Raw genomic sequence first — 72,089 nt, 5'->3', positions numbered from 1 at the left:
GTGATGAGACTGTAAGAGAGAGAAAGTGATAATAGAGGCCAAGAATTAGAGAGTGTGATCTCACAACTAGTAGAGTGAAATCTAGTGGAGGAGAAAAGACTATCTACCGGCAGTGAGGTATTTAATCAGGAGTTGCAGAATTCATCTGTAACAAGAAGATTTAATTTGATATAAATTGTATTTCAATTTACATAGCCAAGTTAGAGCTTGGTGCAAGGGTTGGTGCTCCTTGGGTTAGTGCCCTAAATCTTTGTAATTCAATGTTTTACCTGTGAAGTTGGATTGGAGTAGTAGACTCCAACAATATTTCTCACCAAGGTTTTTCCCATATTGGGTTTTCCTCGTATATCTGGTGTTGTGGGTTGATTTTGTGTGATTTATCTCTTTTGGTTTCTCTTCTTGCTCTACCGGTTTTGGTTGTTTAGTGCTTAAGTGAAAAACCAATATTCTGAAGTTGTCTTGAAAGTAAAAGTTTTGGAACCACTGATTCCCCCCCCCCCCTCTCAGTGGTACTCTATGTTCAACAATTGGTATCAAAGCCTAGGTTCCTAGTTATCTATAAACCTTGGGTAGATTTTGGACTTTGAACACAATGGCAAGAAATGAGTCTTCTTCATGAAAAGCTCCCATGTTTGATAGATCCAACTATGCCTTCTAGAGCAGAAGAATGGAGACCTATATTTCCTCCTTGGGTTTTGATGTGTGGATGTCTATCAAGAATGGGTATGTTGTTCCTAGTGTTCCCCCCATTGATCTAGATGCCAAAAGGGAATATGAGAACAATGCAAAGGCCAAACATGTTATCTTGAGTGGGTTGTCTGATAATGAGTTTGTTAAAGTCATGCACTGTGTTTCAACAAAGGAAACTTGGGATAAATTGCAGAGGCTATTTGAAGGAGATGCAAAAGTCAAAGAGGCCAAGATGCAAGCACTTAGGGGCCAACTTGAAGGCATCAAGATGAAAGATGATGAAAATATTATAGACTATCTTCATATATTTGATGAAACTATGAATACCATCAGAGGACTTGGAGAAGAAATTGTAGATGAGATTCTTGTCAAAAAGGTACTTCGATCTCTCACACCTAAGTATGATACTAAGGTGTCTTCTATAGAAGAAGCCAAGGATCTGAAGACTTTTACAATGGATGAGCTATTTGGCTCACTGACAGCCTATGAAATGAGAACAACTGGTGAAACCCCCTTAAGGAAAGAAGCAGCATTCAACATCACCAAAAAGGCAAAGATGCTGCTACTCACAAAGAATCCAGTGAAGACTCTAATGCAGAAGTAGAAAAATTTGTCAGGAAGCTCAAAAGAGGATCCGACCAGTATAAAGGAAAGCTACCACTTAAATGTTTCAACTGTGTGAAGGTTAGACACTTTGCTGCAAATTGTCCTTGCAAAGAAACTTGTGGAGATGAGTCAAGAGAGTTCAAAAAATTTGCTGGCAAAGATAGAGAAAGAAATGACTACCGGCAAGGAAGGAGAGGCTACCGGAATTAGAACAACCTATATTCAATTAAGGATGATACAATAGATGAAGAAAATGTATCAGAAGATGACTACCATGACAATGATAGAAAAGTCAATCTCTTCACAAGAATTGGTGAACCAGTTGATGAAAATGAGGAAGAAGAGGATATTGAGGCTGAAGTGGACCTAGAAGGTGAACTTATCAATGCTCTTGAGGAATTGAGAAAAATAAGAAGGGAACTCAAAAGGGTCAATCTTGCTAGAATAGATGAACAAGATCTCTTGAAGCAATCCCTGGATGAATCCAGTCAAGTTATATCTGACTTGAAATTGCAGCTCGAAGAAACTAAGAGGATATATGAAGCTACATCCTCTGATTTGACAAAGAAGGAAAATGAGCATCAGGAGTTGGAAGCAGAGATAGTAAAACTCAAAAAGGAGCTTGAAGAAAGTAAGGAAGAAATAAAAATAAGGAGCAAATATGAAGGCAGCACCGAAGCCTTAGACAAGATGCTGAGAAAATAGAAGCAATCCAAAGACACTGGTGGTCTTGGCTTTAAAGTAGTCCAAAGCTTGACCCACAAAGATAAATCTGACAAAGAAATAAAGTTCACCTCTTCTTTTGAAGGTGAAGAAAAGATGACATTCACTGTAGGAAAGGATACCAGCAAAAAGACATATGCAGATGGTGTTGGAAATCACCACTCAAATTGGCATACAACAATGAACTGGAGGGCACATTTCTCACATCAACATGCAGATCCAAGGAGAAATGCAAGGGTTGATCATGAAGGTTTTACCAGATCCAACAACATGAAGGGAAGAACCCCAATGAGGTAGTCCCATTCAGGACCAAGGCAACCTAAGCGATATGTTTCAAACTTTCATGGTTACTGTTACCAATATAACAAGTTTGGTAATAAAATGGCTGACTGTAGATTAATCAATAAGCCCCCTATGAGTTATGAAAGTAGAAATCCATTTAATTCACTCTGTTATATGAATGTTGTCTTCTATCAGTGCAAGGGATATGGTCATAAGAGTTTTGAATGTAGGAGGAATAAACTGGTACTCCAAAATAATTTTAAGGAAGCTTCCTTATATGAAGATGTAAAATGCTATAACTGTCAAGAGTTTGGACACATAGAAAAGTTGTGTAAAAACTAGAAGATCAAGCAGAAGAAGACAAATCCTAATCTTGAACTGGTAACTGAATCTAAGCACAATATAGGAACTGATAAGAAGAAGGAAACCAAACCAATATGAGTTGAAAAAGAAAAGGGAAAGGCAGAATCAAGTCTCATAGTGTAGACTGCCTTACATGCTGAAAGGAAAAATCTATGGGTTGTAGATAGTGGTTGCTCAAACCAAATGACTGGTGACAAAATGAAATTCATCAAACTTGAAGATTGGAATGGTGGTTCAATAAGGTTTGGAGACAACTCTTCCATCAAAATAAAGGGAAAAGGCACTCTAAGTATTGATGAAAAATTAAAGGTACATGATGTATATAATGTGGAAGGCCTTAAGCACAATCTATTGAGTGTGAGTTAGATGTGTGACAAAGGTTACAAATTCACCTTTGACTCAACTGGTTGCCAGATAAAGAAAGACAATACTGGTCAAGTTGTGGTAGAAGGAAAGAGAATAGATGGAAATGTTTACAATCTGAAGGAATGCTATGAGTCCCAATGCATGTTAGGACAAGTTGATGAAAGTTGGTAGTGGCATCGAAGATTAGGCCACATAAACTTTGACAACCTAGTAGTGGTTAGTAGAAAAGGGGATGTGAGAAATATTCCACCCATCATCAAACCGGTAAGCACATTTTGTGATGAATGTGTGAAAGGTAACCAAACTAAGGTGAGTTCTAGGACAAAAGAGCACAACATCTTAGGAGCACTTGAAATTGTGCATACAGATCTGTGTGGTCCAACTAGGACAAGAGCACTTGTAGGAGAAAGATACTTTATGCTCTTTATTGATGATTACTCAAGAATGACATGGGTCACCTTCCTTCAAGATAAGTCACAAGATTTTGAAAGATTCAAGATATTTAGGAAGATGGTGGAGAAAGAAAGTGGGTGCAGGTTAAAATGCCTAAGATCAGACTAGGGTGGAGAATTTACATCAAATGAATTTGAAGACTATTGTGAAAAACATGGAATTAGAAGGCAATACTCAACTCTAAGAACACCACAATAAAATGGTGTTGTAGAAAGGAAGAACAGGACAGTTAAGGAGATGGCCAGAACCATGTTAAATGAGGCCAGTATGCTAGACACATATTGGAAGGAAGTTGTTCATACTGCTGCATATACCTTGAACCGGGTTCAATTAAGAACAAACAACATAATGACTCCTTATGAGTTATGGTATGATGGTAAGCCATTAGTCAAATACTTTAAAGTATTTGGAAGCAAGTGTTTTATCAAGAAAGATATGGATGGTCTAGGAAGTTTTGACTCCAGGAGTGATGAAGGAATCTTCCTTGGTTACTCATCTAGAAGAAAGGCCTATAAATGCTACAACAAAATGCTAAGAAGAGTCATTGAGAGTGTACATGTAAAAGTTGATGAGGATATGCACAAAGGATGTCAACCAAAGGTTAACTGGTATGATGATTATGGTGATGAAGATGATGAAGCTCAGTCAGACAATGAACCATAAGAAGCATCCAAGAAGGCTCCCAACTAGTATGTGCAGTTGAACCACCTAAAAGAGAAAGTTCTAGGAAATAAGAGTGATGGTGTACAGACTAGAAGAAAACTTTCCCGGAATGATGAACAAGTCAACTTTTGCCTCATGACTGAAGTAGAACCTAAAATATTCAATGAGGCCAGCAAAAGACAAGAATGGATGGATGCCATGGAAGATGAACTGCAACAAATTAAGAAGAACAAGACTTGGGAGTTAGTCCCTAGGTCGGAGGACAAGAACATCAATGGCACAAAATGGGTCTACTGGAATAAGATGAATGAAGAAGGTAAGATATTTAGGCATAAAGCTAGACTAGTGTTCAAAGGATACTCTCAGGTAGAAGGGATTGACTTTGAAGAAACATTTGCATCGGTAGCTAGACTAGAAGCAATTAGAATGTTTTTATCCTTCTCTGTCTACAAGGGATATAAAGTATATCAAATGGATGTAAAATCTGCCTTCCTAAATGGAAATTTAGAAGAAGTATACATGGAGCAACTAGAAAGGTTTATGCTGCATGATGATGGAATATTTGTGTGTCGATTGAAGAAGGCCCTATATGGTCTAAAGCAAGCTCCTAGAGAATGGTATTCAAGATTAGATCAGTACCTGAAGGAGCAGGGATTCAAAAAGGGGAGTGCTGACAATAATTTGTACATAAAGAAAGAAGTGAACCACATGATCAGTGTGGTTGTGCATGTAGATGACATTATCTTTGGAGGCAACAAGGACACCCTCTGCAAGGAATTTGTTGATGAGATGCAGTTAGAATTTGAGATGTCAATGCTTGGTGAATTAACATACTTCCTTGGGTTGCAGATATTACAGCAAGACAAAGGGATCTTTATCTCACAAATCAAGTATGCTAAGGAGATGTTGAAGAAATTTCAACTAGAAGATTGTAAACTGGTAAGTACCCCCATGGTGACCAACAGTAAATTGAGCAAAAATGATGAATCACTAGTGATGGATCAAACTTTGTATAGATCCATGATAGATAGTCTATTGTATCTAACTTCTTTAAGAGCAGATATAGTTCAGGCAGTATGCATGGTGGCTAGATTCCAAGCTGCACCTAAGAAGTCACATATGAATGTAGTAAGCATAATCTTTAGGTACCTACAAGGGACACTCAGTTATGGGTTGTGGTATCCCAAACAAGGAGATTTTATCTTGGAAGCATACACTGATGTTGATTGGGCTAGTTGCATTGATGATCAGAAGAGAACAAGTGGAGGTGCATTCTTTCTAGGTTACCAGTTGGTCTCATGGCATATCAAGAAGCATGAAATAGTCTCTCTCTCTCAACTTCTGAAGTTGAATACATTGCTACTACTACATGTTGCTCTCAAGTGCTTTGGATGAAGAAGACCCTCAAAGACATATAGGTGGACATCACTGATCCTATTCTCATCCGGTGTGATAATTTGAGTGCAATCAACATAGCAAAGAATCTAGTAATGCATTCCAAAACAAAGCACATTTCCATCAAGTATCATTTTCTTAGAGAGAAGGTTGAAGGATAGGAGGTGAGGATGGATTATGTCCCTACCAAAGAACAAGTAGTAGACATTTTCACCAAACCATTACCGATAAGCACTTTTGAGTACCTCTGACACAAGTTGGGAGTTGTGTCATCTACCTAGGAAGGATTTATGTGGCTCAGAGGGAGTTGATAACAGGAGGAGCTCGGTATGAATCAAAGGGGGAGCATACTATACCCTTTGTCATTGTGTAAAAGGGGGAGAAATATACCGGTATGAAGAGTCTTGTGATAAGTTGACATCAATGCCAAAGGGGGAGATTGTTGGCATTTTGGCATTAAGTTGTCATTGATGTCAATTGGTATGACAAAGTCATCGGTAAGAAAGAAGGAGTGACCAATATGATGGCATTTCACATGAGAGTGGGAAAACTAGGATGAAGGCTATGTGTGTGTTAATATCTTTAGTAACAACTGATAGAGCATTAAACTGATCTGAAGCTTGGTTGCCTGTTTATGATGAAGAGGAAGAATGTTAAAGTAATCACAATCCACTAGAGGTGAAGATGTGTTGCTAGTGTAGTATGCACTGTCGGTTAGCAGAAGGAGAAGGGTTTACTAGTAGAAGGCATTTACCGGTATGAGTTTGTTGAATGATCAAGGATGAATCGCCTGTGTGTCGGTGAGCTCAGTATTTGACTGTTGTGATGCCATGTGGAGCTGAGGTGGGAAACTTGTAGAGATGAAGCCTCCATCGACCTAGTTGGTGAAACAGCTAGTCGACATTAATGAAACATCCACAAATCACGGGATTGTATTGTTAGGTACCGGAAGGACAACTGAGAGGGGGGGTGAATTAGTTGTCAACCAGTTATATAAAATTTGTAATCCAATTAACAAATATAAAAAATTAATCCTTAATGCTGGTAAACCAAACTTAAGTGTTGGTATAACAATTTGATAGATTTAGCAGTATCGGTATAATTTAATGTGAAAGATAGAAAGAGAAACAACATCCACAACACATAACACAAAGATTTTGATGTGGAAACCCAGTGAGGGAAAAACCATAGTGGGAAACTTTACCCATAATCAGATGATACTACTGCAGATAGTATGTGTATACAAATGGGGTCTGCACATGTAGAAAGGCCAACCGCCTAGAGCTCACTGCTCAATCACAAAATGGGAAGTCTCACTGACTTACAAGTGGATGGTTAAATCCAAGATAATGCACTGCACAAAATAGCATCAACAATGCCTGATTCAGTACCGGTTTAAGCTTTGAACTTCTTCATAACCTTTCCTTCAACCTTCAAATGATGTCTTCTTGATTCGCATAGGGATCTTCTTTTCAATATTTGCTTATACCAATTCCATATCTGAGTACATACATGATCATCAAATGATCTTACATTTATACAAAACCAAGGACCAAATGAGTAGGTCGGCTCACAAAGATATTACAATAAAAAACAATTACAAATAAGATACAACATGTTGGCTCAATACAATAACCAATCAATAAACAATTTCCATGACGTGCAATGTTGATCTGGACATGAAACGTGTACCGATGAATAACCAAGACCTATCTGTCAGTAAAGGAAAATGTGTCAACCCGATTAGACCAATAACCAAATCCAAACTTCAATCAATGTCTTTGACATATCCAAATGATCTCCAAATGATAACAAGTCATCATCACTCTTGGTGAACAAGATAACCTGTTGGTGAGTGCATAGAAGTTTGTCGGTTAATGTGTAACCAAAATACCAAGACATCAATATGGATCTCCAGAATGACAAGTGTTGACATCAATCACAAAACTAATGCAACACATGACAAAGTCATCCATAATACCAATAATCTCCCCCTTTGGCATTGATGACAACACTAGATAGAAAAACATCTAAGTGCCAAAAATAGATTGCCAAAATAAACCAATAAACCAACAATCTCCAAATACCAAGTACTAAGTTCTGTTACAGAAAAAAGAAACCAAGAAACCAAAGATACAACCAAAGATAAAATGTTTTTCTATAGATATCTCTCCCCCTTTGACATCAAATGCTAAAGCAGTTAAGCTTCAAGAAAATAAAACACTCTTCCAACTACTCCCCCTGAGAAGTAGCTCTCCCTATCAAAGCGGGAAAACAAATTTTCTGATAAGTCCTGTAGACACCTAAAATTGTCCAGTCTAATTAAATAGATATTTTATTTATTTAATTATCTAAGCCTAATTCTTCTATTAATTAAATAAATCTTTATTTATTTAATTAATTCATTTATCCTCTTCTAGCCTTATTTCTCATTTAAATAAATACATTTATTTATTTAAATTATCCTTTTCTTAAATTAAATAAATATCTTATTTATTTAATTATCCCACTTCTTCTATTAATTAAATAAATCTTTATTTATTTAATTAATTCATTAACCTTTTCTACCCATGACACATGTCATTCATCTCTTAATTCATACACTACCTACCCCTTTCATTATTTTATTATTTCTTTTACCTACCCTCTAATCATAGCCGACCTCCTTTTACACCTCTCAATCTTATCCCTCCATTTCATATAGTGTCTTCTATATAAGGAGATGCTTCCTTCATTATCAAACCCTAATCAATTATTCTAACTATTTGATCAATTGACTACTTGGCATATGCGATCCTACTTGCAACCACATTCTGTTCTTTGTTGAGCTCTTGTGCACATAAAATCTGAGAGCAAATACATCAAACAAGATCAATGGAGATCAAAACCCTATTGGACATGTGATGGTATAATCTTTGTGATTCCATTTGATTTGCATTGTCTTAGGTAATCTTCATATGTTATGGTGGATCTTTGTTGTTGTTAGGCTAGGGTTTTGTGGTTGAATTCATTTAGCCTTTCAATATCGTTATTATTGTTATCCATTTTCACCATAAACAAGTCCTACAGGTTTGATACCAAACTTTATCATCTAAGTCTTTGCCAGAGGGGAAATTACCCCAAGCTTCTCTCTAAGATATTCAAATGTTTCCTTAGGAAAAGGCTTTGTAAAGATATTTGCAATTTTCTCTTTAGTATTCACATAAACCAATTTTACTTCATTTGCTTCCACATTCATTTTTTAGAAAATTATACTTAATAGAAACATGCTTTGTCTTAGAGTGAAATACCGGACTCTTTGATATATCAATTATTGTTGAATTGTCACAATAGATGATTATCGGTTCTTTGCATTTTATCCATAATACTTGAGTACAATTAGTTGTTGCTTCCACATATTCTGATTTTGCAGTGGATAAACAAGTATAAGTTTGTTTTTTTCTTATCCAAGAAATCAGTCTACTACCAAGAAGGAAAGCTCCCCCGGTAGTCCTTTTTCTATCATCTACATCACCTGCCCAATTCGCAATAGTGTATGCACATAAATAAAAAATTTCATCCTTAGGATACCATAAACCAAGATTTGTTGTTCCTTGTAAGAACCAGAAAATCCTTTTAACTATTATTTCATGATTTTCTTTAGGATTGCCTTGAAATCTAGATACAATGCATACTGTATTCATTATATCAGGCCTTGTTTGAGTCAAATATAGTAATCCTCCAATCATAGATTTGTACCTTGTCACATTAATAGGAGCAGATTCATTCTTCAAAGTCATTTTATTAGTTGTAGTCATAGGAGTGCTTACCAATTTGGAATTTTCCATACCAAATTTCTTCAAGAGTTCCTTCAAGTATTTTGTTTAACTAATGAATATCCCTTTATCTGTTTGTGAAATCTAAAAAACTAAAAGGAATTTTATCTCTCCAATCATAGACATTTCAAATTATTCCCGCATCTTGTTAGCAAAATCTTACATAGACCATCTTCACCTCCAAAAATGATATCATCCACAAATACTTCAATAACCAAAATGTCATCATTGGTAACCATATAATACAAGTTACTGTCAGTATTACCTTTTGTGTAACCAAGCTTTAAAAGATATTTATCCAATCTAGCATACCAAGCTCTAGGTGCTTGCTTCAAGCCATATAAAGCTTTCCTTAACCTGCAAACCATATCTTTATCTACCAAAGAAAATCCATTAGGTTGTTCAATGTAAACTTCTTCCTCAAGATCTCCATTCAAAAAATGTACATTTCACATCCATTTGATAAACCTTGTAATTCTTGTAAGCTGCAAAAGCGAGAAACAGTCTAACTGCCTCAATTCTAGCTACTGGTGGAGAGGTTTTATTGTAATCAATTCCTTCTTTCTGTGAATATCCTTTACACACTAATCTTGCATTTCATTTTTCATGTTACTGTTCTCTATCCTCAATTTATCTGCAATATCTCTAAGAGTCTCTTTTTCTTCATCATCTTGATTCTGTAATTGCATATGAAGCTCTTTTCTCTTATTCTTTGCAATAACCAGGTTATCTTGAAGTGCCTGAATGAATTCTCAAGTAGTTTTAAGTTTATCCTCCAATATGATGTTCTTAACCTTTTCTACATCATAGTCTACAAGAGCTCCTTCCAATTGTTGTCTTAAGTTCTCCATCTGTACCAGTTTGAGAATCTTCCTCAAGTTGTTAGGCTTTTGCAAATATAGGACTAGGCTCTGATACCAATTGTTAGGTCCCAGAAGGAAAACTGAGAGGGGGGGGTGAATCAGTTGTCAACCAATTATATAAATTTGCAATCCAATTAACAGATATAACAAATTAATCCTTAATGCCGGTAAACCAAACTTAAGTGCCGGTATAACAGTTTAACAAATTTAGCAGTACCGGTATAACCTAATGTGAAAGACAGAAAGAGAAACAACATCCACAACACATAACATAGAGATTTTGACATGGAAACCCGGTGAGGGAGAAACCATGGTGGGAAACCTTACCCACAATCGGATGATACTACTATAGATAGTATGTGTATACAAATGGGGTCTACACATGCAGAAAAGCCAACCGCCTAGAGCTCACTGCTCAATCACAAAATGGGAAGTTTCACTAACTTACAAATGGATGGTTAAATCCAAGATAATGTACTGCACAAAATAGCATCAACAATGCTTGATTCAGTACCGGTTTAAGCTCTGAACTTCTTCATAACCTTTCCTTCAACCTTCGAATGATGTTTGCTTGATTTGCACAGGGATCTGATTTTCAATATTTGCTTATACCAATTCCATATCCGAGTACATACATGATCATCAAATGATCTTACAATTATACAAAGCCAAGGACCAAATGAGTAGGTTGGCTCACAAAGATATTCCAATGAAAAACAATTACAAATAAGATACAACATGTCAACTCAATACAATAACCAATCAATAAACAACTTCCATGATGTGCAATGTTAATCTGGACATGAAACGTGTACCGATGAATAACCAAGACCTATCTATCAGTAAAGGAAAATGTGTCAACCCGATTAGACCAATAACCAAATCACCAAATCCAAACTTCCAATCAATGTCTTTGACATATCCAAATGATCTCCAAATGATAACAAGTCATCATCGTTGCTGGTGAACAAAATAACCTGGCGGATAACCTGTCGGTGAGTGCACAGAAGTCTGTCAGTAAATATATAACTAGAATACCAAGACATCAATGTGGATCTCCAAAATGACAAGTGTTGATATCAATGACAAAACCAATGCAACACATGACAAGTTCATCCATAATACCAACATGTATCTGACTAATGGGGATCGAGGAAGAAATAATGATAGAGGAAGATCATGGAGTAGTTGGTGCCTGGATCAATGCAAAGGAAATCAGATTGCATGAAGATCTCAAAAAAGAAACACCCAGGATATTTTGTGAGTCATATTTCAAAGTAGGAAATCTTGTACATGACTGCTATCTTTAGCAACTTTGCATCGGATAATGGAAAACATGTATAGTTGCATCCCTGGAGTACAGGTGATCGATCCAAGACATACTGGATCGGATCTTCTGAAGATTGTGTCGAGTAAAGGAAACCCTAATGGCTCAGTGTTTGAATACATTCTTGGCAGGAAATCATGAATATAAATATATGTGCTCAAGATAGAGCAAGATGATGCTGAAGAGAAGAAAAGGGGAGAAGAGTGAAGGAGAGAATCATTTTTTCCTTAGAATTTATTCTAAGAAATATGGAGAAGTGAGAAGGAAAACCAGGAGAGAGAGGGTTTATAGACAGTGCTTGAGTACCGGTATAACTGTACTCCAATAGTTAGGATAACTGGTGAGGTGTGGTAGAGCAAGATAGAATCCCAGCATGGCATAGTGTGTGATCAGATTGTGAGAGAGAGAAAGTGATAATGAAGGCCAAGAATTAGAGAGTGTGATCTCACAACTGATAGAGTGATATCTAGTGGAGGAGAAAAGATTGTCTACTGGTAGTGAGGTATTTAATGAGGAGTTGCAGAATTCATTTGTAACAAGAAGCTTTAATTTGATATAAATTGTATTTCAATATACATCGCCAAGTTGGAGCTTGGTGCATGGTTTGGTGCTCCTTGGGTTGGTGCCCTAAATCTTTGTAATTCAGTGTTTTACCTATGAGGCTGGATTGGAGCAATAGACTCCAACAACATTCTCACTGAGGTTTTTCCGATATTGGGTTTTCCTCATATAGCTGGTATTGTGGGTTGTATTTTTGTGATTGATCTCTTTTGGTTTCTCTTCTTTCTCTACCAGTTTTAGTTATTTAGTTCTTAAGTGAAAAATTAGTATTATGAAGTTGTCTTGACAGTTAAAGTTTTGGAACCACTAATTCGCCCCCCCCCGTCTTAGTAGTACTTTGTGTTCAATAGTTTATCCTCTTGATAATTATCCTAGTGAGGAAGAATCACTAACTAGAGTATCTGTTGATCAATTGGCGAAGATGGATAATCAATTTGACAATCTTCAATAATAGATGAGTCAAGAATACCTATAAAGTGAAGGTCTCCCATTGATTGAAAGATTAAAAATAATAATTCAAAGTGATAAACATGGTGTTGATATATTGCATGGTATTGTTAGGATCCGGGAAGGACAACTGAGAGAGGGGGGGGGGGGAATCAGTTGTCGATAAATTGCAACCCTAAAAAAATTATTCCAACTTAAAACTCAGTACCGGTAAAATAGATTAACAATTATATTAATGTCATTATAACTTAATGCATGAAATAGAAAGGAGAACAACATCCACAACACATGACACAAAGATTTTGATGTGGAAACCCTGTAAGGGGAAAAACCATGGTGCGAAACCTTACCCAAAATCAGATGATACTACTGCAGATAGTAAGTGAATACAATAAGGGGTCTACACATGTAAAAAGGCCAACCACCTAGAGCTCACTGTTCAATCACAAAATAAGAGTCATACTGACTACACAGTTGGATGGTTAAATCCAATAACAATGTACTTTAATTGAGCATCTTCAATGCTATATTCAGTATCGGTTTAAGCTCTTCTTATCCTTAACAACCTTCCTTCAACCTTTAGATGATATCTACGTGATTCGCACATGGATCTTCTCTTTTCCACTCTTCACAATGATCTCAACATGTATGCCTATTACTTGCAAATAAGATTTTACAATTATTTATACAAAACCTAAGACCTCATCGTTAGGTCGGCTCCTAGAAGATATTACATATAAATCAATTACAAAATAAGCCTTGGTGCAATACAATATGTCTGCCTCAATACATTTACACATTATCCAATCAATAAATCATTTCCAAATTGTGTCATGCTGATCTAGAACATGATATTGTAGCTAGGAATTCGGAAATCATCAAAGCAATAGCAAATTGGACTAGTTCAATCACGAAAATTAAAATGCAGTGATAACAATCCTAAAAACATTCAATGAAAACATGAAGACAAGACATTCTAAATGAAATCTAAGTAAACCAAATGCAGATGTCTCCTTCATGTGGCTCCATTGTCCTTCTTTCTCCTTCAAATTGCTTTTGTTTTGTGGATCTCACCTTCAAGTGCATAAGTATAATATGAAAGCAAGATTGATGAGACGATAGCATAAGGGTACTAGAAGCATGATTGATTTGACCAGGGGCTTTGATTGAAGAAATTCATCCAATTTATAGACAAATTGGAGAAAAGATCAGATTAGCATGAAAGTGATTCAAATGGAAATTCAAATCAGGAATAGCAAAATTATGACAAGTGTATGACAAATTGCTATGCAAGGATTTATGACAATTTATGACAATTTATGACAAATTGCTATGCAAGGATTATGACAAGAATTTGAAATAGAAATAGACATTTAGGAATTAGAAAATTAGGTTAGAAATGATGACTTGGAATTTAGGAGATTGATGAAAATTAGGTAAATTAATTAATAATTTCTCATTCATTAATTAATTTACAAAGAGGGAGGAATTAATTAGCCAATTAAATAAACATTTAATTGTGACAAGAAGACTTAGGATAAATAAATATTTATCCTAAAGAGAAAATGGAGAGAAAATGACAAACAAGGTTAAATGAATAAATCATGAAACCCTAGAAGATAAATTAGAAATGCAAGGACGACAATTAGGTCTTGATGTAAGATTGATTTGATGTCGATTCGATCATGATTTTGAATTGATAAATGATTCGATTGATAAATGCACCGAGGAACAACGAAAAATTGATCCAAATTTACATGATTGAGAAAGATGACGATTGATGACAAATTGATCGCGAGACGACAAGATTCAAAATAACAACGATCGATGACAAATTGATCGCAAGTCGACAATATTGATGACAATTTGATCAAAGGACAAGGATCGATGACGAATCGATCACAAGATGACAAGATTGAAAAGAGGACAAAACCCTAATTAGGATTGACGATGTCCAAAATGATGACAAATTAACACGCACATTGATGCGACTGGATAAGATCGATCAAAATCATGACTGAAGATTGTTATCAACAAGACCAAATTCGAAAGCGAGACAAATGAAGAATGCAGAAGAAGGACTCAATGCTCACAAATGATAAAGACCAAGTGTGTGACATAGAAGAAATGTTAATGCGACACAAAAACCCTAAAATAAGGCAATGTGCCAATGTTAAAATATGACTCCGCAAGAGTTGACCAGTTTTAGACGTCTACAGATATCATATGCCAGTTCATAACTTGGACCTATCTGTTGGTTAAGGAAAATATGTGAACCCGATCAATCCAATATGCAAAACACCAAATGCAAACATCCAATCCATGTCTTCAACATAACCAAATGATCTCCAGATGATAACAATTCATCATCAACTTCCTGAGCTACCGGTGAAACCTATATTGGTGACTATGCATAAGCCAATATCTATACCGGGACCACAATGTGCCAGTTCAACAACAAACCAATATAACCAGAGTTCCAAATCAACAATGTAGACCTCTAGAATGATAAGTGTTGACATCAATGAGAAAACCAATGTAACACATGACAAAGTCATCCATAATACCAACATGTATTGCTCATATTGTTGATTCTAATATCATTCCTATGAAGAGTTGTGATGAAAACCTAGGTTATACACAACCTCCTAGTCAAGTTAATCATTCTATTCCTTTGCCAACTTCCATGACTAGTGTTCCTACCTTCACATCAAATATCATGGCTACTTCTACACAAAATGTCATACCTACAAATGTTAGTCATGGGGGCAATATCTCTTCTTTCATTCCTCCTACCATGAGAGTTCCCCTTGTTACCCAATCACACTCATTACCTATAAATATTAGTCAATGGGGAAACTCCTTTAGTCGCAATTCCTTCATTCCTCCCATGAGTCTTCCATGTGTTACCAAATCTTCTCCATTACCCACTCATCATAGTGTTCCACCTCCTTATTCTCAACCTCTTCCTTAATTCAACAACGTTACCCCTCCCTCTCAATTAAACATGTCTCAAATCAATCCTTCTACCGAAGCTATAATCAATAGTGTTTCCCAAACAATATCTTCCTTACAACAACAAATAGTTTCTATGAATCAATCAAAGTATAATGTTCCCACATTTGATGTAGTGAGCCCATTATCTCATGACATTGTTAGATCCATCCCACCTAAGCATGTAGAAGTCCCTCAATTGGAAATTTATAATGGAAAACTTGTTCCCTTAACTCATGTTAAAATATTCTAAACTTTGTGTGGAGACTTTTCTCTTGATCAAAGGTTGTTAGCAAAATTGTTTACTACAACATTAAGGGATAGAGTTTTGCAATGGTCTTGTTCTTTCCTTCCTTATTCTATTACTTCTTTTCAACAAATAGCTAATGCTTTTATTCAACAATTTCACAATAACATTGGTCCTAAATTTACTTTGACTGATCTAATGCATTGTAAACAAGGTGTTAAAGAAAAAGTGACTCATTTTGTTGGTAGATATAAGCATTTGGTCCTAGATTTCTTTTCCTATTCCTGATCAAGACATTCAAAAGATTTTCATTTCTAATTTATAAAAAGACATTAGGGATAAACTTCTTTTAATTGAGTTTACTTCCTTTCTGCAGTTGTGTGTAGTACTTTACAATTATCAACTGACTACGAGTTAATTGGAAAAAATCATCTCCTTCAATGGCTCCGAGTGATAAGGGTGATAATGCTCAACAACTGTTTGCGAGGTTCAAACCAAACAAATGATTCATCAAATTCAATGATAACAACAACAACAATAGTCAATTCATAGGTGCTATAGGTGTGCCTCCTTTGTCTAAATTATTTAAAAGAGAAAAAGAGTTTACTCCTTTGAATGAATCTTTGCATAGAATTATGTCTCAATTAATACAAAGGAATGTCTTAAAACTTCCCCAAGTCAAACCAATTTATCCATCTAAAATAACTTCCCCTTTGATGCTAAATATTTTTGTCAATATCATCGTCAGCTTGGTCATGATACTAAAAAAAGTTTTTCATTGAGAAGTAAGATTCAAGAATTGATTGATAATAATACTATATCTATGGTAGGTGTGAATGATAAAGGAAACAAATATGTAGCTCCTCCTAATTAGAACCTTCAAATTTTCACTGATCCTTTACCATCTCATTCCACTAATGTGTTTGAGAGTGATCATGTTTCTTTCTCTCCCAATGATGTGACCATTGAATCTAATAACATGGTAAACATTGTAGATAAACAAGAACCTCCTAAGGATTTGTGTATAACATTTGATCCTAGCGATACCATTAAGGCACCTGATGGCCCATTCTAGATAACTGCAAAAATCAAAGGTATACTCGCTAGAGAAGTCCTTATTGATCCTGCTTGCATGGTTAATGTGATAACTAAAGAATATTTTTATACTTTGAAATTGCATCAAGTGATTTATGTTGATACTGATGTGATAGTTAAAGTTTTTGATGACTTCTCTTGTCCTGCTATTGGTTCTATAATACTTCCTATTGATGTTGGAACTAAATGCTTAGATGTTAAATTTGTTATCAATCCTACATCCAATCAATTTTGTGTGAAGTTGGGACATCCTTGGCTCTCTTCCATGAAAGTGATTGCTTCTAGTACTCACAAGTGTTTGAAATTTCATCATAATAATCAAATCATAACTTTTAATCATAGAATATTTCAACCTACACTGAGGTGTGGAGATGTTTGTCTTGATTATTTTTGGTTTGTACAATTCAAGCCTCTTGAACCTAGAAGTGATGCTCTTTTAAAATCATATCAAAACTGGAAAAATGAAATGATTTTATCCTTGAGTAAACCTAGAAATCCAACACTTAGCATTCCTCTTGATGATCATATACCCCTTCTTGAGGATAAGATTGTTCTTCCTCCTAGGGAAAGAAATAATCTTCTTCCCAAGGAAAAATATATTCCTTCTCCTAAAGAGAAGAGTATCCTTTCACCCAAGAAAAGAGATATCCCTCTTCCTAACAAAAATTCCATTCCTCTCCTATGGATGAGTCTCCTCTTCCTCCCAAAGGTATAAAAAATATTCTTAAAAAACAAACTATCCCTCCTCCTTATGATGGACCTGGTCTCCTTACTACACCTCCCATTCCTCCCTTATATGGTGTGGTTCCTCCTCCTTTATCTTATAGAGAGAAACAACTGGACTCTCCCATTGTCCAACATAAAAGACCTCAACCCATTCATTCTTCCTTAAAAGACGAGACGAAGCCTATACCTAATGAACCTAACCCTCCCCAACCTTTGGCCAAGACTAGATTAAACTATTGTATGAGAGAATACCGATGAAGACATCATGCTAGAGCTTGTTATATTTCTTCCTAAACCATTTCTTCTCCCAAAACACCAAATATTGACATGATTCCATTTTCTCCTAAATAGGATATTCAACCTAATACTCCAAGATGCAAAATACTTAAGACTAATGATGATTCAAGTTCTATTCCTATTAGAGCTCCTATTCTTATTAATATTGATGAAGAAATAGGTGAAAATGTTGTTAATGGTGAAAATGTTGATCCTAATATTTTTGATGATGAATATGAATATGTTGGCATTGACAATGACTTATCTGCAAAATTTTCAAAAGCATTAATTGTATCTCTTAGTAATGAACAAAGTGACTTATCATTAGAGAATGGTCCTTGTTTGGAACTTGCAATAGCTCCATCTACTGTACTCGATGGCACCTCATGTGTGTTGTCCACCTTCCCAAAATAATGATAAAAACAATCAGGGGGAGGATGGTGTCCTTGATTAGCTCCATTAGCACTATAGACTCTCTCTCTCCTCTCTTCTTGTTTGTGACATTCTTACATTTTTTCTTGCTATTCTTATATTTTTTCCCCTAGTGTTGTCTACTTGAGGATGATGCAAAGCATTGAGATATATTTTAGTCTCTCCCATGTTTACTCAAAAGACACATGTTCCTTTCTTCCATGGTAGTTTCCTCTATTTGGGGGATGAGGCTGATTCTATGGATATATATACATGATATACATGAGTTATCATTAAAAGAATACTGACTCCAAAGTTAGGTGAAACCACCTTCTTGCTTTATGTTTTGTGTGCATTATCCTTTGATTTGTCCTCTCTTAGGGGCTAAAGCTAAATTATTGTGATAATGTGCTTATCTTCTTTGGGTGTATCCTACCTTAAAGAAATTACTCCCTATAAGAATTATGCAATCACTTTAACATGGGGGCATACACTCCACTCATAATTCTCCCTTTTGACACTTAAAGTTACTTAGCGAGCTTTGTCTTTGCTTTGTAATTTTTGGTGCTTCTTTTCATGACTAATAGTTAGAGAACCTTACTAGTTGTAGTCATGGATCTCTCTCTCATGGTCTTCCCTTTTACCTTATCATTGAAGTCTTAAGATCCTAAAGGCCACTGGTGGCTTGGTGAGTCTTGCCTCCTTGATGTGGTGAAAGTCTTTAAATATGAATTCCTTGTACTTTCCTGGTAGTATTTGTTGGAGATTATTGGTCATTGTTGCTACTAGGATATGTTGTTTTCATTGATGTCAACATATTCTTGTGATGCGGTTTTGTAGTTTTGGTTTGTTGATCACTATTTTGTAGAGTTTAGTATTTCCTCTGGTATATTCCAGTGTGATCAGATCTTGTGTTGAGATTTTGGGATATTTTTTGAGATGGTCTTGTGTATCTTCATTTTAGATGGATCATGATTTTGTGCTCCACAAGTTATCTTCCTTCATGACAGTTACTGATTGGTTGTGTTCTTGAGCTTTCAGACATTGACAAATGAAGATTTGATAAGTGGTGTTGGCACAACTATTCCTGATGATTCTAACATGTTTTCTAGTGTTTCCTAGTCGTGTCCTATTTGTTTTGGTGATTCACATTGATCATTGTGAGAGTTTTTGGTGGTTTTAATGAACCGGTGATGATTTTCATGTTATTTGGTTTTTCTAGTGGAGTAGCGTGTTGCGGTTGATCTTGGCTTGATTTCCGGTGGAGTTGAGCATTTGGGAATTTGAATTTGGTCCATTTTATGTCATGTAAATCATTATATTGGTTTGGTGGTCGATCTTTATATCATGTGATGTAATTTTGTAATTGAGGGTTTAGTCGACCTTGTTATCAAGGTTGATGATTTGTATATATAAGAGATATATTCATGTAATTTAGGTATCAAGATAGTGTCTACATTATTGAGGAGAGGTTTATGTGTGAAACTATGATTTATCCTTTAGTGTTGTCATTGTATAGAGATTGGTGTTGCAAAGAAGATAATTGTTCTTAACCAGAACTATAATTAGGCATTCGAAGATGCTATTCTTTCAGTTCATTTCTTCCGGATTGTAGTTTGAATCTTATTATAAGTTAGTGAGACTTCTTTGAGGGTTGTATCCTTCTAGGCAATTATCTTTTGAGCAATGAGCTCTAGGCAGTGTGCATTCCCCATTATAATATTTTCACATACTACTGTAGAGTATCATCTTACTGTGGGTGGGTTCCCACTATGGTTTTTCCCTTAACCAAGTTTTCCACATCAAAATCTTGGTGTTGTGTGTTGTCCTTCCAATTTTCTTATCTTTGTTGTTACTGCAAATCTATTTTTGTGATTAAGTTTGTTGATCTGGTGAAGATTGATTCACCCCACCTTTTGAGTCTTCCTTCTTTGTTGCTGCTAACAATTGGTATCAGAGCTAGCTCCTCTGGTATAAGCTTAACTGCTTGAGGAGATCCGGGATGGAAGCTCAAGGTGTTATCTTTAAGAAGGACAATATGAGGTTTGATGGAAGTAACTATGCTATATGGAAGAACCAAATGGAAGTGCACTTGAAATATCTTGGTGAAAATTACTGGAAGATTACAAAGAATGCCTATTATTCTCCTCCAAATGGATTGAATACTGTTGATGAGATCAAGGAAGCTGAAAAATAATGTTAGAGAAAAGGAAGCATTGCTTAGTGCCCTGACTATTTTTGAGATGACAAATGTAATGGGACTTCAGACTGCACAAGAGATCTGGGAAAAGCTTGAAATCCTATATGAAGGTGATAAACAAGGGAAATATGTTGAGTTGCAAAGTTTAAAAGGAAAATATGAGACATTGAAGATGGGAGATGATGAGAACATACACTCTTTCATGGCTAAGATGAATGACCTTGTCCTAGGTATCAGATGTGCCAGTGGAACCATTGAGGAAGATGAAATTGTTGCTAAGGTGTTGATATCTTTGGCTCTTGCTTATAAACATAAGGTTGTGGCTATTGATGAGATCCAGAGTGTGACTATAGTGACAAGAGATATGTTGGCTGGAAAGATTATTTCATTTGAGTTGAGAGAATTTGGAGAATAACATGGAAAGTCCAAGATAAAAATTAGAGAATCAACATCTATATCTGGTAAACAGAAGTATGATCTTGATGAATGCAAAATATTCAGATATGAAAGAGATAAGAGAGATCGAAGGGCAAGAAAAGGAGTTGGATGAGTTTGAAGCATTCATTGCCCGAAGATTGCCCAAAGGAACTGGTAAGTATGATGGAAAACTGCCTCTAAAATATTTCTCTTGTAATAACATAGGACATTTTGCTTCTAGATGCCCGAAGACAATGGCCAAGTATGATAGAAATGACAAGTTTGATAAACATGATAGGAAAGATAGATATGAGAAACATGATAAGTACGATAATCCCTACAAACCTAATTGGAAGTATAAGAATCAAAAGAACTGTTATTATGCTATTGATGAAGGTATTACAGATGAAGAATTAGAAGGAGATGAAGTTGTATTCCTTGCCACTAATGTAAATGGACCTATACCTATTGATTCCACAAGCTGCACCATTGAGGAGAAAGCTTTATCTTCTAAGGTTGAAGAGAAAGATGAATGGGTGATTGACAGTGGTTGTTCACATCATATGACCAGTGATAAATGGAAATTTGTGAGCATGGAAAGTTATGATGGTGGAATAATTATATTTAGAGATGACAAAGCCTGTGTAATCCATGGGAGAGGTTCTATTTCTTTTGATGGTGAGCATAATATGAATGATGTCTTGTGTGTTGAAGGTTTGAAGCATTATCTTTTTAGTGTTAGATAGATGGTTGATAAAGGTTATGATCTACAATTCAAGGATGGAAAATGCAAGATCCTAAATGCCTTTGGTATAGAGATTGCATATGGAACTAAGACTAAAGGTAACAATTTTCATTTGGATGCTGGTGAGAAAAGTTGTTTGATTTCTCAGATTGATGAGAGTTGGTTGTGGAATAGGAGAATGTGTCATGTGGATTTTGATTTAATGATTAAGATCAGTTCTACACAAGTTGTTAGAGATCTGCCTAAGATTGTTAAGCCTACTAATCTGGTATGTAAGGAATGTTAGTTGGGTAAGCAAACAAGGATTTCTTTCAAGAGCAAATAATATACATAAGATAGATTGCTAGACCTTGTGCATATTGACTTGTGTGGACCTACAAATGTTAGAGGTGTCCAGGGTGATAGATGTTTCATGTTGCTAATTGATGATTATTCCAGGATGATGTGGGTTGTCTTTTTGAAGGAGAAATCAAAAGCATTGGACAAATTCAAGATATTCAAAGCTAAGGTCGAGACTGAGTCTGGTTTGAAGGTAATGTGTCTGAGATCTGATAGAGGTGGAGAATTATATTCTGGTGAGTTCAATTCATTTTGTGAAAATTATGGAATTAGAAGACAATTATCTGCCCCTAGAACACCTCAACAAAATGGAGCTATTGAAAGAAAGAAAATAACTATCTTGGATGCTGCAAGGACTATGCTGATTGAAGGAAATGTTCTAAAGATCTACTAGAGAGAATCTATTAGCATTGCTGATTACACATTCAATAGAGTTCACATTTAAGGTGATATGGGTAAGACTCCTTATGAGTTATGGTTTCGACATGTTCCTACTATGAGATATTTCAGAGTATTTGATAGAAAATGTTATATCAAGAGAGGTGAGGATATAAGAAAGTTTGATGCTAGAAATGATGAAGGAATTTTCTTGGGATATTATACAAAGAGAAAAGCCTACCGATGCTACAATAAGAGACTAAGAAAGATAGTGGAGAGTACAAATGTGAAGGTAGATGAGAAACTTAAGAAAGAGATCAGTGCATGTGAATATGATGATGGACATCATATTGTTTCAGCCCCTGTTCAGACTGAAGAACCTAAGAAGAATGATCCAGTAGAGATAGTTAACACAAATATTGTTGCTATTAGTGAAGAAGTGTAGGAACCTAAAAAATCAGAACAATCAGAAGACTCCAAGCTATGTAAGATTGAATCATTCTAAAAATAAGATTATTGGTGATAAAAATAAGGGTGTGATTACTAGAAGAAGGTTAGCTATTGAAGAAGTATGTTTGATTTCTAAAGTTGAACCTAAAGATGTTGTTGAAGCATGTAAAGATGAAAACTGGATGAGAGATATGGAAGAAGAATTAGATCAGATTGAAAAGAATAATGCATGGGAGTTTGTGCCTAGACCTAAAAATACGAATGTTATTGGCACTAAATGGGTATTCAGGAACAAATTGAATGAAGCTGATGAAATTGTCAGAAATAAAGCTAGACTGTCTTGCAAAGGATATTCTCAGAAAGAAGGAATTGATTATGAGGAGAGTTTTGCTCTGGTGGATAGACTTCAAGCTATTAGACTATTGCTTGCATATGCTACTTATAAAGATTTCAAGGTATATCAGATGGATGTCAAATATACCTTTTTGAATGGTGATATTGAGGAAGAAGTCTACATTGAGAAACCTAATGGATTTTCATTGTTAGATGATGGGGACATGGTATGTAGACTGAAGAAATCTCTTTATGCACTAAAGCAAGTCCCTAGAGTTTGGTATGCTAGACTAGATAAGTATTTATTGAAATTAGGATTTAGTAAAGGTGTTGCTAATAGTAATTTGTACTTTATGATTGAGAATGATAACATCCTGATTGTTGAAGTCTTTGTTGATGATATTATCTTTTGAGGTGATGTTGAATTAAGTATGAAGTTTGTTGGTGATATGCAGAAAGAATTTGAGATGTCAATGATTGGTGAGATGAATTTTTTCTTAGGTGTGGAGATTTCACAGACTAAAAAAGGTATATTCAAATCTCAAACTAAGTATGTGAAGGAATTGATAAATAAGTTTGGGTTAGAGGACTCCAAACTGATTGGGACTCCTATGGTGATTGGTTGTAAATTGTCTGAGGATGATGAATCTTCGAAATTTAATCCGAATTTATATAGATATATGGTTGGTGGATTGCTATATCTTACTTAGACTAGACCAGACATTATGCATGTTGTGTGTTGTTACTATTTACTAAGTTGTCATTAGTTTTATGTCCAAAGTCATCCTATATACTCTAGTCGGTTAATACCACCGATATACTCAATCGATAAGCACTAAAGTAGTCGGTTATAGAAGAAAGAAGTCACAGAGTTTAGTATACACCAAGTAGTCTACCAAGTAACGCTCTATGTCTATCGAGCAACAAAGATGATATATGGAGTTAATGTGAACTGAGTGAAACGTGTTACCAGATTCATTGAACCTAGACACATATGGGAAACGTGTTACAAAGATCGAGGAACAAGAAACCGTTAACACATTGGAAATTGCACTTATAGATTTTATATGATTTTGAGGGCATCTATCCAATGAAATAATTTTGTATGGTTATTCATTCAATGAATCATGTTTGTAAGATCGAAGCATGAACAAGATCCCCGTTACAAGAGATCTATTTATACAACATGAATTGAGGATTGAATATATGTGTGTGAAGCAAGATATATGTAAAAAGAAAAATCATGGGAAAGCACTAAGTGTTATGAATGTTACGATTGACAGAGATACACAGAGGTCACCGAGAAGGATTTCAGACAATAGTCAAGGAACAAAGTAAACAGAAAGGTTTACCGAGTTAATTTATGGTTTATCGAGGTATGCTATAAGCAAGGTAATTTCATTTTGAGTACATAGAATCTGCTATAACATTTCAGATGTGAAGTTGCAGATATTTTGTAAGATTTTGATTGTATTATTTTGAGTTGTAAGAGAAACCTTTAACAGGGTAAAAGACTCTAAGAAAGTCTATAAATTGTAAAGCCTTTAACCAAGTGCAACATTTAGTATAAGTATTGTAAAATCCTTTAGCAAGGTAGATCAAAAGATCTTGATACTCCTTACAAGGTAAGCTATAAGAAATAGCTAAACATGTAGCTCTAACCGAGCAACCTTTATTATTGCAGTGGTGAAGTTGTGGGTGCCATCCCCACCACATTTTTTCTCTATAACAAGGAGTTTCTACGTAACCAAAATATATGTGTTATGGAGTGAATCATGTATGATTGTTATTTATTTGTTTTAGCATTATATTATGTTACATTAGTTTTCGGTTTATGCTTAATAGTAAAGTTATTGTTGAAGAAATGTTTTGAAGTACTGATTCACCCCTCCCCTCTCAGTATATTAGCTTTCCATATTGGGCCTAACAATTGGTATCAAAGCCTTAATCTTGGAAAAGGGTTTAACTGCCTAAAGAGAAAGATCTTATCAATGGAAGGCTACAAACAATCTCAGAGAATTGTGAATCTTCAAAATGAATTGGATCATGCTAATCAAGTGATTGCTGACATGCAGAAACAAATGCAAAAATCTCTGAAAGTTAGAAGAAGATTGTCTGATGATTTGCAGGACTCTCAAAAGTTGGTGGAACAAATTGAGACATCATCTGAGAACAGTATATCTGAAGAGACTGAAGAAATGATTGGAGCATTGAAAGAAATGAACAAAGCACTGACTGATCAGCTAAAAGCAATGAAAAGAGAACATGAACATTTCAGCACACAGATGACTGAAAATCTTGATGCATTGAGGACAACCGAGGATAAATTAAGAGATCTAGAAAGAGAAAAACAACAACTTGAAGCATTAGTATCTGAAAAGAATGTTGAAATGACAAGGTTGACTAGAATTCAACAAAATCTATCAGATCAATTGGGTTATGCACATCATGAAGCAAATCTAAAAGATGATGAGAATCAAGCATTGAAACTTGAAGTATCAAGGTTGACCGATGAACTTGAAACAGAGAAGAAATCCAAAGAAACACTAAAGAAGAATTATGAAGCATCAAAGATGTTGGATGAGCAACTGAATACAAAAAGACCCAACAAAGTTGCAGGACTTGGTTACAAAGGAAAAGACTCTACCGAGAAGGGAATCCACACTACCAAGAGAGGAGAATCATCAAAGCAAGCTAGAAACAAGAAGAACATGAAAGGAAAGAAGCCTATTTGCAACTACTATGGAAAACAAAGACATAGTACCAACATGTGCCAAATTAGAAAAGGTAAGCAACAGAATGTCACTAGGTCCAATGGTTATTGTTACAATTGCAATAAATATGGTCACACATCTAACCAATGTAGGACAAAGTCTGCTATCAATTATTAGAAGGAAAAATTGAAAGGGTTTTGTAAGAACTGCAATAGATATGGACACAGTACCGAGAAGTGTTGGTTTAAGCAGAAGAACTATATTTGGTCTACACACCGAGCAAATACTAGAGGCTACCAAACTCACACAGATCTTAACCAATAGTATACTGCAGTACCATGGGATTATAATACAAGGATATGGTGTGAATGTTTTGGAAGATATGGACATATAAGTGCCAACTTCTTTATAAGGTTTGGAGTGAACAACCAAAGATCATGGAGAAATCCTGGTATGGCATGTTTTCATTGTCACAAAGTTGGACACTTGGCCAAAGATTGCAGAGATCAACCCAGAGGAGATACTGAGGAAAAAAGAAGCAAATTATAGATGATTTGGAAAAAGAAGAAACATGTGTCAACTAATGAAGAAAGCACCTTACCTACCGAGTTAGGTGCATCTATTCCAAATTAATCGGTAAAGGTATGCAGGGACTGCATTCTCTCAAGGTTAAATCTTAACAATTCCTATTTTATCATGTATTTAAATCCAAATCTACATAGCTAGGATGCATTAGCAAGTTTGAAATTTTATCAAGTCTTTTGGAAGCCTGTCAAGTCAGTAAATGCAGGAAACCTGTCAAGTCGGTAAATGCAGGAAGTCTGGCTACTCAGTAAAAGCATAAAAAGGAAGGTTAATTGGTTTAATGGAACTGAGTGCATTTAATATTTTCTTACCTAACTACACGGAGCCCGATAAGGTAAAATGTGTACTTAAAGCTTTTGTGCAGTCATTTTCCACTTACCAAGTTTTCAAAAAGAAGAGCGAAGCGATTCAAAGGTGATCAAATCTCTTCCAAAGCAAAATTCAAGGTATTTATATCAATCACAACGTATTGTCAAGCAAGTTAACCGATCATATCAGTTGTGAATATCTATTTTATATTTACTAAGTGGAAAGCATCTACTGGTTAAAAATTTTCAAACCCTAAGGCTCTTTCGTTAGTGATTATCCAAAGTTTGAAATGACTCCTAAGATTCAGAAACCCATTGTTGTTGAGAACATTGAGAAGCCCTCACTGAAATACTCACTACCTCCCAAAGTAGCATTTGAAATGGATGATAAAATTGCATTTTTACTCATTCCGGATAGTGTTTTATTAGTTGAGGATGTCAGATTCTTCACTAAGTGTCATTTTGAGGAACTAGGTCATATTGAGATCAAGGACACGTATGATGTATTATGCACCGATGGAAAACTAGATAGTAAGTTTGAACATATTAAAGTCAAGGGATTGACCAAAGCCCTAACCTACCTGTGAGTCTTCAAACCCCAATGGGTTAAATTTGTTTTGAGTAGAGTTCATGATGACTTTATGTGGTTAGAGGAGCAACCATTCAAGATCACCAAGGAAATCATCCACTTAATCATTGGTTACCCTATATTCGATCATGCCCGTGCACAAAAAATGATTCCACAGAAAGAATTAATCACTTTAACTGGAGTTGAATCTGATTGTAGAGGTCTGAAATTGAACAATGTCACAGATGTAGAGCTGAAGTTTGCAATTAGAGTCATCGGTTATTGTTTCTTTCAATCAACAAGAGAAAATAGTGTACCCTGTGTTGTTGTTGATTTAGCCTATAAAATTGTGAAGAAAGGTATGAAGATTGATCTATGTGAAGTGTTGTTGAAAAATCTGTTTGAAAATTTCAACACCATAAGGAAGCTGAAGAAGAACAACTCGCCATACACTAAAGTTTGGATCACTTTTGGTATGCATGTTTTTCTATTTTCAGAAATTCTTTCCATCAGTCAGTAATGTAGTTTGGGAGCTACACCGACCAATCACCCATCAAATCAATGACTTCATCAAACAGCTAGGTGATAACTTCAATGAGATTATGGATGATTATTTTAGCAAGTTTCAGGAAAAGATGCATAACAGGCACAGGATACCACCCCAGTTAGTGGAAAAATATAAGGACGATATATGTTTTGAAGTGGACACCAACTACTATTATGTCAATGTAGTAGAACTGAGAACTCAATCTTTGTCGCCTATGGGTTATGAGATTGACTTTGACATTACGTAGCAGCAGATAGATGCCTTTCTTGCTCTTCCAAGGCATGCTACCAAGATCAGATATGGTACATATGAAGAAGTGAAAGAAAAAGTCAAGATGAGCATTGTAGTACAAAAGGCTACAAGGAAAGAAACAAAAATGATCAAAGTATTAACAGAGAAATTTGGAGAAGGTTCTTCCTCCACTCCTGTCAAGAGCGATCAAGTCATCACTAAGGAGGAATCTGAAGCCCAAGAAGCAGCTATTACATTAAGCACCGAGTTGCCAAAAGGGAAAATTTTGAAAAGGAAGAAATAGGATACATCACAGGTATCATCGACTCCTTCAGTAAAGCGCCCAAACACTAGATCATCTGCAGTGTCACTGAGCAAGAAACAAAAAAATGTTGTAGTTCCAAAGGTAACAAAAACTTATAAGAAATCTACTCAGAGACTCATTTTGAATAAAGAGTCCAGTGACACCAAATCTGAAGATGTAAGTAAATTTCAGATTGTTAAGAGTAAAAAGAAAGATGTACATAGTGTTGATAATTTTTGCAAAATTCTAAAACAATATGGTGGATTTGGAGCATTTAGATATGTAAAATATGATTCCAGATTTGATGCAGAAAAGAGACAAATAGAAGAAGTCGTAATCTGCACTCTTCTGAAATTCTGATTGGTCCCATTGGAAGTAACTAATTCTCTTCCAAAAGAATTGTATTTACATATTGATAACATGTGGAAATATGCCATGGACTCAGAAAAACAGATAAGAGAAAGAAGTTTGATACATCTCTTTCTAGACATGTCGATAGATGAGATAAGTTAACATCTAAAAAACTACCAGACAAACTTCCTAGTCAAGCAAAGGGCCTTGAAACTAATGAATGGCCTTTATATTGAAGTAGAGAAGGAGACAAAAGAACAATGGCAAGAAATCTTTCAAATCAAGAGTACTGATGAGCAAGGTGAAGTTGAAATAGTGGATATCACCGAGCAAGATCCTGCTAAAACTATACAACCTGATGAGGATGTCATGGATACCAAGGTACAGGAATAGGAAATGATAGAAGGGAATGCTTATGCCAAACTGGTATCAAGTGAGTTAGTTTTGGAACAAGTCAAGTCCTATCCTTCGGTAAGTCAACATGTTTTAACCGAGACACCTCAGGACACTGAACAAGGCAAAGAGGGTCAACAGTCTACCAAAGGAGAAGCTACTTCTTAGACCACTAGGGAATAGACTTCTCAAGTCCCAACAAGCACTAAAACTGTTACCACCGAGACCCCAAGCAAGGAATCACTGAAGGCTACATCTGAGGCTAAAGAAACCAACAAAAGTGTTGCCTCTACCGAGCAACCTACCGAGGGTGAACAAGCCTCCCAAGCCATTGTATTAGTTCAACTAGTGAAAGCCTCCTCCTCTAAAGAAAAGAAAATGAAAAAGCATAGTTTCAAGTTAGATTTGTCAAAACCAATTGTGTTGTCGAATGTAGACATATCCAAATTAAAAGGCCAAGCACTTATTGAATTCGGTGAACTATGCAAAGCCAAAGCAGAACAAGAGAAACAAATGGCTATACAAAAGAAAAATAGAGTACTTCAGAAGGTCAAAGCACTATTAATAGAAATGCTACCTGAAGCTATAGTGACAAAAGATGCAGCCATCCATATTCAACTAGATGAACTCAATAAGATCAAGACATTTGGAGTAGACACATCTGAATATCTGAGCAAATTGAAGGACAAAGAGTTCACTGCAAAAATGATTGAAGAGGTACAGAAAGCCATTGCTATCAGTAAAGTAAAACTTGTCAAATTTATTACTGAGTTGTCCCCTCAACTCAAGCACATTCTTTATTTATTTCAGAAACTCTGTACATTTTCTTTATTCATTAAAGATATCAAGAATAAAACAAAAGTGATTGAGAAAGAGATCACTGATCTCTCCAATAAATTGACCACTGAGCCAAATTCTATTCAGAATTTCTATACCAAGTTACAAACGCTCATGGCTCAACAATTGGAACTTAGGAATGAAGAGCACAAAATAAGGATGGACATTATGACTCTTCAAACCTTATTCATTCAACACTTGTCCTATGTCCAAGAATAGATCAACAAGGCTACCTCCTTATCCACTCAGCTAGAGGGAAGCACATTAGATGGTCTGATTTCACTGTTAGCTGATATTACAGCTCAGAATTCCCTAATGAATAGTGTCAAGGATGCACTCTCTACCACTCTCACCAATGCAAGAACAAAGTATAAATCCATTTTTGACTAGTTGCCTACACCGAATGGTAACTAGTTTTGATGTTTGTCAAAAAGGGGGAGTATAGTGTATACAAGAGGTGTATACCGAGCAGATCAACATATTCGAGTATATAGATAATTTTGACAGGGGGAGCAGTGATCACCGTGTAGTGAACTGAGCAGTGAATACAAAATATTGATCACAATGTATGCAAAATTAGAGTTTTGTATAGTATATTGATAAGGGGAGTATATCTGAGTATACTATTTATTGACAATTGTATATACTGTCAGTTTAGTCAAATTTTGTTAGTACATAGATTTTTGAGTTATGACTTTGAAAGGAGTTTTGTCAAACATTTCAAAACTAATGTCAAAAGGGGAGATTGTTACTATTTACTAAGTTGTCATTAGTTTTATGTCCAAAGTCATCCTATATACTCTAGTCAGTTAATACCACCGAAATACTCAGTTGGTATGCACTAAAGCATTCGGTTATAGAAGAAAGAAGTCATAGAGTTTAGTATACACCGAGCAGTCTACCGAGTAGCAAAGATGGTATACCGAGTTAATCTGAACCGAGTGAAATGTGTTACCAGATTCATTGAACCTAGACACATATAGGAAATGTGTTACAAAGATCGAGGAACAAGAAACCGTTAACACATTGGAAATTGCACTTATAGATTTTATATGATTTTGAGGACATCTATCCAATGAAATAATTTTGTATGGTTATTCATTCGATGAATCATGTTTTTAAGATCGAAGCATGAACAAGATCACCATTACAAGAGATCTATTTATACAACATGAATTGAGGATTTAATATATGTGTGTGAAGCAAGACATATGTAAAAAGCAAAATCATGGGAAAGCACTGAGTGTTATGACTGTTACGATTGACAAAGATACATAGAGGTCACCGAGAAGGATTTCAGAGAATAGTCAAGGAATAGAGTAAACAGAAAGGTTTACCGAGTTAATTTATGGTTTACCAAGGTATGCTATAAGCAAGGTAATTTCATTTTGAGCACATAGAATCTGCTATAACATTTCAGATGTGAAGTTGCAGATATTTTGTAAGATTTTGATTGTATTATTTTGAGTTGTAAGAGAAACCTTTAACAGGGTAAAAGACTCTAACAAAGTCTATAAATTGTAAAGCCTTTAACCAGGTGCAACATTTAGTATAAGTGTTGTAAAATCCTTTAGCAAGGTAGATCAAAAGATCTTGATACTCCTAACAGGGTAAGCTATCAGAAATAGCTAAACATGTAGCTCTAATCAAGCAACCTTTATTATTGCAGTGGTGAAGTTGTGGGTGCCATCCCCACCGCATTTTTTCTCTCTTACAAGGAGTTTCTGCATAACCAAAATATGTGTTATGGAGTGAATCATGTATGATTGTTATTTATTTGTTTTAGCATTATATTATGTTATAGCAGTTTTCAGTTTATGCTTAACAGTAAAGTTATTGTTGAAGAAATGTTTTGAAGTACTGATTCACCCCTCCTCTCTTAGTACATTAGCTTTCCATATCGGGCCTAACAGTGTGCATGGCTGCTAGATATCAAGTTGATCTAAAAGAGAGTCATGTCACTACTATGAAGAGGATATTTAGATACCTAAAGGGGACCATGGATTATGGTTTATGGTATCCGAGGAATGATGATTTTATGCCATGTGCCTACATTGATGCTAATTGGGCTGGTGATGTTGATGACCAGAAGAGCACTACCAGTGGAGCATTCTTTTTGGGAAAGAAGCTAGTTTCATGGGCTAGTAAGAAACAAGATTCAGTGTCCTTATTTATTGTTGAAGCTAAGTGCATTGCTCCTGCTAGTAATTGCACTCAGGTAGTTTAGATGAAGTAAATGTTGAAGGATATCAGAGTTATCTATGATGAGCCTACTATCATATACTATGATAATTCCAGTGCTATTGGCATGCCAAAGAATCCGGTGCAACATTCGAAGACTAAGCATGTGTCAATCAAATATCATTACTTGAGAGAACAAGTGAGTGAAGAGAAGGTGAAGTTGGAGTATGTATCTACAAAGGAACAAATAGCTTATATTTTCACTAAGCCTTTGCCTGCATATACTTTTGTCCATTTGAGAGACAAGTTAGGGTATCTACCCCTCCTATTGAGAACTAGATGCATTGAGTTTCATCAATCCAGTGGACTTCAAAGCCTTATCTGTTTATCCAGATTGATGAGTTGGTACTACTCCTCTGGTCGAGTAGTTTGTATTTTAGGGGGAGAAATTCCTGTGATTCATGCTTTTGTTTGGTTAAATCTGTTTTGAGATCTTTTGTATTGTTGTCAATGGGGGAGTGAGATCATGTGAAAAACTGCTTTATATGTCTTGATCTTAGGGGGACTTTTTGCTAGAGATATCTTCTTTCTTTGCATTGATTGTTTGTCACATTCATATGTTGCCATCAATGCCAAAGGGGGAGATTGTTGGAGATTGTTGGTCATTTCTATTGCTGGGATATTTTGTTATCATTGATGTGAACATATTCCTATGATTTTCTTAGTGTGTTTGGTAAGATCTTATGATCTAGTTTTGCAGTTTTGGTTTGCTGATCACTATTTTGCAGAGTTCAGTATTTCCTCCAGAATATTTCAGTGTGATCAGATCTTGTGCTAATATTTTGGGATATTATTTGGGATGGTCTTGTGTATCTTTATTTCACATGGATCATGATTTGGTGCTCCACAAGTTATCTTTCTTTATGATAGTTGTTGATTGGTTGTGTTCTTGAGCTTTCAAACGTTGACAGATGAAGATTTGATTAGTGGTGTTGGCACAGTTGTTCCTAATGATTCTAACATACTTGCTAGTGTTTCTCAGTCATGTCCTATTTTTTTTGGTGATCCACATTGATCGTTGTGCATGTTTTTGCTTGTTTTAATGAGCAAGTGATGATTTTTATGTTATGCAGTTTTTCTGGTGGAGTATCATGTTGTGATTGATCTTGGCAAGATTTCTAGTGGAGTTGAGAATTTGGGAATTTGAATTAGGTCATGTCATGTAAATCATTGTATTGGTTTGGTGGTCCATCTTTGTATCGTGTGATGTAATTTAATAATTAAGGGTTGAGGGTTCAGCCGACCTTGTTATCAAAGTTGATGATTTGTATATATACGAGATATATTCATATAATTTAGGTATCAAGATAGTGTCTACATTATTGGGGAGAGGTTTATGTCTAAACAAGTGATTTATTCTTCAGTCTTGTGGTTGTAGAGTGATTGGTGTTGCAGAGCAGACAATTGTTCTTAACCAAAACTGTAATCGGGCATTTGGAGATGCTATTCTTTTAGTTCATTTCTTTTGGATTGTAGTCTGAATCTTATTGTAAGTTAGTGAGACTTCTCTAAGGATTGTAGCCTTTCTAGCAATTATCTTTTGAAAAGTGAGCTCTAGGCAGTGTGCCTGAATACATGTGTATTCCCCATTGTAATATTTTCACATTCTACTGTCGTGTGTGTGAAGTAGCGTACTTGCAACTGCAACATAAAAAATCAATAGATCATTACAAGCATGGTTATTAAATTGAAATCAAATGAAAGATAAACCATGTCAAAGTGAGCTATCACCTCCTAAGAGATGTGAGTGTGGATTTGCTCTCAGATCTAGATGAGCAACCCCAGTGACTTGACTACACCAAGATGGAGGATTTAAAATGATATGATTTGCAAGCTAGATGAATGTATGATTATGCTAGATTGATCCAAGAAGATAATTATGCTAATGATATGCATGATTATGCTAAATGATGGTGCAATTAAGCTAGATGAGAGATTTATTATGCTATATGATTCAACAATTATGCTAGAAGATGATAAAATTAAGCTAGATCTAAGATGCAATTGTTTATGGTGAAAGTGGATAAACAATGTTGAAAGACTAAATGAATTCAACCACAAAACCCTAGCCTAACTGTTAGGATTCCCAAAGATACTGAGAGGGGGGGGGGGGGTGAATCGGTATCTAACTGGTTAATGGATTTTCTTAACTTATGAAATGAATTGCATGTCAAAACAATGTATTGGTAAACCATAATTAATGCAGTAAATAATAACAACAACCACAACATAGAAAGCACACCATAACACAATATTTTAACGAGGAAACCCGGTGTGGGAAAAACCTCAGTGGGATTTGTGACCCACAATATTCGCTTACTAGCCAATAAGAGAATATTACTGTTACAATAGGGGCCTACACATACAAGAAGGCCAACTGCCTAAAGCTCACTTCTTAAATACAAAAGAGAAGTCTCACTAACTTACAAAAGTGGATTATGAAAATCCAATGTCATGTACTGCTTCGGATTAGCATCTGCTATGTTAGGTTCGGTATCGGTTTAAGCTCTACAACTTCCAAAAGCTTATTCCAAATTCTGCCTTAATATTCGCATCAATAATATGACCATATCCACATCTCTAAATTGATTTACAAGAGCTCATACTTATATGAGTCATATTTACAACTCGCCTTGTCGGCTTACAAAAAGATATTACAATTAATTACAAAATACAATAAATAACATCCTGTCGGCCAGGGTGCCAGTGTCCATCTTTGCCACTACCAGTGTCGGCGTCTGCTAGTGCCGGTGCCATAGGATTGTAAGGTTGCCATCAATTACAATACCTTCAATCAGCTACAATTTCTCATTGGAGTGTGCATTTGCCAAAAATCTCCTCCTTTGGCATTGATGGCAACACTCATGAGAAAAAGCCAAAAAGGTGTTGTCCAAAATTTGTCTTACCAAAACTATCTACTTCAAAATCGAGTGCTCCCCCTGAGCAAATGATCTCTTCTATTATGATTTTTATCATCCTCAAGTACTCCCCCTTTGGCATCAATGACAAAGGTTGTCATTCAATGTCAATTGAGTGGAGTTCCTGCCTAGTTCCCTATAACCTGTTGATTACAATCTGATAAATTTCTGCTAAGGCAACATTTAGACCGTTGTTGAACCTCTCACTATCCTTTATTGCTGCTTTTGTTCTCTGAATTGTATTGGTGAGAAAGTGCATTTGCTCTTTTGGTGTCTTAAGTCCTGGAACAAGAGCCTCATAAATCTCTTTTCTCAAAGAGATGAGGATATCTAGTTTAGGACTTAGTGTGCACTTAAGTTCTTTTGCCTTATACTTTATCCTTTCCTTGTCTTTCTCCAGTTTTTTCTAGTTTTGCTTCAAATCCTGCAATTTCCTATACAATCACTCATATTGAATTCGATGAACCTATCAAGTTGTCAGCAATATCATTTATTTCCTTTTGGGCTATGTCAATCTCTTTATCTATATCTTTTGTCAAAAGGTCTGTTATGCATGTGTCTCTATACATTTTCTTGAAGTCAAAAATTGTTTTGCCTAATATCGGTAATAAGGTTTACATTTGTTCCTTATTAGTCTTGACTGTTTCCTCAAATATTTTTTCCTTTTCCTTATTCATTTTCTCTCTGAAGGTGTCTTCATTTATCTGATCTAGTGTTATTAGATTGCCAGTTATATACTTAGACAATGTGTGTAATTGGCTCAAAGAATCTTTGTTCTCTATATTACACTTTGGAGCTATCATCTTCAAAATTGGTAAAGTGTCATCTATAGCCTTATAAGCTTTTGCATTGCACTCTGTTATTTTCTTTATTGAGTCTAGTAGTACCTCTGTTACATTTGATGCCCTAAATTCAATCATGGATGTTCCAGATGACTGTCCAACTATTTTTACAATCTGTAATCCGTCGGTGGTAGTGATAGCTTTGCTTTCCTCTTTCTCCTAAGGATCAATTTGAGTTTGCATTTCAGCCACCAAATGCTTAGGCTTGTCAGATGTAGCCGGTGGCACTGTCTATGAAGGAGCTCATTGCTCTGCCTATTTCTTAGTGTTTTCCTCAGTATGAACCTGTTGCTCTACCAGTTTCTCAGTGTCTTTTCCTGATGATGTCTTTGTTTGTTCCACTAAAGATTTTACTATGTTATCCACTGCCAGTTTTTCTTTGTTTACCTCTGTACTGTCTGCTATCGGTGACTCAGTAGGTTTTCCAGTTTTAGTAGTTGTCGGAGGCTCAGTAGATGCATCAATATGCACACTTGTGGTATCTTCCTTACCGGTGTCCAGGGGTTAATTTGATTTTTTAGTTTGTTGTTCCCAATTCCAATGTTTTCAACTCCAATATTTCCTACTGGTGGCTCAGTTGCCACATCTCTTTTGTCAGTTGTTTCCTTATCCACCACAATATTGACTTCCTGTGTGTCAATGTTCATTGTATATAGCACTTCATAATTAGGATTTGTATCCTCATGTGGTATTTCCATACTCTCTATTGCCAGTTGTGTCTCAACAGTTTGTACCGGTGGAGTATCAGAAGGAGGTGGGGGCAAATTATCAGTTATCTTTAGGCTTGGAGTTCCACCTACTTTACCTTTCCCCTTATCCTTATCTTTTTGGTAGACTCTAATAGTCTTTGGTCTTTTAATCTCTTCTTGTTTTTCTTTTTCCACAAAAAATATATCCCACCGATCTGCAGTTTCTTCTATTATTTCATTTACTCTGCTTGCCATTTAGTGCAACATGCTGGTGACTAGTTGAAAATACTGTCTAGTTGGCCTCACTGATCAACTCATCAATCTCTTGAGTGGAGTTCATTGGGTGAACTACAAGTAGTTTCTCTATTTTTATCTTTTTATCTAGTTCCACAATAGCCACCCTTCTATCTTCTAATCTTCTGTACAAGTCATTGGGTATGTCATCTACAATCTCCATCAAAAATTTCTTATAGATGTCTAAGTGTAAGATTACACTATTTTCTATGCTCTCCTTTTGATCATTTGAAAGTGTGTTATACAATTTGCTAATATTTTTCAATTTCCCATCCTCAATTATCTCATTCAGAAGTTTGTCAAAAGGTGGAATAACCTGTCTTTCTTTCCTTTTCTTTGGTGTTAACTTCTTAGCAGGAGGCCTAACTGCCTGTTGTTTTTGTCTTGTCCTTCTAGGTGTAGGTGAGGGTACCAGTGAGGGTTTTCTTTTTCTTTCTACCCTTTTGAACTCAGTCGATATATCACTGTCCGAAGAAGTAGCAACCGGTGAAAGATGTGTTTCCGGTTGTAGTCCTTCCAGTTCACTCTCTTTAATACCAGTTTTGTTCAATACATCTTCTTTTATTGCTTTTGCCTGTCTTGTTCCCTTCCTCACTATCTGTTCAGTTTTCTTGATCCTTTTCTCAGATTGGATTTTGCTTTCTATGGTTTTAGTATTGCCAAATATTTTCTCTTTCGGTTCCTTAGGTGCTTCTAAGAGGGCTTTTGCATAGGTTTCAGCTATGTTGTCATCTGCCTCACATAGTCCTAGGGACAACTGCCTCCATCCAAATTTCATCTTTCTTGATCGTAAAGCATATCTCTTTTTGATACTTAACAACAATTGCTTTAGATAGCCTTATTCTTGTTTTCATCTTTTCTTTCAAGGTTTGAAAGTATTCATTTATATTTTTCTCCCTATCATCTCCCATGTTGTTCAGTATTTCTAACAGTTGTTTTCCTACTGGTATATCAAAACCAAAATCTTTCCTACCAATACTGGGTACTTCCTTGGTAATGTACAACATTAAGCACACAAGCAGGTTGCCAAATCTGAAAGTTCTTTTCTTATCACCTTTGATTTTGTTCAAGTTGTCTATCAGTTCATCTTTTAGCCACTCACATGCATCAATTCTTGCATTGTTATTCACCATGTCATATACATTTTTGATACATAAACTAGAAACAGAGTTTAGTCTGTTTACATGTGTAGCCTTATAACCAAGAATCATGTTAACAAATGTAACATTGATATTGTAGTCACATAAATCTGTCCAGTTTAATTAAATGAATATTTTCTATTTATTTGATTAAAAATCCACTAGCCATCAATTAATTAAATTAATATTTAATTAATTCATCTTCAAACATTCTTCTATTAATTAAATAAATTCTTCAATTTATTTTAATTAATTCATTAAACCAAACTCACAATCAATTAAATGAATAAATCCTATTTATTTTATTTAACCCCTTTTCCTCTTTTAAATAAATAAAATAAAATATTTATTTAAATCATTTATCCCACCCACTTGCATTTTCCTACAAATGCAACTTGCACCTATTTATTGAAATAAATGAATTTTATTTTAATAAAATCCTATTTTCCCTCACCCACCAAACCCACTTGCAATCCTAACCCCTCTCCCCCCTTCTAGATTCTTGTAAGCCCTTCGTAATTAACCTAATCCATCCCCTAAATATTGTCATAATCCTAAGCAACTTGGAGTCACTTCTCAAAGACTTCAAAAGTCTTTGAAAGTATTAAATGCTTTGTGTGTTCAACAAATTAACCTCTAAAGTCTTCCAAACCACTTATGGCTCTTACATGGCCATTTATGGTTAACCCCTAACTCAACCCTCATGTGACTCATGTGTCTCAAGCATTTATTGCTTTGACCATGGTTATCCCTTTTACCTTTGCACAAGAACTTATCCATTGGATAAAAGCATTATCCTTTGGATAATAATTTATTCACTCAACCCAACCATTGACCTTAACTCCCAAGTTAACCCTCAGGCCATGTCAAGCATTTAATGCTTCTTCCCTCTCCTCTCAACCCCTCTCATGTTGACACTTGTCATCCTGGGATTGGGTTGAAAGCTCTCACATGGATTGAATATCATTCAATCCTAACCCTTGTTGAGATTACTCAATCTCAACCATCCATTGCTCCATTTTTCCTATAAATAGAGCCCATTTCTTCATAATCCAGATCCTGAAAACTTGTATGCATCTAAGTTATAGAGAATTTTAGAGAGCATTTAGCATATTTTAGTCATATTCACTCTTTTGGTTAAAATTAACAAATAGTCATTTCTTTGGTTATTAAGCTTGCATTTGCATACTTTTCATAATCATCTACAATCTTGAACCTCCATAAGACATCCATAGTGCAAAAAGCTACTGAGAGCTACACTAATTTGGAACTTGGAGAGGAGAGGAACAAGGGAGAAGGAGATAAGAGCATGTTAGAAGGCATTTGAAGATGCCTTGTTATATTTACTTCCATAGTTAAATGTTTTAGCATGTTTTTAGTGTCTCTTTTCATATGCCTGCTTAGGCTTGTTTTTGGTTGAATAACACTAACTTTTATCTTTGTTTCTTGTGTTTTTGTGTGTTATACGACCACAGGTTTTAGTCTAACAATTGTGTATTTTGCAGAGCATCATTTGGTGAACCCGACATGAATCCAACACCGAACAACAATTTTTTTTAGAAAACTAACTTTTTTGACTGTTTAGCTTGACACATAGGTTCCTCTTTGGCACTTTTGATCACGCCTTAGCACTATTGCAATTTGATATTTTAACACTATTATCTTTACAATAGCACTATTGTCTCAAATTTAGCGCTATTGTCAGTATATTAGCACTTTTGAGTCTTAACTAGCGCTTTTGTCCATATTGTGGCACACTCATTATTGTTGTTTAAAATTTTAGTTTAGCGTGTTTGTCTATACTTTAGCGCGTTTGTGTTAAGTAGCACTTCTGTTGTCACACAGAGTAGCGCTATTGTAACAAAATGTTGTAAAAAAAGGGCCTTGTAAGCGATAATATTTTTTTTAGGCTTGTGGAAGCCCACCATGTTTTCAGATTTTTCTAACTATTCATTTCATGTCCAGGTTTTAAACTAACCCCTTTTTTGTACTTAACAATCAAAAACACTTCTTTTGGTGCTTTAAAAATCACAAAAACAATCTTTATTTCTTGCAAGTTAGGAGTCAAATTTCATTTTGGTGCTTTAAAAATCACAAAGACAAACTTTATTTCTTGCAAGTTGGGATTAAAATTTCATTTTGATGCTTTAAAAATTACAAGACAAACTTTATTTCTTGCAAGTTAGGATTCAAATTTCATTTTGGTGTTTTAAAAATCACAAGACAAACTTTATTTCTTGCAAGTTAGGACTCATTTTCTTTTGGTCTTAAAATCAACAACACAAATTTGATTTCCTTGCATCAAATCGAGACTTAAAAATCACAATCCACACTTCAATTGTGGGAAAGTAAAAAGAACAATCAATTTGTGTTGTTCTTTGTTGCAAAATGATTTTACTTCATGCAAACGTGTTTTTCATTAAGTTGACCAGGATTTCAAATTCTAGTTTACTCAAACATATTGCCTTCGAAGTTAAAAAGAATATCATGTTTGTTGGAGCAACATCTCCAAATAGATAGAAAATCATTGCAATGACAAGTTAAAAAGAGAAAATGTATTTTGTGTTTGGCACACTTGTGCAAAAGAGTTTGTCGAGTGGTCCTACTTCTATCACACACTATCCTCTCCCTTGGCTCTCATGGTCCTAGGTGCTAGAGAAAAGTGTTAGTAACACTCAAGTTTTATCTTTTTAAGAGAGGCCTGCCAAGGGATTGATCACTCTTGGGAATGACCTCGCGCGGTAAATCCTTCGAGCCGCTATAGAAATCAGGTGAGAGAGAAAGTTGTAGCCTTAGGTATAGCTATTCCTAAAGTGTAACTTGTCGAAAGGACAAATGGGCCCCACCACAAGTTACAAGGCTCTTAAGTGAGTCACTGCAGAATGAACTTATGTCTAAAAACATCGAACATTAGTAAACACCTCTAAATAGTAGCCCACTTGTTCTATTGATTGAGGATATTTGTGAAAAGTTCAATGCAAGAGCATAGATGGTTTTGCTCCCAAGATACTCACCATACGTGTTTCCTTGAGTAGAAACATAGCTTTTTGAAAGGTTACTCGTAGCCTAATAAAAGTGGTGACTCCCCCATCATAGGGATCATCTATTTTTTATACTCGTGCAAGACTTAGTATATCATATCCTTACCTGCCACGGCAGGATTCATAAGGTATGTAGTACCAAAGTTGATGAAATATCAAGATGTGGGCTGAAATTATCGCAACTGGCCATTTGACCTTAGGGATAAAAAGTGTTTGAAGTGTCTTCGTTTTGTGTCAGACCAGTACAAATTGAGCCAACTTTAGGCTTTGAAAAAACACCTAAAATACATTTGAAGGAAAGGGTCATAAAAGTCCAAGGATTGGGTTGATCTAGACCCACACTTACTTGTGCCTTTTGAGGCAACATTCTTGTGTTTGTGTGCTTTCTTTGTTTTCTTGTCAAAGAAACATCAAAAATTAGTTCCAAAAACAAAGATATTCATCCAACATAAACATTTTCAAAATACCAACAAAAATCAAAAACAAAGAGCAAGAGTATCAAACTATATGACCATTCTTCACATCTTGAGAAAGAAGAATCTTCATCAACATGTCAACTTGAAAAGAAGACCATTGAGCTCAAAGACTTTAATCAAAAGGAGGAAATTTTTCTATCTTAATAGACAAATCTTTGTCTCTAATAGAGCCTTCTTGTGTCACATGCATCTTTATCTTCAAGGGAAATCAAATGAATTTAATCAAGAGTCATTGAACCGCAAAGATTTTATGCAATATAGAGCTTTGAGTTATCACAAAAACAAAGGAGGCAAGATCAACCCCGACTTCTTTCCAGATGTTTGTATCACATACAATGTGGCTCGAGAAGAATCACCAACCCCTGAAAGGGAAGAAGAAGAGTTTGTTCCTTATTTAACATGAAGTTTCTATTGAAGTTAAACATTTCATCCATTACCCTATTCACACATCATCTCATCCATTTCAACTCTCAAAACATCAAGAGGTTTTTATCCTAAGCTCTCTTTAGATATTGCTTGCATCAAACACAATATATCACTTTTTAGAGTGTCTCAATATCTAGGATAAACTCATCCTAAAGAGGCACTTCTACGTAGGTTAAAACTAGTCTTTGAGTGAATCCACTCATTACTAGGTAGTTGAATCTGTAACACATCTCAGATCCCTCTAAACCTTATCACACCAAACATTGTCAATCAAACACAACAAGTAATTCAGGAAAGGACTTTGGTATTATCTACCTTTAGTGCTAAAGATTCATATGCAAAAGACTCCACCAAACATAAATCTCTCATTTCATCAACATCTCGTCATCATTTTCACCCAACTTCAACAAAAACTTGTGAACAAAATGGCTCATACTAGATCAAGAACTAGACAAATGGAAATTGAAGAAGAAGAGGAAGAAAACATCAATGAATTCCAAGAAGCCCTTGGAGGAAACATCAATGATGAAAATCCAAGTACTCCTACTCTTGCGGCAATAGAAAGGGCACAACACAACCCTCTCTTTAATAGACTTTTTGATGAAATACTCAAGAGCAATGTTGATGCTCACTTTTTGAGACTTGCTCAAGAGGGAGCCAGACTACCTTTTGACTTTGATGTTGCACAACTAAAACAAGCATCAGAATGCCAAAGTTGTAATGAGGATGAAAGAGGAAGAGATCACATCAGATACAACCTTCATCAAGGTAATCCCCCATCTCCTCCTCCAAATGACATAGACATGTTGTGGCAACAAATCAAAAATCTTGCCCAACAGCTTCACAGTGGCGTGAAAACAAACCAGTTTTCACTCAATGATATTTGTCCCTATCCCTTTGATATGAATCTTCATATGCCACCTTTTCCATGAGGGTTTGAAACATCCAAGTTTGAAAAGTATAGAGGAAAAGGAGATCCTTGTGATCATGTTAGAGAATTCCATTCACCATGCCTAGAAGTGGCATACAAGGATACATACCTAATGCGACTCTTTCCCTAGAGTTTGGGAGGAACAACCACATCATGGTTTTCCCAATTACCAGGTGGCATTAGGACCTTTGAAGAAATAATCCAGAAGTTCCTTGCACATTTCTCACACAACATTGAACGGGATATAACAATGGTCAATCTATGTAACACTAAACAAAAACCATGCGAGCTATTTTTGGTCTTTCTACAACAATGGCGTCAAATGTCTAGCAGATGTTCCCTTCAACTACCCGAACAAGAATTAGTGGAAATATTTTTTTCCAATTTAAACAACGAAATGGAATTTCACCTAGACCTCAAAGACATAGATTCCTTCAATGACATGATCACCAAAGGTTTAAAGTGTGAACGGGCTCTCATCAAAAAAAGGCTGATTAAAATCTACAGTGAGCCAAAGGATGGCCCTCACCCTCACTTCAATAGTGACAAGCCAAACTTCTAGAACAAAAATAAAAATGTTGTCAATGACAAGGTTGTGGATGCTAGGACTATCAAAAGTGCACAACCTGTGGTTCGGTTTGTTGGTATTTTGGTATGGTTTTTTTATTGATGTCAACATCTACTAACACTCATCAACTCTAGCACTTTGGAGAATCAACAACATTCACCGGCAAGCAAGTGACTTATTCACAGTCACCGGTATATGGTACACCGGTAGGATATAATGATCACTGACACTTGGAATGGAATGGAAAACACATGATTATGTCGAAGACATTGTTTGGACACCTTGTTTTAAAGATTGGTTTATTGGAATATTTGTATTTGCATATTTGCTATTACTAGCAAATAGGTCCAGGTTATACACTGACAGGTTTATCTTTTCTAGATTAGCATGGCACACTTTGGAGATGATTAATTATTGTTGTAAATGTATTAAGCCAACATGTTCAATCGGTTATTGCATCGAATATTGTTTTGTTTATAAAATATTCTTATTGTAATATCTTGTAGAGCCAACCTACTAAAATTGGTTTTAGGTTATGGTATAAATATAAGATCTTAATTGTAAGCTCGGATGTGTAATGCGAAAAAGAATTGTGTGAAGGTATATGTGAAGATAAGCAGAGCTATAAACACAGACATCATTTGAAGGTTGAAGGAGGATTTTGTGAAGACAAACAGAAATACATCAGTACTGAATCCAACATGCAAAGATGCTAAATTATGTAGTACATTCATATTGGATTTAACCATCCAACTGTAAGTTAGTGTGACTTCCCATTTGTGATTGAGCAGTGCGCTCTAGGCGCTTGGCCTTTCTGCATGTGCAGACCCCATTTGTATACACTTACTATCTGCAGTAGTATCATCTAATTGTGGGTAAGGTTTCCCACCGTGGTTTTTCCCCTTACAGGGTTTCCACATACAAATATTGGTGTTATGTGTTGTGGATGACTTTATCTTTCTGTTTCATGCATTAATCCTTACCGGTATTGCAATTAACTGATAAAACTGTCTACCGGCATAAAAGGCTAGCTCACTGGTATTGTGCATTAAAGTTGTTTTAAGTGATTTTGGATTAAATTATTAGACAATTGATTCACCCCCCCTCTCAGTTGTCCCCATGACCTAACAATTGGTATCAAAGCTGAGTCCTCTTTTTGTAGAAGTTTAACAGCTTGAGGAGATCCAATGTCTAGCAACTATTTCAGGAAGGATAGTTCGAAACTTGATGGAACCAACTATGGGATATGGAAGATTAGGATGGAGACACATCTGAATTGCATTGGAAAGGACATTCGGGATGTAACAAAGAATGGCTATACTGCTCCTACTATAAGTCAGCCTAATCCACCAAATCTGACTAAAGATGAAGAGAATGATTGCAAGGCAAGAGAAGCACTCTTAAGCGCTCTATCAGATCAGAAAATCATGGGATTATCAGATAGGTCTACTGCTATAGCTATTTGGGAACACTTGGAAACACTAAATGAAGGAGATTCCATAGTCAAAATTGCAAAACTTGAAAGCTTCTGGGTCAAGTATGAAAGTCTGAAAATGGAAGAGGATGAAAGAATTTCTGCTTTTATGGAAAGAGTAAATGAAATTGTTTTGGGTATTAAATGTTGTGGAGGAACCTTAAGTGAAGATGAAATTGTTTCAAAATTTTTAAGAGGATTGCCACCAGCATATAAAATGAAATTTACTGCAATAAATGAACTTAGAACAATGCCTAACACATCAATAACTAGGGATACATTGATTGGAAAACTATCAGCCTTTGAAATTGAGTAATTTGGTCCCGTTGCTACTAAAAACACTGACTTTGCTTTTAAGTCATCAACATCATCTACATCATCATTTGACAAATCTGATTGGAAAGCTTTTTATGCAAGAGAACTTGAAGAAAGTAGGAGAGAAAATGAAGAACTTGAAGAACTTGAAGCACTATTTGCAAGAAAAATGCCTAAAGGTCAAGTTGGAAGTAAGTATGAAGGTAAAGCACTCCTTAAATGTTTTAACTGCAATAAGATTGGTCATATGGCTTCAAGATGCCCTGATAGACATGCTAGGTTAAGAGAAGAAGCTAGAAGGACATACAAACCTAACCCTGAATATCAGAGATACAAATTCAAGAAGAATAAAGACAAATCTTGCTATCTTGCTGATGAAGGAGTCCCTGATGATTCTGATGAGGATCCGACAGATAATGGATGGGTTTTTGTTGCTATAATAGAAGATCAACCGACACCCACTGTTCAACCAGTAGAAGAGGCCTTGGCAGCTAGAATTGAAACTAAAGATGAATGGATAATTGATTCAGGATGCTCACATCACATGACTGGTGACAAAAGCAAATTCTTAACTTTTCAAGAGTACAATGGAGGTCTAGTAAGATTTGGAGATGATAAATCTTGTTCAATCAAAGGTAAGTTTACAATATCTCTTGATGGTAAGCATAATACTGACAATGCTTACTATGTTGAAGGTTTAAAGCACAATCTTTTGAGTGTTGGTCAATTAGTTGAAAAAGGATTTCAGTTACAGTTCAAAAATGGTAAATGCAAAATTATGAATAGAATTGGTTTGGAAATTGTAACCGGTAATCAAACTAGAGGTAATATCTTTCATTTGAATAACAGTGAAAAGACAGGTTTGATTGCACATATTGATGAAAGTTGGCTATGGCATAAGAGACTCTATCATGTAAATTTTGATTGCATGGTAAAGATCAATACTACTAAGGTAGTTAGAGACTTACTTAAGATTGTTGAGCCTCACAACCCGGTATGTAAGGAATGTCAATTTGGAAAACAAGTTAGAGCTACTTTTAAAAGTATTCTAGAAAAATCAAATAATGCTCTTGAATTAATTCATACTGACTTATGTGGTCTAGCTAGAACTAAAAGTTTACAAGGTGATAGATATTTCATGCTAATCATTGATGACTATTCTAGAATGTGTTGGGTTACCTTTCTCAGAGAAAAATCAGAAGCACTTGGAAAATTCAAACTATTCAAAGCAATGGTAGAAAATGAAACCGGTAAGAAAATCAAATGTCTAAGATCATATCAAGGAGGTGAGTTTACATCTAAGGAATTTAATACTTTCTGTGAAGTAAATGGAATCAGAAGATAGCTATCAGCACCCCAGAAACCACAACAGAATGGAGTTGTAGAAAGAAAGAATAGAACTATCTTGGATGCATCAAGAAGTATGTTGTCTGAATCAAATCTACCACATGTATACTGGAGAGAAGCAGTAAGTACAACAGTCTACACATTCAACAAAGTTCACATCAAAGGTGAAACCGGTAAGACGCCTCATGAACTATGGTTTGGCATTACTCCCACTCTTAAATATTTCAAAATTTTTGGAAGTAAATGCTATATTAGAAGAGATGAGTATATTGGAAAATTTGATCCTAGAAGTGATGAAGGAATATTTCTCGGTTATTCATCTAAGAGCAAAGCATAAGATGTTTTAACAAAAGATTGTAGAAAATTGTTGAAAGCGCAAATGTAAAGATTGATGAACAATTTAGAGGAACTTCAAGGTATATGGATTTTGAACCGGCAACGGAAATTCTGACAAATGAATCTACATTGAACCCACCGGCACAGAATGAAGATCCAGTTACATCGGTATCATCTAAAAATTCCACAGTAACTGAGGAACAACAGCAAACAAAGACACCCCGGTATGTAAGATTGAATCATTCTGAAGATTAGATAATTGGAAACAAATATAGAGGAGTTATGACAAGAGGAAGATTGGCAAATGAAGAGGTATGTCTTATTTCTCAAATTGAACCAGCATCAGTTAATGAGGCATGTAAAGATAAATTTTAGATTAAAGCTAGGGAAGAAGAATTAGAACATGTTGAGAAGAATAACACTTGGACATTAGTTCCCTGCCCTAAAGATAAAAATGTTATTGGAACCAAATGGGTATTTAGAAACAAACTTAATGAAGATCATAAAGTAATCAGAAATAAAGCAAGACTAGTGTGTAAGGGATATTCTCAAAAAGAAGGAATTGATTATAATGAAACCTTTGCACCAGTAGCTAGAATTGAGGCAGTCAGATTATTCTTGGCTTTTGTAGCTCATAAGAACTACAAAGTATATCAAATGGATATTAAATGTGCATTTTTGAATGGAATTCTTGAAGAAGAGGTTTACATTGAACAACCTGATGGATTCTCCTTGACAAAAGACAAAGATATGGTTTGTAGGTTGAGGAAAGCTTTGTGTGGGTTAAAACAAGCTCCAAGAGCTTGGTATGCAAGATTAGATAAGTATCTTTTGAAGATTGGTTTTTCTAAAGGAAATGCAGACAGTAATTTATACTATAAAGTGACTAATGATGACATCTTGGTTATAGAAGTTTTTGTTGATGATATAATCTTTGGAGGAGAAGATGGATTATGTAAAGATTTTTCTGTCAAAATGCAGCAAGAATTTGAAATGTCTATGATTGGAGAAGTAAAATTCTTTTTAGGATTGCAGATTTCACAGACTGATGAAGGTATATTCTTGAGTCAAACTAAGTAGTTAAAGGAACTATTAAAGAAATTTGGGATGGAGAACTCTAAACCGGTAAGCACACCTATGACTATAAATGACAAATTATCACTAAGGGATGAATCTACACCTATTAATCCAACCAGGTACAAATATATGATAGGAGGTTTCCTGTATTTAACACAAACAAGACCAGATATTATGAATGCAATATGATTTCAAAGTAATCCTAGATAAAATCATGAATCAACAGTAAAAAGGATTTTCCGGTACTTACAAGGCACTACAAATCTTGGCTTATGGTATCCTAGAGATGAAAACTTTGAATTATGTGCATACACAGATACAAATTGGGTAGGAGATGTAGATGATAGAAAAAGCACCACCGGTGGAGCATTTTTCCTTGGAAATAGATTAATTTCTTGGTTGAGTAAGAAACAGAGTTGCACATCTTTATAAACAGCAAAATCAGAATATGTTGCAACAACAACAAACTGTACATAGGTATTATGGCTTAAACAAATGTTGAAGGACATAAAGGTTAATTGCAAGGAAACTATAACTATCTATTGAGATAACACTGCAGCAATTGATATATCTAAGAATCTGGTACTACATTCTAAAACTAAACATGTTTCTATCAAATTGAACTTTCTGAAAGAAAATGTTGAGGCAAAAGTAGTCAAACTGGTTTATGTGAATACTAAAGAATAGATTGTAGATATTTTCACTAAACCTCTACCTAAGGAGACTTTTGAATATCTAAGAGATCAGCTTGGGGTCATACCCCCACCGGTAGAGACTTAGATGTTGATGTTCATCATCAACCGACAAAACTAACAGAAGAAATCTTTTACTTTGGCTTTTGATGAGGAAGCTACTTCTCAGGGGGAGTAGTTGGTATAGTAAATTGATTAGTATTTTGTATCTAAAAATGGTTTTTATATTGCTTTGGCATTTGATGTCAAAGGGGGAGGGATGGATATGGAAAAACATATAGTAAACACATGTTACTCCTAGGGGGAGAGATTGTTATTTGAGAGATTGATTGGTTTTTGGTATTTGCCATTTCTGTTTTGGCACTTTGATGGTTTTTCCATCTTGTGTTACCATCAATGCCAAAGGGGGAGATTGTTGGTATTTTGGTATGGTTTTTTCATTGATGTCAACACCTACTAACACTCATCAACTCTGGCACTTTGGAGAATCAACAACATTCACTAGCAAGCAAGTGACTTATGCACAGTCACCGATATATGGTACACCGGCAGGATATAATGATCACCGACACTTGAAATGGAATGGAAAACACATGATTATGTCAAAGACATCATTTGGATACCTTGTTTTAAAGATTCGTTTATTGGAATATTTGTATTTGCATATTTGCTATTACCGGGAAATAGGTCCAGGTTATACATCGACAGGTTTATCTTTTCCAGATCAGCATGGCACGCTTTGGAGATGATTAATTATTGTTGTAAATGCATTAAGCCGACGTGTTCAATCAGTTATTGCATCGGATATTGTTTTGTTTATAAAATATTCTTATTGTAATATCTTGTAGAGCCAACCTACTAAAATTGGTCTTAGGTTATGGTATAAATATAAGATCTTAATTGTAAGATCGGATGTGGAATGCGAAAAAGAATTGTGTGAAGGTATATGTGAAGATAAGCAGAGCTATAAATGCAGACATCATTTGAAGGTTGAAAGAGGTTTTCGTGAAGACAAACAGAACTACACCGGTACTGAATCCAGCATGCAAAGATGCTAAATTATGCAGTACATTCATATTGGATTTAACCATCCAACTGTAAGTTAGTGTGACTTCCCATTTGTGATTGAGCAGTGAGCTCTAGGCGCTTGGCCTTTTTGCATGTGTAGACCCCTTTTTGTATGCACTTACTATCTGCAGTAGTATCATCTGATTGTGGGTAAGGTTTCCCACTGTGGTTTTTCCCCTTATAGGGTTTCCATGTACAAATATTGGTGTTATGTGTTGTGGATGAATTTATCTTTCTATTTCATGCATTAATCCTTACCGATATTGCAATTAACTGATAAAACTGTCTACCAGCATAAAAGGCTAGTTCACCAGTATTGTGCATTAAAGTTGTTTTAAGTGATTGGATTAAATTATTAGACAAGTGATTCACCCCCCCTCTCAGTTGTCCCTGGGACCTAACATGGTTTGTAGGGCAGAACCCCCCACCTAAGAATAACATACTTGCTCCTCCAAATCAAGGATGCAACATACCTCAAGAGGAACCCAGATAATGTCAACAAAATTTTAAACCAAAGCAAACATACACTCCCTTAGGGGAACCCATTGAAATAGTGTTATGCCAATTGGTTTCTCAAAATCTGGTAACCTTACCCAAAACATCAAATTACGAGCCTCGGGTCAAACCTACATGGTGGAGGGATACTGAACATTGCAATTTCCATCAAGGAAAAGGACATAAGACAAGCAATTGTCATAGATTGAAAGATCTTATTCAAGATCTTATTGACCAAGGTGATATTGAAATCGAAGGACATGACCCCGAAACAACAAACAATGATCATCTAATGTTCAAAAATCCACTCCCATCATAAGATCAAAGGGGTCCTTCCACTTCAGGGAGAAACACAAATACCATTGATTATACATGAGCCACATATAATTACACTGTGAATCACCTATATGATGCTAGTGAACAAAATGCAACTATTACCATCAAAAATCCCAGTTCCAATTGCAATGTTGTTACACGTCATGACAAGGTTACCATAAAAGCAGCTCCATAAGGTACCACATCAATCACAAAGCAGTATACCTTGTGGACCAATTAGATAAAACGCTTGCACTGATATCTATCTTAGAGGTACTGTGTCTCTCTCCATCTCATAGAACAATCTTGGATCAAGCTCTCCAAGAGGCGTTAGTCCCTGCAAATTTGAATATAGATCAGTTCCAAGCCCTGGTTCGAAATCTAAGGTCATCACCTTGTCTCACTTTTTTTGAAAGTGACAACACATCCTTCCAGCAACCTCATAAAGCCTCACTCCACATTGAAGGGTTTATCAACCAGCATAGGATTAAGCGATTCTTGATCGACAATAGGGTAGGCTTGAATATCTGTACACTACAATTGGTCACGACATTGGGATATGCAATTGAATCAATGGATCCCTATAAGAATATCACAATCAAAGCCTTTGATGATGTAGAGTGTTCATCCAAAGGAGCAGTGGTGCTACCAATCCGAGTGGGCCCAGTGGTGAAGCACATCATATGTCAGGTTCTGCACCTTCCTCTGCCATACAATTTTTTGTTAGGAAGACCTTGGATACATGCCATGCAAGATGTTCCATCCACCTACCATCAGTGTATCAAGTTCCCTCATAATGGTGTGGAAATTACAATCCTGGGAGATGCAAATCCCTTTGCATATTGTCACAATATAAATCATCAACCAGAGATTACCATTCCCAACAATAGAGAAGCCATCTCATCAACATCATACATTTGTTGAGCCTCTCTTTCCAGTTCAAATACCACTATACCCAAGAAAGAGAAGCTCAAGATGAAAATAGTAGAGGAAGGTTCGAGAGAGTACAATCTAAGCGAACTCTTTTGTGTTGGACAAATGCCCAGTTCTCCAAGAACTCATGGTAAACCTCAATGGTTACTTCATACACCACTGGTCACACCAGCATGCACTTTGACACCTTTCATCCTTAGAAAGAGTCAAGAAGAAGAGACCAAAGATGAGGACTTAGTAGAATGGATCTATAAAGATCCTATCACCACGGACATTCCACAAGCTAAGCTTCCCACAGATCAATATGGAAAAGGCCTTCTCATTATGCAAAGAATGGGTTATGATGGTCAAAGTACTTTGGGACCTTGTAAACAAGGGCAAAATGAGCCGCTGCAGCCAGAATTGAAGCCCAAAGATAACACAGGCTTAGGCTTTCAAAAGGAGCTCCTTCCTAAACTCAGATTCAAAGGGAAACCCAGCAAACCACTATATCAGCCTATTACAAAGAGGCCACCTTTGATTATAAAAGAAGCACCACCCATCATTCCACCAATCAAACTAGCAATCCCATCAGTAACAACAATAACATCAAGAGCACCATTAGCAACAACCACTATATCAGAATTCCCAATAGTATCAACAACACTGGTAATTCCAGTCGAAGCAGCAAAGTCAACAACACCGATGCTTCTTGTATCGGATTCACTAATTCCCATAATTCTTCCTACAACACTAATCATTTTGTCTATTCAGGTACATCAGCCGATCACACCTGCACTGTTTAACCCAAAGGATATCCCCGTATGGTATAGCAACTGGATCCTGGAAAGTGACTCAAAGACCGACTCACATGAGTGGGAGTTTGATTCAGTACATCTGAATACTTTAGATGAGGAAGACACATCACCCCCTCCACCCCACAAAAACATCCCTATTTACAGAGAAACACAGATAAAGACCTCTTGGGTTCCTGAACTAGACACATCTTCCATAGACCCTACATCACATCCTACGTCCAATTCTAACAGGGAGAGTACCATCAACAACCTTCACCACAATGTCTTCACCCTCACTAACACATCTAAAGAACTTAACCTGATTGATGAGGTAATACCCATTATCCATCTTGAACTCATTGAATGGAACCAACCTAACCCCCCATACCTTGACCACTTCCAAAACGATGAGCTGATCATTGAATTTTTGGAACTATGGGATAACATACCAAGTGGGGATCATAAAGATGGATTCTCCATAGAACTTAATAGCGCAACATACTTTGGGGTGGATGCCAAACCTTTTAGCTGCAAAAATATAACAATAAAACATGGATCTTCCAGTGAAAATGACACTGTGGCACTGTTTGATCCCTCAAAAGTAAAAAGAAAGAGCGTATCCAATGGTGAAAACCTCTCTGAGGTGCTTGAGGATGAAAGGTTTGAAATTCTCCCCTCTAGTACACAACAGGAAAGATCAACAATTATGATCAAGGAAACCAAAGAATACAATGTGGGGACTCCTAAAACTCCTCACCACATACATCTGGCATCTCTTTTAACTCCAAAGGAACAACCTAAGTTTGTCAAATTCTTCCAGAAACACTAGATCAACTTCGCATGGTCATATGCAGACATGTCTGGTCTTGATCCGGATTTAGTCATGCATCACCTCACAGTAGTAGAAGGAGCCAAGCCTATCAAGCAGAAGCTTCGCATGATGCATCCCCGCATTGCAGTACTCGTCAAAGTAGAACTTAAGAAACTTCTTGATGTTGGTTTCATTAGACCAATTGATTATGTAGATTGGATCTCCAATATTGTTCCTATCGGCAAACCAAATGGGGGCATCCATATCTATACTGACTTCAGAGATCTGAAGAAAGCATGTCCTAAGGATGACTTCCCCCTACCCAACATTGACATCATAGTAGACCTAACAACAGGACATGCCATGCTTTCTCTCATGGATGTCTTTTCAGGGTACAATTAGATAAAAATCGCACCAGAGGATCAACATAAGATGGCCTTTACATTTCCATGGGGAACATACTGTTGGAATGTAATGCCTTTCAGTCTCAAGAATGCAGGAGCAACCTATCAAAGGGCAATGACCACTATCTTCCATGATATGATGCATACCATAATGGAAGATTATGTTGATGACTTACTAGCAAAATCACTCACAAGAGAAGGTCATCTGGAAATATTGGAGAAAATCTTTGATAGACTAGAACAATATCATGTTCGACTCAACCCAAAGAAATGTGTCTTTGGAGTAACCTGAGGGAAACTTCTAGGATACATTGTCTCCAGCAAAGGCATTAAGGTCGACCCAGCAAAGGTCAAAGAAATCATGGACATGCCACCTCCGAAGAACATCAATCAACTAAGGACATTACAAGGGCGGCTACAGTCCATCTAAAGATTCATTGCACAACTAGTAGATAAGTGCCATCCTTTTACACACCTGCTACACAAGAACATATGCTTTCAATGGGATGCTAGATGCTAGCAAGCATTGCAGATGCTTAAAGACTATCTCATGAATACACCATTGCTGATCCCACCAGATCCGAGTAAGCCTCTATTACTCTATATTTCAGTAAGTACTATAGTATTGGGAGTGCTATTGGCTCAACACAATGCAGAAGGGAAAGAGTGTGTTTTTTACTACATCTCTCGCACACTAGTCGGTTATGAACTTAACTACACACCTATTGAGAGAGCTTGCCTAGCAGTAATATTGGCAGCAACTAAACTGAGGTAGTATCTGTTAACACATAAAGTACAACTCATTGCAAAGATCGGTCCACTAAAGTACTTACTCAGCAAAGCAGCATTGACTAGCCACTTGGCCAAATGGGTGATGATTCTCAGTGAATTTGACATTGAGTACGTGGACCGTAAGGCTATCAGAGGGCAAGTTATTGCAGATCAGTTGGCCGATGTACCACTCATAGGTGATCATCCTCTCATTGCCAATTTTTCGGATGAAGAGATATTCATGATCGTAGAAGCACAACCATGGAAACTATACTTTGATGGTTCATACACTAGACATGGCTCAGGGGCAGGCATTCTCTTTATCACACCTCAAGGTGACAACATCCCAAAGTCTTACAAGCTCACATTTCCATGCACAAACAACATAGCACAATATGAGGAATTGATCACAGGACTCAGACTCTCCATACAATGAAAATTGAAAGAGTTACAGATATATGGCGACTCTCAACTGGTCATCGGACAAGTAATAGAAGAATATCAGACCAAGGATGATAAAATCATGTCATACAAGCAAATGGTGGACAATTTAAAGGCATCATTTACTACTATCACATTTGAGAAAATACCCAAAGATCAAAATCAAGCCATTGATGCTATGGCTACCAATGCATCTCTCCTAGATCTTCCATAGAATTCAACATGCTACGAGTTCTTGATAGAACAGCTTTGGATTCCCGCTTATGATCTCCCCGAATCTGAGATGATATGTCACCTTGTTGGTTCCGAATCCCCATGGTATGGTGAGTTCTACACCTACCTTCACGATCACATACTTCCTCCAAACCAATCAAATAACCAATGTAAAACCTTCATTCGCCAAACCACTTGATATACCATTATTGCTGAAACCCTATACCGACGTAGTCTTGATGGTACTTTCCTTCGATGTTTGGAACAGGATGAGATAACAAAGGCCTTGGAAGAGGTACATGAAGGAATTTGTGTAACCCATGCAAGTGGTCCTTCACTAGCCAAGAAACTCATGCGCACTAGATACTATTGGCCATCCATGGAAAAAGACTCCTAATACTTTGTCAAAAAATGCAAGAAATGCCAAGTTCATGGAGACCTGATACATGCACCAGCATAGGAATTGCAACCAATCACAACACCTTGGCCCTTTTGTCAATGGGGACTTGACCTTATGGGTAAAATCCATCCATCTTCATCAAACAGCCACAAATTCATTATTACCGCCACCGAATACTTCACAAAGTGGATAGAAGTTGTTCCACTTACCCAAGTCACTGACAAGAAGATTGCCTCATTCATCCCTAATTACATCATCTATCGGTATGGTGTACCCATGTCCATCATCATAGATAACGATCTTCCATTCAAGAATCAAGATGTCCATGAACTCTGTGAGAAGTTTCACATCCAACACCGCTTTTCCACTCCCTATTACCCACAAGGCAATGGTCAAGATGAAGCATCAAATAAGAACATATTGAGAATCCTCAAGAAGACAGTCAATGAGGTCGGGTGTGATTGGCATGTTCAATTAAATCCAGCAGTATGGGCGTATCAAACTAGTATTCGAACCCCTACAGGTGCAACTCCTTACTCCCTGGTCTATGGTGCAGAAGCCATCCTTCCCATCGAGGTTGAGATACCATCTCTACAGGTTTCCTTGAATAATTTGATAGATGATGAAGCATACAGAGTATCACATCTTCAAGACTTGGAACTACTTGATGAAAAACGATAAGGTGCATACAATCACCTCAAAGCCTATCAGCAGCACATGAGAAGAAGCTATAATCATCGGGTTAGACCTCATACATTTGAGGTAGGTGATCTTGTTCTTCAAGAGAATCCTTGTAACCAACCAAACAAAGAACATCAAGGAAAGTTTGAATGAAACTGGTTGGGTCCATATGTTATCACTGCTATCTTTGGGTCCGAGGCATATCAATTGGCTACTTCAGAAGGAGAACCACTAGCAGATCCAATCAATAGCATGCAACTCAAACGATTTTATACCTAAAAGTTGTACAGAGCATCAGGCTCCCATACATACTAGAAAAACACCAAAAACATTAAAAAGAAAAAAAAAAATCCTGAAGAAAATACAAAAACATCAAAATAGCAAAGAAAAATCATACATCCAAACGGTGAACAACCACTCTGGTGGCACCTTGGGTAAGTACAATGGTGAAAACCTAGCAAACAGGCACCACTTGTAAAGGCTATGGCTCCATTGTCTTTCAGGCTTGTTGCAATCACATTCATTACATACACACATCCATCCGCCCAAACCATGGCTTGTTATTGATCTGCAATCAAGAAAAGTACTTCATGTGTCTTACATCCCACTTTTTCATAGTCATGTCTAAAAAATGGGGGCAATTCCCTTAACCTATTGATGGAAGTGGATTCTACATTACTTGTGATTCGTTGGGTTCTTCATTCAAAACTATCTCGCAAAAAATCCAAAAATATTCAAAACAATCAAAACATACCAAAAACATTCAAAATCACAAAAATCCAAAAAACATCGGAAAACATCAAAAATAAAAAACATGGCAAACACCTTGTACATACTCATCTGAGCAGATACCCAACAAACATTGTGAAATACTCAAAATGATGATCACTTATCAAATTGACCAAACAACCAACATCAACACACAAACTATCTTAACAAGGATGCATCCTTCCTTACCAAAACAAAGACATGATACCATTTTCTTTGACAAGAAAATTCTGTTTAAGCTATCAAATACTTGGTTGATTTGTAGGTTATTCATTCATTTATATATATCAAGTTCCTACACTGCTCCGGGATATCCACAAGTGATTAGAGTGGCTGGGATGGTTCCTAAATATTGTTTGTATGTCTTTTGTGAATTATTCTGATGAAGTTCTGAGGCATGTACTAATGGTGTCTACGTGAGAAGTTCACTAAGTTACCTCGACCATATGAGCATGAACCATTATCGAGGGTCCATATTCTTTATTCTTTATATATGTTGTTTGCTTGCAGGTAAAATGCTCCATCTTTTGTTCCTACTGCCTCATCCACGCTCGATAATGATTTATCTCTTATTACAGTATGAACTTGTCTCAGGATATGATCGGCAAAAGATCAAGGAGGACATTCCAAGTCATGCATGAAAGGAGATAATCCTTGTCTGTTCTGCAAGCACTACTCAGGTCAACTTGATCCATTATATTAAGTTGCTTGTATTAACTTGCTATATCAAAATCCATGTAAGCAATACTCAGGTCATCTTGAATCATTATTTCAAGTTGCTTGTATTTTCTTACAACATTTTAAAGCTCAATGATGAAAATAAAGCACTATGGTTCCTCATTCCATGTCATCTGTTTATATTGCATTCCGTTGCATGTCATCCATCCATTTAAAATTCATTATTCATATGCATGATTTTTTGTGCAAGTGTGAGCAAGATTAATATAAGAGGCTATATGAAAATTGAGTTGGTCTTGGATACAATCACGACAGAGTTCTCTGATACATCATCAGTGCATCATGTAAATTTTGAACAACCTTGCATTCATCTATCATAATCACATCATCATTTCATTACATTTAGTTACATTTGCATTAGCCTAGTTCATTATCATGTACTTGCATATAGATTTATTGAAAATCTTAGCCATTTATTAGCATGCATTTAATATCATTTAGTTGCACTTACTACATATAGTTCATTCTCAATTACTTGCATTAGTATCGGTATATCATTTCATTATTACACACTCATGACATTTAGATTCATTTATATGATAAAATTGTCCTTATTTTCATTTACTACCATGATTAGCCATTACAAATGCATTCATTTAGTACCATTTAAGATTCATTCAGAAAGCATTCATTTTAATTCCATTAAGGTACAGTTATTCATTACCCATGAGTTGCATTATCATTATATTATCATTTCACTTCATATTTATCATTTAGATCATAACATAAAACCATTTTTATTCACATTTGTTTATACATATGCATTCATTTAGAAATCATCATATAAACATTTGTACTTTACATTTGTTTATCCATATCACATTCATCTAAAGACCATCCAGATGCATTTACATAAATAAATCATTTATTTCAACACATTGCATCAACATCATTGCATATCATCATCTTATCATCAATTCACCATAAAGTACAAGATACTATCTATATCATCATATGCATACATAATCATCATGGCATTACATACATAAAGCATTACATCTACAAATCATGCATATCAACATGCATCCATATGTTACCATCACCATCATAAAACATGCATATAGACATCATGTAGGAATACATCATCATGAAACATACATATAGGAATCATCTCATTAATGCATACATATAGAAAGTACAACTATCCATCTAAGCATAAATCATAAGATCATCATGCTGCATAAAATCCATACATATCCAACATGCATCTCATCACAAAACTATGGGATCTCCACATATATATCATATCATATCACCAAAAACATACATGTATCAGAGTACAATGAAGTCCAAAATATCGACTACCAAGAGCCATCCAAGACACAATCCAACATGACAAATGTAACATGCATGCAAAATGCTCTCTCAGATACCACTTTGACCAGATACTACACTACAATCACCACCTGCTCCACTAGTCCCTACATCACCTGATCTATCTCTCTGTGGAGGACCCATCACACCCCTACTAGCCCCTACATCACCTGATCTATCTCTTCGTGGAGGACCCATAATGCCCCCACTGCTCTGCAACCTCTTAGACCGCTCTGATCTCTCCTGATGCATATGTGAATAGCTAAGTGCCCGTCGACTAGATGGTACCTCCTTCTCATACAAGCCTTGATAGTTCTGATACTAATATGTTTTGTACAGATGCCAAGCTAACAAGATGAGAGGGGGGGGTGAATCATACAAACTTAATCTTCTATAAAATCAACAGATTCAACCTCGGTAACCTTATCAGAAAAACTGTAAAGCATGCAAACTCATAAATAGATAAGATCACAAAACATATAACACCATATTTAACATGGAAACCCAAATAGGGATAAACCATTGTGGGATTTCCGACCCACTAAGAAATATAATCTTCTAGAGTATGCTCGGTTAAAAGAAAATCATATTAAAGATTACAAACACATTGCTAGATGTGACCCCATTAAGGGATTTCCCTTAGATCTGTTAGGATCTTCACCTTGTTAGAAGTGACCTTGTTAAAGGGTTTCAAACACTCAATCTGAATGTCACCTTGCTAGAGGTTTTTACAAATAAGACTGTTAAGTCCACTTGGTTAAGAGATTTTCTGTCACTTTACAAAATAACAGTAATAAAATATATCTACAACTTCACATCTAAAAATGCTAAAGCAGATTCTTATTTGCTCAATACAATCTAGTCATAGGACTTATCTTGTCCCTCTGCTGGGCTCTATACTCTGTTATCAAAATAGGTCTTAAAGCTTCTGTGCTCGGTAATCACTATGTAGCATCCCTGTGCTTACACTTGCCTACATACATTGTTTATCAACAGTTCCTTATTTATAAACAATTTGCCAACTGCTTAATCTCCTTGATCACATTTCCCATGATCAATCATAGCCATCAGATCTTCAATCTTGACCAGGTTCAATGTATCCTTCGATCTGAAAACGTTTTACCCCACCTTGGAACTTGCATACATTTCTTGGAACTTGTGCTAAGGTATTGCGGTTCAGTCTGAGCTGTAGATCTTCCTGTCGATCTTTCATTGCCATAGATCCTTAACAAACTTCATGCATGACTTACCAATCATTTAATCAACTCCAGCTCATCAGCTTCCTTCATTAAATAATGCTTTTATTCATTCAATGCATTCTTTTATTACTCGATTGCAACTCAGTAAATACTAAACTTCACTCGGTAGACATTCTGTCTTCATTAACCAATAGCAATAACCTTAGGGTTTACTGACTAGGTTCCTTTGGGTTTACCGACTAGGTTCTTTTCTCAGTAACATAGTATATTATTAACCTTAAAAACAATAGCATATGTAGGATATCAAAAAAATCTAAACATCATGATCTCATCATTGTCTAACTCGGTAATAGTTGCCCATTGAATAACTTATTCCTCCCCTTATTCATCACATTCTTTCTGTGTCTTTTACCGACATCTTAACTCTTTTCAAAATATACTTCTTAAGATATGGCAACATCATACTAAATTAGAAAATAAATTTCTTGACATCAATGACAAAATAATAATATTAAGACAGTGAACATCCTTAATCAGTTATATCCATAATCATCAACAACCTTCTTAATATCCTTATTGAAATGCCAACAATCTCTCATTGTAATTGGAATGCCAACAATCTCCCTTGTATGTTATAATGCCAACAATCTCCCCCTTTGGCATTGATGGCAAAACCAATTGATTTGACCTAAAATAATTCGGATTCAGATTGTTGAAATGTTGAAATGCTCTCCTCCTGTCATTAGTCTTCTCCCCCTTTGACAACAATGCCAAAAAAAAAATGAAAAGAACTAAAACATAATTTCTTCCACTGAGAAGTGAATTCCTTGCTGTTATGTATCTACTCAGTCTTGGTTAGAGCATTTTTTCTTCAATTCCTGTTCTCTATTATTGTTTCTTGTACACCTTTAGAAAACCTCCTAAATTGTGTAAATCAGCATCAACTCCTAAAAGATATTCTGTAGAGTCATCGAATTGATGCTTTCACTGAACTCGGTCAGTGAATGGAAGATAGGGGTAGGACCCCTAACTGACTTCTGAGATACTCAAAAGTGTCCCTTGGTAGTGGTTTGGTGAAGATATCTGCTATTTGTTCCTTTGTGCTAACATACTCCAACACCACTTTCTTCTCTTGAACTTCTTCTCTAAGATAAAGATACTTGATAGAGATGTGCTTTGTCTTAGCGTGCATAACAGGATTCTTTGAAATGTTTATGGCACTAGTATTATCACAGAATATAGTTATTGGCTCGGTAACTTGCTCATTTATGCCTTCCAACAGTTGTTTGATCCATGCTATATTAGTGCAATTCAATGCTGTAGCAACATATTCAGCTTCTATTGTTGACTGTGAAACACATCCTTGTTTCTTGCTAAGCCAACTTACTAGTCTTTCTCCTAAAAATAAATCTCCTCCACTTGTGCTTTTCCTATCATCAATGTTTCCTGCCCAATTAGCATTAGTATAAACTTTTAAATCAAAAACATTTCCTTTCCGATATACTAAGCTGTAGTCTTCAGTGCCTTTCAGGTATCTGAAAATTCTCTTGATTGTTGTCATGTGTGTTTCCTTGGGCTCTGCAGAGAATCTTGCAACTATACCTACTACATGTGCTATATCTGGCCTGCTGTGAACAACATAATGCAACTTTCCAATCATAGATCAGTAAAGTGTCTCATCAATAGATGCAGATTCATCATTCTTTGATAGTTTACAGTTGGTAGTCATAGGAGTGCTTATTGGTTTTGAATCCTCCATTCCAAATTTTTTCAAGATTTCCTTTATGTACTTCGATTGGGTAATGAAAATCTCATCTTTCATTTGCAGTATCTGTAAACCTATGAAATACTTTATCTCATCGATTAATGACATCTCAAATTCTTTGCTCATTTCATTTCCAAAGTTCTTGCATAGAGAGTCATTTCCACCAAAGAGAATATCATCAACAAATATGGCTAAGATCAGTATTCCATTTCATCATTCTTCATGTACATGTTACTATTTTCACTTGTTCTTATAAAACCAATCTTGATCAAATATGAGTGCAATCTCTCATACCATGTTCTAGGTGCTTGTTTCAAACCATATAATGCTTTGTGTAATTTACATACCTGATCATTATTCTTTCCTTCAACAAATCCTTCAGGTTGTTCAATAAAAACTTCTTCTTCTAATATACCATTCAGAAATGCAGATTTGACATCCATTTGATATACCTTGAAATTCTTGTAAGTAGCATATGCCAACAATGTTCTTACTCCTTCAAGGCTTGCCACAGGTACAAAAGTCTCACCATAATCAATTCCTTCTTCTTGAGCATAACCTTTGCAAACTAGTCTTGCTTTATTTCGAATGACCTCACCTTTTTCATTCAGCTTGTTTCTGAAAATCCACTTTGTATCGATTACATTTTTGTCCTTCAGTCTTGGGACTAGTGTCCATGTGTCATTCTTCTTGATTTGATCAATCTCTTCTATCATAGAATTTATCCAATCTTCACTGTTAAATGCCTCTTTCACTATCCTCGATTCAAATTCAGATATCAGACATGTGTTCTATCTTAGTTTGTTCCTTGTCATCACTAGATCATCCTTATCTCCTATATTTTGACTTGATGCATGATTCCTTCTGACATACTTGGCTAATACAGGCTCAGTAGGCTCTGTATGATCTTCTTCATCACTCGGTAACTAAATATTCTCTTCATTTCTTTCAGCAGTCTTCTCGGTAGGACTTCTCGGTTGAACATAGACAAATCCTTCATAATCTTCTCGTTCTTTGGAGTTTCCTTCATCATTTCTTTCTGCAAATTCATCAATTTTCACATTTGCACTTTCTACTATTTTGTTAGATGATTTGATTAGACATTTAAATGCTTTGCTTCTAGAAGAATAACCTAGAAATGTTCCTTCTTCACTTTTCTGATCAAACTTACCATTTCTGTCATCTTTGTGAACATAGAATCTACTTCCAAAGATTTTAAAATAACTTACATTAGGTTTCTTGTCATACCAAATTTCATAAGGTGTCTTCAAAGTTCCTTTCTTTAGTTGTACTCAGTTCAGGGTGTAAATTGTTGTGCTTATTGCTTCTCTCCAAAATGTTTGTGGAACTTTCTTTTCAATCATCAGGGTTCTGGCACAATCCACAATAGATCTTTTTCTTCTCTTAGCTATCCCATTTTGTTATGGAGTTCTCAGTGCAGAGACTTGTCTTTTTATACCATGATCATTGCAGAATAAGTTGAACTCATCAGATGTGAATTCTCCTCCTCTGTCTGATCTAAGACATTTCAGTTGTTTTTTTGTTTCATTTTCAACTCTTGCCTTGTACCATTTAAACATTTGAAAAGCTTCTGATTTTTCTTTTGAAAACATTACTGACATCATCCTTGAATAATCATCCACAAATAATATGAAATATTTATCACCATAATAACTCTGAACTTTCATAGGACCACAAAGATTAGTATGCACAAGATCTAAAATTCCCTTAGAAGTGTAGGACTTACTTGTAAAGCTTGATCTTGTCATCTTTCCCATCTGGCATCCTCGACACATAGCATTCTCAGGTTTCTCAAGACTCGGTAGACCTCTTACTCAGTGCTTCTTACTTATTTTGATCAGATTATCAAAATTTACATGATAAAACCTTTTATGCCATAACCAGGTATCATCTATCTTTGCATATAGACACTTATTCTGAGTTGAGTCAAGGTGAAATGTGTTACCTTTTGTTTGTGTCTCAGTAGCAGCTAACCTTCCATGCTTGTCATGAACTTTGACAATTCCTTTCTAAAATTCTATTTGGTAACCTGTGTTGTTTAGCTATGCTACACTCAACAAATTGTATTTCAAACCTTCAACCCAATAAACATCATTACATTTAGCATTGTCAAGAAGTGTAATGGATCCTTTACCTCTTACCCGACATGGTGCATCATTACCAAATCTTACATAGCCTCCATCATAATCTTCTAATATAACAAACTTGTGTTTATCACCTATCATGTGATGTGAGCATCCACTATCTATGATCCAAGAATCAATAGTATTTATATGAGATATTAAAGCTTTTTCTTCATACCTTTCTTCATCTGATCCATCTTTGATAGCCACATAAACAACTTTCTCTGTATCAGTTTCATCTAATTTATCATCCTTAGATTCCTCATCAGCTATTAGGCATGTCTTTTTATCTCTTCTCCTGAAGTCTCGGTGTCCTCTGTAATGATTATCTTTCTATTTGTCATCTCAGTAATCTCTCTTTTGACTAGATTCTTTGTCAGGACAGTTAGAAGCCATATGTCTAATTTTATCACAGTTAAAACATTTCAAAGGCAACTTTCCTTTGTACTTACCTTTTCCTCTCGGTAGGCTTCTGGCTAAAAGTGCTTCAAACTCTTCTTGCTTTCTGATTTCCTCATACAGTCTGTGTACCTCCTCCATGTTTTTGTGAAATCTTTCACTTGCTCCACTGTGATTCCCTTCAGAATACTTATACTTTCTATCATTGTAATCATCAGATTCATCAAGATGAAAAGAACTAAATGCAGACTCAACTTTATTTACCGATGACCCACTGTTATCAAAGTTACTTAACTCAAATGCATGCAACTTACCAATAGTAGCGTCTAAAGAAACTGGCATATTGGATACAGATCTCAATTCATTGATTGTAGAGACTTGGATTGTATAAGCTAGTAGAAGGGTTCTCAATAACTTACTTGTTATATCATTTTCTTCAATAGTTCCACCTGCTCCTTTGATTTGATTGACAATCTCCTTTAATCTTGAATTGTATTGGGTTATGTTCTCACCTTCATTCATCCTCATAGATTCAAGTTGTCCTCTTAGATTATCCACTTTTTCTCTTTGAACATGTTCATCTCCACCATACATAGATATGAGCTTATCCCACATTGCCTTTTCATCATTGCAGCCTTCTAGGTCATTAAACTCTGAGTCGGTTAATGCAGATGTTATTTCAATCATTGCTTGAATATGTTCTTTCTTTGACTTTATCTCTTCCATTGTCAATGGATAGGTGCTCGGTGCGATGAAATCATTCTCTAGATAATATACAACATATTCTCCAACTCCTGATAAGTGCAGCTTCATCCTTTTCTGCCATGTAGAGGAGCTTGACTTGTTTAGCTTCGTTGCATCCCTCTTATACATCTTTGGATATTTGCCTCAAGTACCTTTAAACTTTTTCTCCTGAGTCCAAAGCTCTGATACCAATTGATAGTTCTGATACTAATATGTTTAGTACAGATGCCAAGCTAACAAGATGAGAGGGGGGGTGAATCATACAAACTTAATCTTCTATAAAATCAATAGATTCAACCTCGGTAACCTTATCAGAAAAACTATAAAGCATGCAAACTCATAAACAGATAAGATCAAAAAACATATAACACCAAATTTAACGTGGAAACCCAAATATGGAAAAACCACTGTGGGATTTCAGACCCACTAAAAAATATACTCTTCTAGAGTATGCTTGGTTAAAAGAAAATCCTGTTAAAGATTACAAACACATTGCTAGATGTGACCCGGTTAAGGGATTTCCCTCAGATTTGTTAGGATCTTCACCTTGTTAGAAGTGACCTTGTTAAAGGATTTCAAACACTCAATCTGAATGTCACCTTGCTAGAGGGTTTTACAAATAAGACTGTTAAGTCTACTTGGTTAAGAGATTTTCTGTCACTTTACAAAATAACAATAATAAAATATATCTGCAACTTCACATCTAAAAATGCTAAAGCAGATTCTTATTTGCTCAATACAATCTAGTCATAGGACTTATCTTGTCCCTTTGCTGGGCTCTATACTCTGTTATTAAAATAGGTCTTCAAGCTTCTGTTCTCAGTAATCACTATGTAGCATCCCTGTGCTTACACTTGCTCGCATACATTGTTTATCAATAGTTCCTTATTTATAAACAATTTTCCAACCACTTAATCTCCTTGATCACATTTCCCATGATCAATCATAGCCATCAGATCTTCAATCTTGACTAGGTTCAATGTATCTTTCGATCTAAAAATGTTTTACCCCACCTTGGAACTTGTGCTAAGGTATTGCGGTAGCAGTCTGAGCTGTAGACCTTCCTGTCGATCTTTCATTGCCATAGATCCTTAACAAACTTCATGCACGGCTTACCAATCATTTAATCAACTCCAGCTCATCAGCTTCCTTCATTAAATATTGCTTTTATTCATTCAATGCATTCTGTTATTACTCGGTTGCAACTCGGTAAATACTAAACTTCACTTGGTAGACATTCCGCCTTCATTAATCGATAGCGATAACCTTAGGGTTTACCGACTAGGTTCTTTGCTCAGTAACATAGTATAGTATTAACCTTACAAACAATAGCATATGTAGGATATCAAAACAATCTAAACATCATGATCTCATCATTGTCTAACTCGGTAATAGTTGCCCATTGAATAACTTATTCCTCCCCTTATTCACCACATTCTTTCTGTGTCTTTTACCGACATCTTAACTCTTTCCAAAACATACTTCTTAAGATATGGCAACATCATACTGAATTAGAAAATTAATTTCTTGACATCAATGACATAATAATAATATTAAGACAGTGAACATCCTTAATCAGTTGTATCCATAGTCATCAACAACCTTCTTAATATCCTTATTGAAATGCCAACAATCTCTCATTGCAATTGGAATGCCAACAATCTCCCTTGTCTATTATAATGCCAACAAGCCCTACCAGTAATCAACCTCTGCACTTGCTCTCCGCAACTCTCTTGCTAGGGAATCATTCGACGATCCATGTCCCTGTACTACTTTTTGGTATTTTGGTATGGTTTTGTCATTGATGTCAACACCTACTAAACACTTATCAACTCTGGCACTTTGGAGATCTAGAATCATTCACCGGCAAGCAAGTGACTAATACACAGTCACCGATATACAGTGATCACTGGCACTTGGACTGGCATGGAAAATACTTGGTGATGTTGAAAACATTGTCTGAACATCATATCTTGGAAAGTTGTTTACCAGCTTATTCATATTTGCATATTTGCCTTTACCAGCAAATAGGTCCAGGGTTATCTAGGGTTACACCGATAGGTTTAACTTTTCCAGATCAGCATGACACGCTATGAAGATAATTAATTAATGTTGTAAATGCATTGAGTTGACATGTTCAATCAGTTATTTCATCAGATATTGTATTATTTGTAAAATGAATTTATTGTAATATCTTGTAAAGCCGACCTACTATAATTGGTCTTACGAGATGGTATAAATATAAGATCTTAAATGTAACATCGAATGGGAAATGTGAAAAAGGTTGTGTGTGAAGGTATATGCGAGATTAAGCAGAGCTATACATGAAGACATCATTTGAAGGTAAAGCTAGGGTTTTATGAAAGCATATCAGCATTACACCGTTACTGAATCCAGCATATGAAGATGCTATTTTAGCAGTACATTCTTATTGGATTTAGCCATCGAATTGTAGTTAGTGTGACTCCCATTTGTGTTTGAGTAGTGAGCTCTAGGTGCTTGGCCTTTCTGCATGTGCACACCCCATTTATGTACACTTACTATCTGCAGTAGTATCATCTGATTGTGGGTAAGGTTTCCCATCGTGGTTTTTCCCCTTACAGGGTTTCCACATACAAATATTGGTGTTATGTGTTGTGGATGATTTTGTCTTTTGGTTTCATGCATTATTCTTTACCGATATTGCATTTATCAGTTAATTTGTTTCACCAGTATCACAGACTGTTTCACCGGTATTAAACTGTAATTTGTTTAAGTGGTTTTTAGCTTAATATTTTAAGACAACTGATTCACCCCCCCCCCCTCAGTTGTCCCCGGGACCTAAAAATTAGTATCAAAGCCGAGTCCTCTTTTTGTAAAAGCTTAACAACTTGAGGAGATCCAATGTCTAGCAACTATTTTAGGAAGGATAGTTCTAAACTTGATGGAATTAACTATGGAATATGGAAGATAAGAATGGAGACACATCTGAATTGTATTGGAAAAGATATCTGGGAGGTTACAAAGAATGGATATACTGCTCCTACTACAACTCAACCAAACCCTCCAAATCTGACTAAAGATGAAGAAAATGATTGCAAGGCAAGAGAAGCACTTCTAAGCACATTATCAGATCAACAAATCATGGGACTATTAGATAGGTCTACTACTAAAGCTATATGGGATCATTTGGAAACACTAAATGAAGGAGATTCCACAGTCAAAATTGCAAAACTTGAAAGCTTCTGGGTTAGGTATGAAAGTTTGAAAATGGAAGAAGATGAAAGAATTTCTGCTTTTATGGAAGAGTAAATGAAATTGTTTTAGGTATTAAATGTTGTGGAGGAACCTTAAGTGAAGATGAAATTGTTTCAAAAGTTTTAAGAGGTTTGCCATCGGCATACAAAATGAAGGTTACTGTAATAAATGAACTTAGAACAATGCCTAACACATCAGTAACTAGGGATACATTGATTGAAAAAATATCAGCCTTTGAGATTGAGGAATTTGGTCCTGCTACTACTATAAAGACAGATCTAGCTTTCAAAGCATCAACATCATCTGCATCATCATTTGACAAACCTGATTGGAAAGCCTTTTATGCAAGAGAACTTGAAGAAAGCAGGAGAGAAAATGAAGAACTTGAAGAACTTGAAGCACTATTTGCAAGAAAAATGCCTAAAGGTCTAGTTGGAAGTAAGTATGAAGGTAAAGAACCCTTTAAATGTTTTAAATACAATAATATTGGTCATATGGCTTCAAGATGCCCTGATAGACATGCTAGGTTAATAGAAGAAGCTAGAAGAACATACAAGCCTAATCCTGAATATCAGAAATACAGATTCAAGAAAAATAAGGACAAATTTTGTTAAATTGTTGATGAAGGAGTAACTAATGATTCTGATTAGGATCCGATAGACAATTGATGGGTTTTTGTTGCTATAATAGAAGATCAACCAGCACTTGCAGTGCAACCGGTAGAATAGGCCTTGGCAGCAAAAGTTGAAGTGAAGGATGAGTGGATCATTGATTGAGGATGCTCACATCACATGAATGGTGACAAAAGTAAATTCTTGAACTTTCAAGAATATAATGGAGGTCTAGTAAGATTTGGTGATGACAAAGCTTGTTCAATTAAAGGTAAGGGTTCAATATCTCTTGATGGTAAGCATAACACTGAAAATGTTTACTATGTTGAAGGTTTAAAGCATAATCTTTTGAGTGTTGGTCAATTAGTAGAGAAAGGATTTCAGTTACAATTCAAAAATGGTAAATTCAAAATTATGAATAGAACTGGTTTAGAAATTGCAACCGATAATTAGACCAGAGGTAATATCTTTCATTTGAATAATAGTGAAAAGACATGTTTGATTGTACACATTGATGAAAGTTGGTTATGGCACAAGAGACTCTGTCATGTAAATTTTGATTGCATGGTAAAAATCAGTACTACTAAGGCAGTTAGAGATTTACCTAACATTGTCAAACCTCACAACACAGTGTGTAAGGGATATTCTCAAAAAGAAGGAATTGATTACAATGAAACCTTTGCACCGGTAGCTAGAATTGAGGCAGTGAGATTATTTTTGGTTTTTGCAGCTCATAAAAACTATAAAGTATATTAGATGGATATTAAATGTGCATTTTTAAATGGAATTCTTGAAGAAGAGGTTTACATTGAACAACCTGATGGATTTTCTTTAACAGAAGACAAAAATATGGTTTGTAGGTTAAAGAAAGCTTTGTATGGGTTGAAGCAATCTCCAAGAGCTTGGTATGCAAGATTAGATAAGTATCTTTTAGAGATTGGCTTTTCTAAAGGTAATGTAGATAGCAATTTATACTATAAAGTAACTGATGATGACATCTTGGTTATAGAAGTTTTTGTTGATGATATAATCTTCGGAGGAGAAGATGGATTATGTAAAGATTTTTCTATCAAAATGCAACAAGAATTTGAAATGTCTATTATAGGAGAAGTAAAATTCTTTTTAGGATTGCAGATCTCTCAGACTGACAGTGGTATATTCTTGAGTCAATCAAAGTACTTAAAAGAGCTACTAAAGAAATTTGGGATGGAAAAGTCTAAACCGGTAAGTTCACCTATGACTACAAATGACAAATTATCAATAAGAGATGAATCAACACCTGTTAATCCAACCAAGTACAAATATATGATAGGAGGTTTATTGTATTTAACACAAACAAGACCAGATATTATGAATGCAGTATGTATTGTTTCAATATTTCAAAGTAATCCTAGGGAAAATCACGAATCAGTAGTAAAAAGGATTTTTTGGTACTTACAAGGCACTACAAATCTTGGATTATGGTATCCTAGAGATGACAACTTTGAATTATGTGCATATACTAATGGAAATTGGGCAGGAGATGTAGATGATAGGAAAAGCACCACCGGCGGAGCATTTTTCCTTGGAAGCAAATTAATTTCTTGGTTAAGCAAGAAACAGAGTTGCACATCTTTATCAACAGCAAAATTAGAATATGTTGCAACAACAACAAACTGTACACAAGTACTATGGCTTAAAAAAATGTTAAAGGACATAAAGGTGAATTGCAAGGAACCTATAACTATCTATTGTGATAACACTGCAACAATTGATATATCCAAAAATCCGGTACTACATTCTAAGACTAAACATGTTTCTATCAAACTGAACTTTCTAAAAGAAAATGTTGAAGCAAAACAAGTCAAACTGGTTTATGTAAACACTAAAGAGCAGATTGCAGATATTTTTACTAAACTTCTACTTAAGGAGACTTTTGAAAATCTAATAGAATAGCTTGGGGTCATAACCCCACCGGTAGATACTTAGAGAGTTGATGTCTATAATCAACTGACAAAATTAATAGAGATATATTCTTAATCCGGCTTTGATGGGGAAACAACTTCTTAGGGGGAGTAGATGGTATATTGAAAATAGTTGGTATTTTGTATGTGAAACTAACAATTGGTATTTTACATATAAATGGTATTTTGTTGTAACTTTGGCATTTGATGTCAAAGGGGGAGAGATTGGGATGAAAAAACACAGAAAGAAACTTAGAAAGATACATGTTACCCATAGGGGGAGACATTGTTTATTTTGATTTTTGAACTCAGTAATAATCTTTTAGGAGATTGTTGGTTTTTGGTATTTGGCATTTCTATTTTGGCACTTTGATGGTTTTTCCATCTTGTGTTGCCATCAATGTCAAAGGGGGAGATTGTTGGTATTTTGGTATGGTTTTGTCATTGATGTCAACACCTACTAAACACTTATCAGCTCTGGCACTTTGGAGATCTAGCATCATTCACCGGCAAGCAAGTGACTAATACATAATCACCAGTATACAGTGATCACCAGCACTTGGAATGGCATGGAAAATACTTGGTAATGTTGAAAACATTGTCTAGACATCATATCTTGGAAAGTTGTTTATCAACTTATTCATATTTGCATATTTGCCTTTACCGGCAAATAGGTCCAGGGTTATCTAGGGTTACACCGGTAGGTTTAACTTTTCCAAATCAGCATGGCATGCTATGAAGATAATTAATTAATATTGTAAATGCATTGAGCCAACATGTTCAATCGGTTATTTCATTAGATATTGTATTATTTGTAAAATGATTTTATTGTAATATCTTGTAAAGCCGACCTACTATAATTGGTCTTAGGAGATGGTATAAATATAAGATCTTAAATGTAAGATTGAATGGGAAATACGAAAAAGGTTGTGTGTGAAGGTATATGCAAGATTAAGTAGAGCTATACACGAAGACATCATTTGAAGGTAAAGCTAGGGTTTTATGAAAGTATATCAGCATTACACCGGTATTGAATCTAGCATATGAAGATGCTATTATAGCAGTACATTCTTATTGGATTTAACCATCCAATTGTACTCAGTGTGACTC

The sequence above is a fragment of the Cryptomeria japonica genome, chromosome 5 (genome assembly GCF_030272615.1).
Source record: "Cryptomeria japonica chromosome 5, Sugi_1.0, whole genome shotgun sequence".
Taxonomy (NCBI): Eukaryota; Viridiplantae; Streptophyta; class Pinopsida; order Cupressales; family Cupressaceae; genus Cryptomeria; species Cryptomeria japonica.
The sequence above is the reverse complement of the archived record's forward strand: the minus strand, read 5'-3'. Positions refer to the sequence as shown.